Here is a 72089-nt window from a genome sequence, read left to right as displayed (position 1 = left end):
GTAAGAAGGACAGAATGTGTCTGGGTCTCAGCTGAACTTTCAAGAATAAAATGAGTCAGGTGGAAGAACCATGCATTACAACAAAATCACAGCTGTGAATACTTCCTTGTGGCTTGGTCAGCCTAGGATGTATTAACAAGCATTATCCTGTCTCAAAACAGCATGAGTCAGTTGACTCTATTTCTCAGAGTTGTAGAAGCTTCAGGAAGCCCAAAGCCAAGTGCTACAGATCTGGCATCTGAGAGTGAATGTCCTCATGATGTCCCCCACAAGCAAAGAGAAGTCTCTGGGGTCTTTGATAAGGCCATGCAGCCTCCTTCACAAGGATCCCACCTTTATGACCTAATTACCTCATTACCTTCTCTTTTTTTTTTTTTTAGGAGCTGGGGACCAAACCCAGGGCCTTGCAAGCGCTCTACCACTGAGCTAAATCCCCAACCCCCTCACTACCTTCCCTTGCTGTTGTATTGAGGAGTGGGTAGGCTCTCAGCATTTGGAATTGTGGTAGAGGGGTACACTCAGTCCATTACACTTGGGTCTTTTTCCAGGTGGTTGTTTAGTTTGAATATTTCCCATTGATATTCAGACTTGAGGAGTCCAACTCAACGAAAATGTCCTTTGCAGGAATGTGCCGTCAAAGTACAATACTAATGTCGTTCTGTATGAGTTACCATAATCACTATAAAAAAAAAAAGAGGCAGGAATTTCGGCTTGGCTGTGGTGCCATGTTTGTTTAGGATGATAGCTTGTAAAGAAAATGCCATGTCCTGCCAAAATATAAGTTACAGGAGTCTGGAGAATTGGCTTAACAGCTACATCACAAATCATGAAAATTTGCAATGGGTGTGATTAGAGGGGAGTTCTAGGACACATTTTTGCCAACTGAAGGGGTTCTCTTAGCACAGAAAAGGGGTGTGCTTGGCCTTCGCTATATTGGCACCTGGGGTGTGTCAAACGCACTCTTGAATCAGCTTTTAGCTTTTACTGGATGATATATCTGTTCTTAACAATAGCTATTATCTGTTAGCTTCACTGTAACGAATTATTCCTTCTAGTTAGATGTCAAGCCCAGGTGTCTTTAGTTGTCGGAGGATTACGTGCGATGCCAACACGGAAATATGACATAGTTTAGAATAGCACGTGCTTGAGAAAGTTTGCCTGTGGCTCTTAAACCTCAGTGGACAGGCACAAGCCTCCTCTTCCCTCTCAATTCTGACTCTGGGAATTTTGCTCACAGAGTCACTGAAATTCAGTCCCTTGCTGGCGCATAAAAATGTTATGTAAATGACTGAATCGACTGTGCCTCCAGGACATGGGGAAATAGAACGTAAGGTAATTGTGAAATAGGTTTCACAACACGTTGGTCTTTACGAGAATATACGCTTATACAGGTAATTATGTCAGACATAGTCTGTGATACCCTACTGTTGTCAGCAAACATGAGTTGGTTCTTTCCTATGTGGGTCCAGGGGTAGCAAAACTTAGCTGATCAGGCTTAGTAACAGGAATCTTTAACTGCTGAGCCATCTTGCCTGGCCCAGTAAACTATGTTTTAAACAGTTTTAAACTAGCTGAACAAGTGTGTAGGTACCATTGGGATTCTCTTGTATCCCTTCTCTGCCCCACGGAGGGCAAGCCCACCATTTCCCTTTTGGTGACACACTGCTGATAATGCTAGCCTAGGATCAGATAATCATTAATGGCAAGTACTTGTCATAATGAACCAGTTCAGACGTCATGAGAATTAGTGCCTAAACTTTGTAGTTTCTGCAGAAGTTCGTGGGTTTTGCCTAATATTGCTTTCTGGGCCAGGATCCCACCTTGTCATGCTTCATTGTCCTGTCTCTTTAGGCTCTGTTGGCTCTGACAGTTTCTCAGGCTTTTCTTCTCTAATGAAGCTGAGAGTTTAAAGAAAGCTGTCATTGTAGGTGGCCTCTCCTTCATTGCAATTTGTCCTCAGCGTATTTTAGGGCATCTAAACTTGTTGGTACTATTATTGTTGTCTCATGTTCTGAGCAAAATGTAGAATGGGAGTGTGATGTGGAGAGTGGAGAGTGTTATTTGGAAGCTTCTTCAGTTTACTAGAGTTTAGAACATGGACGAGGTTTGGCTTGCCTGTATTCACCCTTCCGTCTGTGCTGAGGACAGGTGCTCACTGAACCTCTCTTGTCAGGACAGAAGTGTGTCGGGTGCTGGATGATTCAGGGATAAGGGAAACAAACTGCCCCCCATGAAGTTTAAGGTCAAGTAGAGACACCGTTAATATACAACTAGAGAAACAAACAAAAAAATCCCTAACAGATAATTTGTGACAAGTACAGGAAATAAGATATTCTTATATTAGAGAATATCTCAGGAAGTAAGGGGAATGGAGACTAACTTAATTACATTAGACTCTCATCTTAACTATGTGAAACATTACTTGAAGTAACAGGCAAAATAAAACAGAGCATTGGAGTCAGTCAGCCCACAGTTAATGTGACAGCTCCCCATAGTGCCGTTTGTTGCTCAGACATGCGTGGATTCATTTCCCAAGATCATTTCATAGCCTAAGAGAGATTCCAGGGGGTTGGGGATTTAGCTCAGTGGTAGAGCTGCTTGCCTAGCAAGCAAAGGCCCTGGGTTGGTCCCCAGCTCCGGAGGGAAGAGAGGAGAAAGAGGGGAGAGAGAGAGAGAGAGAGAGAGAGAGAGAGAGAGAGAGAGACAGAGAGAGAGAGAGAGAGATTGATTCCAGGGCTCTAGCCATCACATTTAAATTCCAGCCAGCGTGTAGTTAAAGATGTCCTATTTTCCAGCAATATAGTTCTTACTGACCAGAATGTAGTTGTCAACTTCCCTGACTTCTTACCTAGTCTTTCGTCTAGGCAGCTGCATTTGCCTACTAATATAAGTAGTTTTCTTGCTATAGAACAGAGGCTTATAAACTATAGCATGTGCCAGAATTTCCTGTAAGATGTGCTGACATATGAAATACTGGACTACATTTCTCATTTAGTTTCTCATTTAGTAGGAAATCAAGAACTTGTGTGCCTAACAGGTCCTGACATACTGCTGATAATGCTAGTCTAGGATCATATTTTAGTCACTGCCATCAAAAAAGAAAGCATGGGTATTAGGGTAGTATCTCTATAGTGGGCCACATTTAATCTTTGATCCCTTACATTTCTATATCAAAACAAGGCTTTTTGGGATCAAGTATTTTGTCTTCAATATGTACCACTTAAAACAGTATATTAGTAAGAGTTCTCTAGAGAAACAGAATTAGGGAATAAGTCTGTATCTATCTATCTTTCTGTCTGTCCATCCATCCATCCATCCATCCATCCATCCATCCATCCATCCATCCAAAAGGGATGTATTAGAGTGACTTACAGGCTGTAGACCAGCTAGTTTAGCAATGGCTTTTTACCAGTGGAAGGTCCAAGAATCCAGTTGTTGCTCAGTTCATGAGGCTGGATGTTTCAGCTGGTCTTCTGTAGATACTGAGATCCAGAACAAGTAGGCCGGTGAAAGAATGAACTTGCTAGTGAGTGTGAGGACAAGCAGGCAAAGAGAGAAAGGGCTTCCTTCTTCCATATCCTCTATGTAGGCTGCAGCAGAAGCTAAGGTCCAGATTAAAGGGGATCTTCCCACATGAAAAGATAGGAATTAAAGGTGAATCTTCTGCCTCAAAGATCTGGATTAGAACTGGGTCTTCCCACTTCAAATGATACAATTAAGAAAAAAAAGTCCTTTACAGGTGTTCCCAGCTATTTTGTTTTTGGTTAATTCCACATGTAGTCAGGTTGATAAGCATGAACAGCCATCACAAGTCCACTCTTTGTCAAGTTGACACACAACCTTATTTCCTTATGTCGTGCTTAATTCCCAAATGAACATAGTAACCAGGTCATAATTATGCCTAACATGATACAACTCTCATTTGTACAACTGCAAATGCATTATAAATTTTGAATTTATTTTGAATTGTCCCTTGAGGGACAGTCTTTTCTATCACAATCTAAATGCCACTAATATCTCTTCTATATTTTGAAAATATTTTTTAAAATACTAAAATAAATATATTAAGATAAAATAAAAGCTAACATTGGAATTGGACAAAAACAAACAAACAAGCAAACAAACAAACAAACAGAAGGAAAAGAGCCCAAGAGAAAGAACAATAATCAGAGACTTGCTCATTCACACACAGAAGCTATCCCAGAAACCACTAAACTGAAAGCTAAGATATATATGCAGAGGACCTGGTACAGACTCATGCAAGCCTTGTGCATGTTCTGTGAGTTCATATGAGCTTTGATCATGTTGCTTTAGAGGGCCCTATTTTTTTTGTTTTTTGTTTTTGTTTGTTTATTTCAGTTTTTGTGTGTGTTCTCCATCTCTTCTTGGTGTTATTTCAACTTTCCTTTATTTGTTGAGACTTTTTAATGTCCACACGTGTGACCAGTTTTGCAGAAAGTTCCATGAAGTGCTGAGAAGGTAAATTCTTTTGTGTTTGGAAGAAATATTCTGTAGATATCTGTTATATTCATTTGGTTGATAACATCAGTTAGTTGGTTAGCCTCCGGATTTCTCTATGTAGCTTTTGTCTGGATGACTTGTATATTGGCAAGAGTAGGGTATCAAATTATCCCACTCTAAGTGTGCAAGGGTCAAGAATGTGATTTAAGCTGTAGTAGCATTTCTTTGACAAACTTGGACGCTCTTGTGTTTAGTGCATAGACGTTAAGAATTGAAATACCATTTTGGTAAATTTTCTCGTTCATGATTTTTCCTTCCTCATTTCTTCTGGTTAGTTTTGGTGTACAGTTTTGTCAGATACTAAAATGGCTATACCAGCTTGCTTCTTAGGACCATTTGGTTAGAATATCTTTTTCCATGTGCTTACCCTGAAGTGATGTCTATCCTTGATGTTAAAGTATATTTTTTTTATTTTTATTTTTTTAAAGATTTATTTATTTTATCTGAGTACACTGTTGCTCTCTTAGGACACACATATCTCATTACAGATGGTTGTGAGCCACCATGTAGTTGCTAGGAATTAAACCCAGGACCTCAGGAAGAGCAGTCTGTGTTCTTAACCACTAAGCCATCTCTTCATCCCTAAAGTATATTTTTTGGATGCAGCAGAAAGATGGATCCTGTTTTCATATTCATTTTGTTAGTATGTATCTTTTTTATTGGAGGTTAAGCCCACTTAATATTGAGAGATATTAATGAGTGGTGTTTGTTAATTCTTCTTATTTTGTTGTAGTTGTAGTGGTGTGTGTGTGTGTGTGTGTGTGTGTGTCTGTCTGTCTGTCTGTCTCTCTGTATTTTTCCCTTTTAATTTTCTGGTCTTAGATTATTATCTATTCCCTATGTTCTCTTTAGGTTGGAGTTTTCCTTCTTTGGCCTTCTATAGAGTTGGATTTGTAAATAGATATTGCTTAACTTTGGTTTTATTATGAAATGTCTGTTTTCTTCATCTATTGTGACTTCAAGTTTTGCTGGGTGTAGTAGTATTGGCTGGCATCTGTGGACTCACAGAATCTGTAGGACATCTGTGCAGGCCCCTGTGGCTTTTAGAGCCTCCACTTAGAAGTCCAGTGTAATTCTAACAGGTCTGCCTTTATATGTTACTTGGCCTTTTTCTCTTGCAGCTTTTAACATTCTCGCTTTGTTCTGTATGTTTGATGTTTTGATTATTATGTGCTGAGGGGAATTTCTTTCCTAGTTCAATCTATTTGGTGTTTTGTATTCTTGATAAGCAGCTCCCTCTTTAGATTAGGAGAATTTTCTTCTATGATTTTGCCGAAAATATTTTTTGCGCCTTTGACCTGTGTTTCTTCTCCTTCTTCTCTTCCTTTTACTCTTAGATTTGGTCTTTTCACACTGTCCCATATTCCTGGACATCTTATGCCAGGAATTTTTAGACTTAACGTTTCCTTTGTGACCAAGGTATCCATTTCTTCTATCATGTTTTCAAATCCTGAGATTCTCTCCTTCATCTCTTAGGTTCTGTTGGAGAAGCTTGCTTTGAGATTCCTATTCTAGTGCCTGTGTTCTTCATTTCCAGATTTTCCTTAGATTGAATTTTCTTTATTGATTCTATTTCTGCTTTCAGGTCTTTGTTTTATTCATTTCCTCTCATTGTTTGTTTGTGCTTCTATAGATTTTTTTTTTCTTTTCTTTTTTTTCCGTAGCTGGGGACCAAACCCAGGACCCTTGCGCTTGCCAGGCAAGCCCTCTCCCACTGAGCTAAATCCCCAACCCTTCTATAGATTTCTTAAAGGGATTTAATAATTTCTTCTTAAGGACTTCTATCAAATTCACAGAGGCTGTTTTAAGTCTTTCTATCTTCCCCCCTCTCTCTCTGTCTCTCTCTCTCTGTCTCTCTCTCTGTCTCTCTCTCTCTGTCTTTAGCTCTGTTGCAATACACAGAGCCTGCTGTGATAAAGTTGCTGAATTCTAGTAGAGATGTATTGTCCTGTTACTGATATCTTTTAGTGGTGGCATTTAGGCATCTGAGTTAGAAAAGATTGTAATTCTAGGTGCTGATATCTAGTATTGTCTTTGTTGGATGAATGTTTTGTTCCTTGGTTTCTGTTGTCTTCTCTGATTCTTAGGGGAGTGTGGTTGCTCTCTGTTGCCTGGTAACCTTCTGAGATGCAGATAGGTGTGGCCACTGGGGTTTTCAGGTAAAATTTGTTTCAAGGAGCTTACCCTTAGGAGTGGGGCTGGGTTAGACGGAGGGGCTGAGGTGGTCCACAGAGGGAGGGAAGCAGGTGTTCCACCTGGATTGGTTTTTTTCTCCTAAGAATGGGTCCAGAGACTGAGAGGCCACAGCCTGTGGTCGGCTACAGGGCTGGGGATGAAAATGGTAGATTGGACTTGGAGGAATGGAGAGAGAGTGATGATCTGAAGCTCACCTAACTGCTTCACTGGACTACTTGCTTCTCTGTCAGGCTCAGCTAGACAAAACTGGTCTGCTATTCCAAGGGAATGCCTGCTGGGGTTGGGGGCTGGGATAAAACAGCGAGTTGGGGGAGGGAGCTCAGGAGGGGAATATCTGTGTGATATAGTGGATATTGGAGCAGCGGGGTAAGGGAGGCCTTCTTGTAGTCCACTGAAGAGCTAGGGATGAAACTGGAGGGTTGGATTGGGAGAGTAAAGAGAGCAGTGAAGATCATAAGCCTACCTATGGCCTTGTCTGGAGTGGCCTGCTGGTTCTTAGGGAATGCCTGCTAGTGTTGGGGGCTGGGGTAAAACAGTGAGTTGGGAGGAAGTGTAGAGGGAAAGGCCTGTGTGATCCACTAGAGAAGGGCACTGATATTCTCTTAATTGATGTTACATTACATGATAAATATCCATACAAACATATTCTATAGAGGAATTTTAATTCAGAACATGGCTACTCTGGGAAGACATCACATCCAATCACCTTATAGGTCTGTGGGAGCCAGTGGAAGGATACACCTTCAACCCCAGGAGACATAGGCAAACAGACATCTGAGTTGAAGGCCAGCATGGTATAGAGCAATTTTCAGGTACAGAAAAGCTTAGGTCCAGGCATGGTGCTATATGTCTTTAATCCTAGCACTCAGGAGACAGAGGCATGTAGGTCTAGAATTCTAGTCAGTTCTGTTCAATCAGTTCATGGGATTCAGAGGAAGTTTTATGGGAGAGTTTTACAGAGACAGGTTAAAGCTAGACATGGAATGAATCCTAAAATGAGGAGCCAGAAAGTAGAACAGATTGCTAGAGTTAGTCTGAGGTCAAACAGGACAATTCAGTCAGAAGCAAAAAGAAGCCAGTTTGAATCAGTCAGTTTGGAGACAAGTTTTGAGCCAGAACAGGTGAGTTGAACCAGCCAGCCAGAGCTCAGAAAGAACTAGAAAGAGTGAGCATGTTCAGCAGTAAATCACAGAGGCTAAAAACCTTCTAGGCCTAGATAAGATTGTAAGGAGGCTAGAAGTTTCCAGGACTAGGTCTATGTCAGCAGACCGAGGCAGTTAACCTTGGAGGTGACAATGACATTAGGAGAATAAAAGTTACTTTAACAACATTCTTAACAAAATATGACAGAAGCACTCATGTCAACTATAATCCTCAGTTCTGCAAGTGGCCATGTCACTAGCTAGCCCACCATTTTTTATCCCCAGCTCTATAGCAGACCACCTAGTGTGGCCTCTTCCCACTCTATGGACCTGTAACCAGGGGACTAAACATATCCTGATAGAACGTTCTACTTTCCTCCTTTCTGTGAACCACCTCAGCCCCTTCCCCTAACCCAGCCCCATTTCTAAGGGTAAGCTCCTTAAAACATATTTTACCTGGAACCTAGACAACTATCAGGTTCTCAGAAGAATTTCTTATCAGGCAACACAGATCAACCACACTCCCCTAAGAATCAGAGAAGACAACAGAAACTAAAGAACAAAACACCCATCCAACAAAGACAAGACCAGATGTCAGCATCTAGAATTACAATCTTCTCAAACTCAGATGCTTAAATGCCACCATTAAAAGAGTCTTGGCTCTTTTCCTGGAGGAGGGATCCATACTTTCACTCTTGAAGGGTCTGTGGCCTTTGTCATCCTCCCTAGATAATGTTGTAGTTTTCCGTTGACTTTAATCACAGGATATGTAGCACTAAAAGACACCCTAAAGGGTCTCTTACACTCCAGACATTATCTTTCTTACCTCCATTGTGGAGAAGCAATCCAATTTCCCCTTGGTAATGTATTTGGATCAACCACCCCTTTTAACACTGTTACTCCTTTCTTAGCATGTTGATTTAAGAGCATTAGAAGCCCAAAGTGGCCAGGGGAAAATCTGAGTTTCTAGTTCAATGGAATGTTTGTTGTGGCTCCTGGTAGGAATACTCCTCACTTTGGAACCAAAACTTCCAGGCCAGCAGAACTTAAGGTTGTATGAACAGGAAGCAAAACTTTCCCCAGGGAAATACTAGGGGTGATGGTGAGTGGAACTATTTCCTTTTCACACTTTGATCCCCGAATCCATGCATCTTGGCTATGGGAGAGACCATACCATACATTGGATGCTCCTTCAAAGCATACCTTTCCATTTGATAATGGATTGCTGCTGGGCACACCCTACTTTATGATTTGGTGGGTCAGATAATACCCAGCACATGATGGGCAGATCAAGTAGTATGGTAATTTAATGGTTCATTGTCAAAAGTTCAGTTTCTCCAAAAGCCTAGGAGCAGGCCAAAAGCTGTTTGTCAAAGGGAGATTAGTCATTGTTGCCCTTAGCAAATATGGTAGAGCCTTGCTCCAATGTCCTAATGTATCTTCTGTCACTCACCTGTGGGGGCCTGCCAAAGTCTCCGAACAGCATCCTTGTCTGCTACTGACACCTCGTGTACCCTCAGGCCTGCTGGGATCAAATTGTCCAAGTGGTAGAGCAGCCTACACAGAATCCTGGGTGTATTAAAGAGCCTTCTCCTGTTCCAGGCTCTACCTGAAGCTAGCAGCTTCCCCAGTCACTTGGTATATGGCCAGAATAACACACCCAAGAAAGGAATGTACTATCTCTAGAATTCAAATAGGCCCCATAAAATATTGTGCTTCTTTCTTGGTGATAGGAAGGTCCAGGTACAATAACTTATCCTTCATCTTAGAACAAATAGCTCTGTGTAATCCACACTACTGGATTCCTAAGAATTTTATGAGGGAAAGGGCTCTTGAATTTTGGGTGGATTTAGTTCCATCCTCTGATACGCTCATGTATTATGAACAAGTCCAAAGTGGTTGCTACTTCATGCTTTCTTGGTTCAATCAACATAAAGGCATTGATATAGTGTACCAATGTGATTTTTTGTATAAGAGACAATCAAGATCCTTTTCAACTAAATTGTGACACAGAGCTGGAAAGTGAATATATCCTTGAGGCAAAACCATAAGTGTATATTGTTGACCTCGTCAACTGAAAGCAAATTGCTACTGGCTGTCTTTTATGGACAGGCACTGAGATAAAGGCATTTATTTCCTAGATCAATAGCTCCATACCCTGTACCAGGAGATGTGTTCATCTGTTCAAGCAAGGACACCACATCTGGTACAGCAGCTGCAATGGGAGTCACTACTTGATTGAGTCTTTGATAGTTAACAGTTCTCCTCCATGGTCCATCTGTCTTCCATACTGGTCAGACAGGAGAGTTAAAGGGAGATGTGGTTGGAACATATGTGTTATTAACAAGTCCAAAGTGGTTGCTTCCTTCTGCTCATGTGCTCCAATCAGCACAATGTTGCCAATATAGTAAACCAGTATGATATTTTATGTAAGAGATAACCAAAATCCCTTTGAACTGAATTTTCATCTCTCAAGTCGTTGATAATGGCACGAATTTCTTCAGTTCTTCCAGGGATGTGAAACTGTTTTTGTTGTTTCACTATTTTTCCTGGCAGAGGCAACGCTAAAGGCTTCCATTTGTCCACTCCAACTATAATAGATCAGGGAACCAATGTGAGAATTCTGCCAATTTCTAATAATATCTATCCCAATTATATATTCTGGGACTAGGAAAATAACCACAGAATGAGTTCAGAGACTCACTGGACCTCCTGTGACTTGGAATTCAGCCAAAACTCCATTAATCACCTGACATCCATAAGCTCCTACTTTTTAACTGGATGGAGAGCCACAAGTTTTTGGGGGTCTTCCAGAATCAGCATCTATTAAGAGTTAGAATCCAATAGTCTGATTATTTCCTTTCCCCCAGTGTACAGTTACCTTTGTAAAAGGTCCCTCTGGGGAAGGACTAGGGAAAGGCTAACAGTAAAACTATTAGGAATTTATCAAGGTCCTTCCTTGTGGGAACCTAGCCACCACTTCATTCAAGGGGTCCTGGGTCTGAAAACTGGCTAAAGTCTGGAAATCGGTTCACAAGCTGAGGTTCCTTTTTGTCTTGATACAATTTGGTCTTTTATTTTTTTTGATAATTTTTCTGCTTATACAGATCAAACAAAAAATGTAGTAGTGTTTTTTTTAAATTTATTTCATACCTGGAAACACTATGATTGATTAGCCAGTACCAAAGGGGCATACAAGTCATGCCATCATAAAATTAACTTTGCCTGTGCTGACCATTACAGGTCAGGCAATTATAGACATTGCTTTGTCTATGCTGCCCATTACAATAACTACAATGACCTTGCCTTTGGCTATTCAGCTCTGGCCCCTGCTTACTTTGGGGCCCAATTAAAACCACTGCATTTAATTCATCCAACTGAGCAATAGCATTTCTAACCCTAAGGTTTCACACTAGCAAAGGAGCAACAACAATGGCGCCCCTCTCACCATTTTGTGTCTTACAGAATTAATTAAGGGCATGTCTTCTGGGCCTTCCCATTGAGGAGAATTAGACCCACTCTAGGATCTCAACTTCCCTGAGCCTTAAAATCCCTTCATCAACATGAAGCCAAGGGATATCAGTCATCTCCAACTCCTTTTCAGCAGGTCATCTTTTGACAAATGCTTCAGCCAATCATTCAAACAAACAAACAAACAAACAAACAAACAAACAAATGCTTGGCACTTTTTTTTTTTCTGTGTGAGCTTCCATATTAAATCTAGAATCTCCACTCAGCGGGTCCATATCAGTAACCTCAGCCTGATCCAGTATCATGTCCCTTCCACCGTAATCCCATACCCTTAAAATCCACTTTAACTGATGACACCGGATAAGACTGGAATTTTCTCTGTAAATTTACCCAACCTTACAGTGAGGGCTATGGTTTGATTTCCTACAGCTTGAGCTCTGTGGCTGCTAGAGAGAAGATTCTCTTTCAGGACACACTTAGAGAATCTTAGGGTTTACAAGCATCTGGAACTGGTCAATTTTATCCTTCCGTGTATTCTGAGATGCTACAAGTCGGTTAATTTTATCACAGAGCTCCTTCTTTTCCTTTGCCAATTTATCCAGAGATGCTAGTAGCAACCAACTAGCATCATCATTTTTTCTTATTTTCCACAAAACGTCAAAAGTTTTATATGAAGAGTCAGCAGATCTGTTGCCTCTCAACAACTGGAGAATCAGGATAATCAAATGCACTTGTAAATATTTATAAAATAGTTCACACTATGGGCTTTCAGCACTCTCTGAGATTCTGGGAGAGACTTCAGTAACTGGAGAGGCTTCAAGAACTTTAAGTGTTGGCAAACTGGAAAGACTATTCCAGATACTTTAAAAAAAATCATTCTTATATTTCTGTTGCTCCAGAAACATTGTAGTACCAAAATCTGTAATCTGTATTAGTCAGGGTTCTCTAGAGGAACAAAACATATATGTGATATATATGTGTGTGTGTGTGTGTGTGTGTGTGTGTATATATATATATATATATATATATATTTTATGTATATATAGTTTATTAGGTTGACATTTAGGCTGTGGTCCAGCTAATCCAGTAATGGCTGTATGCCAATGTCTTATAGGATTAGTGGAAGTTCCAAGAATCCAGTCATTGTTCAGTCTGTGAGGCTAGATGTCTCAGCTGGCCTTCAGAATATATCAGAACCCCAAAGAAGTAAGCTCTAATACCAGTGAGGGAATACACTCAAGATGAGAGCATGCAGGCTAAGAGAGCAAGTTTCCTTCTTCCGTGTACTTTATGGAGGTTGCTGGCAAAGCTATGGCCCAGATTAAAGGTGACCTTCCTACTTGAAAAGATATGGATTAAAGGTGAATCTTCCACCTCAGAGGTCTGGATTAGAACTGGGTCTTCCTACTTCAAATGATTTAATTAATACGAAAAAAAAAATCCCTCACAGGTATGCCCAGCCATTTGGGTTTTAGTTAATTGCAGATTCAGTCAAGACAACTAAGAGCAGTCACCACAGTCAGGCCTTCACTGACTCATATGCAGGAACCCCAGAGAAGAACCAGTCTGTCCTCTACAGGCACTACTGGCCTTTTGATGGGATGCATGGCCTAAGGAGACCACACCGCACTCTCCTGGCCTTGGTTGGTGCTTTTCTGTACGACTCTGGTAGAGTAGCCTGATCTTCCTTACCCAGGGGCTTGGGTCTCCATGAATATAGAATGGAATTCCCAAGGCTTCCTGAGGCCTAAGTCTAGCAGTTACTGAGCCCCGTCTGCCGGATTCTACTGTCCAGAGCAAATCACAAAGGCATCCCAGATGAAGGCAGAGAGGAGGCCACGTCACCTACCGATAGGAAGAGTAACGAAGCCACATACCTGGCACCTTGCAAGCAGTTGTGGGAATTACTGCAGCTGTCTCCCCAGTCAGGGGTGGGAACTGCAAAATACGGTCTGGACACAGCGTATGTCTCCGTGAGCTTGACCTCTATAACAAGGGCAGGATCTGGATAAAAACGCTTCCTCAGTTTTCTGGAGTACTAATGGAAGCATGGCCCGATCAAGCAATGCTTTAGGAAGTTTGGTTGGATATTGAGACAATACTCTTCCTATGCTTTTTTTTTCATGTACAAGATAAAATGTAAAGACAAGGACAAAATTTAGAAGATCAAAAACATTTTTGTGGGGTCTAGCTTAAACACATGGCTATTTTAATTGAAACTTTGAAAGTCGGCATTTCGAAAACAACGTTATCCAGCCCATGGAATGTAAATAGTCACCATCCATAAAAGTGGGCAGTTTATCGTATATGGTGTCAGGTTAGATGAAGAGAAATTACTATGTGACTGAAGTTTTATCAGGAGTCATTATCTGTCGAAGCATTGCTCAATTTCATTGGGATCTAACACAGCAAGTACTTCTGGGATGCAGTATGAGTAATTCAGAGGAACACTCTTTCTTGGGCCAAGTCTGGGTGCCCAAGACACCTTGGAGAAAGAGAATGCCAAAGGCACAAGTTGGGTGAGGAATCATGTGGTGATTTGAACAAGAATGGCCCCACAGGATAACGTATTTAAATGTTTAGTTCTCAGGAATTAGTACTACTTGAGAAGGATTAGGAGGTATGGCCTTGTTGGGGGTGGGCGTGGCCTTGTTGGAGGAAGTGCATCACTGGAGTTCAAATGCCCAACCTCTGCTCAATGGCTCTTTCTTACTGCTGTCTGACGATCTGGATGTAGAATTCTTAGCTAATTCTCCAGCAACATGGTGTCATGTCCCTGACCATGATGGTAATGGTCTAAACCTCTGATACTCTAAGCAAGCCCCAGTCTAAATGCTTTCTTTTATGAGAGAAAAGAGAAAGCTTTTTTTCTTGTTGTGGTCATGGTGTCTCTTCAAGCAAAAGAACACTAAGACAAATGAGAACTAAGAATGAAGGTAGCAGTTTACCTCATACACCCTGCCCACCGCTTAGGAGACATGAGTCAGGCTTAGGCAATGCTTTTGATTTCATTTTAGGCCTTTTGGGACAAAGTCTTGCTGTGCAATCCCGACTGACTGGAACTCAGAACCCTCCTGCCGGAGCTGCCCAAGCGCTGTTATTACAAGCAGACACCGCCCCAGTCATCTCGCTCTGACAGCATGACATCCAAGTGCACATCCACTTTTTTATTTTGGATAAACATTTTTTTCCCTGCATGATAGTACTGTTTTCTTCACGTTTTCCCCCCCATCTTTAAACAATTTCCCAACACAAGTGTCTCTTTATTCTCAACATCTGTCTTGTAGAAAGTGTGTTTTGGAACCTATCACACATACCTTGAAGATGTTATGATATTGCTTTTAAGTTTCAAAGTGAAGCTTTTCTTCCACTTATTTTTTAAATAGAGACATGTTTATTTTACTTTAGGTATAGGAGTATTTTGCCAGCATATATGTATATGTACCACATGCATGCCTGTTGGACTCCCTGGAACTGGGGTTATTTATAATTGTGAGCCATATGAGTCCCGGAATCAAACCCAGGTCCTTTGCAAGAGGAACAAGTGCTCTCAACTACTGAGCCATCTCTCCAGCCTCTCACTTCCACTTTTTCCTTTGTATCCTACTTTTCAAGATCTAAAAATGGCCCTGGCATTCACCAGGACGTCTGGGGTTGCTGGCACATTGTGGGAAAATTCCAGAGACTGCTGTGTGCCCACTGGGCATGGAAGGCAGAGTGGAGTTGCCTGGCAGCCTGGGTTCTCGGATTTGAATAGTGAGCTTCTTTACTACGGTGACTTTCTTCAGAGGCCCTAGCTCCGTTTTGAAATTTATGCCTTTCTCCCGTGAAAACCAAATCCAGTTCAGAATCCCCAGACTGTTAAATTCCGAGAAGTTGCTTTTGTTTGAGAAGCTGATACTGTTTCTCCCAGACAGTAAGAGCCGGCTCTGTGGCTCCCAAGAAAAGCTCCGTGACTAACAGGATTCTTTCTTTTTCTTTTTCGGGGTTACTTCCCTCGACTTAGCTGCCGGTCATCTCGTGATAGCTCTCTGAGTGAAGTAATTTATCACATAGTGCAGGAAAGATGGGAACTGTCAGGTTCCCTTTTACTGCCTGGCAGTTGCACCCCTGTTTCTGCAATATGGGCAGGCAAATGGCTCCTTGCTTCACTCAGAGCTGTTGCGGTTCTGGAGAAGTCCTGGGCACACGGGGCTGCTGTGAACCCATGCTGCCTGCCTTCTGAGGTGAGGGTAATGCTTCGTTGTAGAGTCAGACCAGAGATGAAGGGTCTTGCGCAGTAGGCTTGCATGGACTTCACATTTAGGCAGAATGAGCAGCAACTGGAACGAACAGGCATTTAACCCTTGTTAAGTCTCAGCTTTTTCTTCCTCTCCTCTCTCAGCAGGTTAGCCCAATCTGTAGGCTGCTGAAAACTCCTTGTGAATAAACACTTCTTTCCCCCAGTTATTTTTTATAGACAAGAGAGATTTTGGAAAAAGAGACGGAGGACGGCCGTTTATCACAGTTGGTAGAGTGCTTGCCTAGGAGGCCTGAAACTGTGGGTTGCAGCCCCAGACTGACGTAAACCTATACTCCCACCCAGGAGATAGGGACGGAAGAATTAAAGTTCATGGTCATTCTCCACTGTACAGTGAGTTTGAGGCCAGCCTGTGGTATATAGACAAATGAAACCAACAACAATCACAAAACAAAAAGCTAGCAACAACAACAACAACAGCAAGAACAACAACAACAGGAAAAAACCCAAAAGCAAAGAGAAGATAAGACAAGGTAGTTTGAGAAATCACTCAATACCTTTTTGTTGTAATAGATGCTGGGGAAACATGGCAAAGGTGTCGCTCGGCTTTATAGCTTTCAAAGCTCCATCTGAGACGCTGGTGAGCCATCCACAGTGAACACATCAGGACAAGTAAGATTTGTTAATGATGTGGAAAATCAAGATGTCACCCTATGGGGTGTAAGGGTCAACACAGTGCCTGATAGTCCTTGGTGAAAAGCTGTATCTTGAAGTTCTCCAGCTTTTAGCTTCTGCTGTGGGCTCTATGGTAGGCTTCCAATTGTGCCAGCTTCTCAGCCATTCATAACAAGCGGGAAGTAGGTCAGCACAGAGAAAAGAATGACCAGGAGAAATGAGGCTGAGTGAGGCAGAGGGCACTGAAGGTAGGGAACTGGTTATTCAAGATACGGGAGGGCTCAGAAACAAACAGTGGATAAGGAGATCACCCAAGAACAGCAAGAACAGGAAGGGGCTAGCCTGCTTCTCGACTGGGTCTCCAGGAAGGATATGTTTACCAGAGAGGAGGAGGAGGAGACCCTAAAATCATCTGACAGAAAGGCACCACACGTTTTTCTGAAGTGAATAGGAGTCATGGCGGCACTGTCCAGATACTGTCTTAGAGAATGTCCAGCTTGGGTTTCTGTCCTGTCTTTGCTGTTGTTGTGTTGTCTTTGTCATCTTGACACAAGCTAGAGTTATCTTGGAAGAGGACACACCCTAGTCAGAATAGTCTGTAGGGCATCTTCTTGACTGAGGATTGATATGGGGAGGCCGTGCCCACTGTGGGGTATACTAACCCTCCCTGGACAGATGATCCTGAATTGTGTTTAAAAAAAAAAAAGCAGTCTAAGAAGGTCGTAAGAAGGGAGCCAGTATGCAGTGTTCCTTCATGGATTCTTCTGTCAGTTTCTGCCTCAGTTTCCTGCCTTGACTTCCCTCAGTGACAAAGGCTGATCTGAGAGTTGTAAGCTGAAATAAACCCTTTTATCCCCAACTTGCTTCTGGTCATGGTGCTTTATCACAGCACTAGAGAGCCTACCCAAGACAGAGGGAGTAAGCAGAGAAAAACACTGGGAAACATGTCTGCAAGAGCTGCTTCCCCAGGCTCCAGAACAGGGAACTGAAGCAGGGGACTGGCCCAGGTAGGAGCCCCGCACTGTTTATGTTGGAGGGAGCTTGAGATGAAGTCTTTCAGCTGCCAGAGTAAAACCTGCTGGTGTCAGCTCCTGCTGTCTGGGGGAGAGCAAGGGTTGGAGTCCTATTCGGCGCCACATTCTTCATAGCAATGGGGGAGTGGGTGGATGAGTATGGGAGAGCAGATAAAGCATTGGTCATTGTAGCATAAAGATTCAAGTTCGGGTCTGCAGAACCCATGTGAAAGTGGTGGCCCACTTGTAATGCCAGGGCTATGAAGACAGAGACAAGGGCGGAGGGCGGGTCCCCGGGGTAAGCTGACTATTTAGATCAGCTACATCAGTGAATTGAGGGTTCACCAATGTGGAGAGCTTTGGGGGCTGCCTTCTAGGAGTTTGGCAGGAATTTGACATTGGGCTAGGACTGGGAAGGAGGCTCAAGATGAGTTCCAATGAGGACTGTGTTCTTTGTATCTTGATGGTCTTGTTGAGACTCTGAATTCAGTGATCATGGGACCTTTATGCTTTGTTTGTTCCTTAAGTAATCTGTTTGTACCTTGTTTGTTCCTTAACTACTTTGTTTATGCCTTAGGACTGACCGTATTCTTTATATGTACCTAGAATGATATAAAAGCAGACTGGAGAGAAATAAACCTGCTTCGGCCTCAGCACTGGCTGGAATCATGTTCTAGTGTTGCCTAAGTGTCTTTTTCTTTTCAATCCTCACTCCCTGCCTCGAGAACCAGTCGACTGACTGAGCTGCTTGGTCACGCCAACACATCCTGCATGGACACTCACTCCATTAGTGAATTAAGTGGAGAGTGATTTCAGAAGATGTCTGAAGTCAAACTCTGACAACAACAACAACTGCTCTCAAACTTGGCCATAATTAAAACACACCTCAATAAAAGGTGTATTAAAATAAAATAATAAAAGCATATAAGTCACACCGTGCCTGTCCCATTTCCCCTTGGGGGTTGTTTCCTGAATAACTTCCTCATCAAATGCATGGAGCTCCAGCCCCTAATATGATTGGATTTGTTAATAGGACCTACAAGGAGATGATAACTGTGGATTGCAGTCACCAAGATAGCACTGGGTGTCTATATAAGAGGAGGAAAGGAAACGAGAAATGACTATCCGTAAGTACACAAAAAGACAGTGGCCTTGTGCAGACACAGCGAGGTGGTGACTTTCCGTGAGTACACAGTGAAGAGGCCATCTGAGGACACAGCAAGACGGTGGCCTTCTGCGAGGCAGGAGAGAAGCCTCTCCAGACACCGAGGCTGCCAACACTTTGTTCTGCCTTTTAGCCTCCAAAACGACAGAAAACAAGCTTCCCAGTGTGTATTATTCTGTTATGGCAGGAGTGGAGCTCTCCATGAGCTAGGTAGCTCACATTCTCCTATCTCTGTCTACTTTGCTTCTTTACTTCAGAAAAAAGAAAGTTTCCTCCTCACAGGAGTTTGGGAAGAACTAAATGCAATGTGAATTTAAAGCACATTGTAGGTAAGACAGATATTTTACAATAAATAACACTGAAATTTTGTTTCAATAATTTGGGGCAGATGTCAGATTGAGCTACTACAGTTAGAGGCTGCCCCCAGCAACACAGGATCTTTTTAGTGTTTTCCTTAGGTTCTACTCCTGGCATCGCTCCCCACCCCACACAACTGTCATTTGAGACCCTGGTGGCATTGCTCAGAACTGTCACCAGCTTCTTCTTTTTTCTTTCTTTTCTTTTTTTCCACCTTTCTTTTCATTGTCATCTTTACCCGGAGCATGTGGTGACGGTAACAGTTATGTGCTCCGACCGAATCTTGTACCAGGTAGCCTAAGGTTGACCAGCATCCTGCCTGTTTTTTGCGACCCTCTCCCTTCTGTCCCTGGCTCTACCTCAGCTGCCTATGTGCTGAGATGAGTTCAGCATGCGGCCTTCTCCCCTTAGCACTCACCCATTGGGGGGAGCTCCAGTGCTTTCTAACTATCTAAAGTGCAAAAAGGGACAGGGGGCAGGGGAGCAGCCTGTTTGGAAACTGCACTTGTAAAACAAGTAATGATCCGCATGCAATTCTTTAAGCTTACGGAGCTTATCTGAGTTGGGTTTTGGAGGGAATTCTCAGAGTGTGGGGCAGTGCTCACAGCACTGAATCGGATCTATTAGACCCCGCCTCCTCTCAGCACACGGTGATTGGTTTTGAGCAAGGAGACCTGTGGTGGTCTCTCGGAGGCTCTTCGGGTGGTTTGCCAGTAGTGCTGCCAGTAGTGCTCGTCAAGTAATGGATCCTTGTTTATACTGGTTTCCTGTCCTCACAAAAGACATAAAACAGCATATGCTGATTACGTCAGGATTTCTGCAGCTTTTTAGTCTCTTCGAATGACAAAGCGTCTCAGGTTGTTATAAGAAGTTAAAAACGGAGGGGTGTAAAATGTACAAGAGACATGTGTAGCTCTTCTTCCCCTCCTCTGTTCCAAATCTCCCCTCTAATATCAGCAATCCTGCAGGCTGGAACTGTGTCACCAGAAGCTGTGTGGCTCTTAGCCACAAGTTTCACACACAGAAAGAAGCTGGTCTGTGGCCTTCACTTCTGGGAAAAAAAAATGCCCAAAAAGATTTTGATGGGTCTACGTATCATTAAAAACACAAACACAAAAACAATCACACTTGCTTCAGCTTGCAAAAACCCTCATGAAGAGTAACTTAGACAATTGGATTGTATCTTTCTCAAAAATCAGGCTATCCAGAGGCAATGGCTGCTCTGTGGTTCACTGATGTTCGGTGGTTTCATTGGGTAATACAGATCAACACACCCATGCTTGCTCGACAGTGTTTTAATTTTGTTGTTCTCCAAAGCAAAACCCAAGCCAAATGCTTGTGTGTAGAATTCTAGGCCGTGGGGTGCAGGACCAGGGGCCAGGAGGTTGATACTGGAGGGAGAGAGAAAGCTGATAGAAAGGTCATTGTGGACTGAGAAGAGGCTAGGTTGCCTTGGTTACTTTTGTCTTTGCTGTGACAGAATTTCTGACAGAGCAGCTTCAGCTCACAGTCTGAAGATCTTTGAAGATAGATGAAGATATTCCACCATGGCGGGAAGGCACGGAAGCAGATGCATGAAACACATGTCACGATGCTTCTGTATTTGGGATGCAGAGAACACTGTGTCTTGTGCCCAGCTCATGTTTCCCTCTTCAGACAATCCAAGACCTGGCCCATGGAACAGTACTGTCTACCCTTAGGGTCGATCTTCCCCAAATCAGTTAACTCAATCTACTGAATCCTCACAAGTATTCCCAGAGGCGTCTCTCTTAGGTGACTTTAGATCCTGTCAGAAGCACACTTAATATTATAACCACCCGAGAGTGATATGCTAGATTCTTCTAGGGCCTCCTGTGAGGGCCTGTGAGATGTATCTCAGACTGTTTTTCCTGAGGAACCAAAAAGGAAGCATTTTCCATCAAGACTTTTGCCTCCAACTATGACAGTGATCAGTGTATAGCCCCTCTCTGTATGTATGTATGTATGTATGTATGTATGTATGTATGTATGTATGTATGTATGTAATATATGAATGCATAGTTCATGGTTTGTACTATTTAATTTTATAAATGACCTGCTATTAACTACTAATGGGCATTTCTGCTATACCCTATTACTTGTCCAGAGGTGGGGATTGAACCAGGAGTGTCACACAAGCTAAGCAAGTCCTGGCCTACTGAACTGTATAGTTCACGGCCCTGGTTTTATGTGGAGACACATACGTGTTGGAAGGGGCATGACTTTTGGTGAGAGGTTTGATTCTAGAGCTGAGGATGCCTCTTTTACACCATTTCAAAATATAAGCCATGTTTCATTTTGTCAAAGTACAATTATCTATACTAACCCATTCAGAACAAAAATAGAAAATACATAAAATAGCCCCCCAAACAGCCAAATCAATGCCAGACAGCCACAGGTCCCAGCTGGAGCCCACAGTCACATGCACAGTGTCACCATTGTCCTAAACCTCAAGTACTTTACTCATGAGAGAGTCCTTTATTACGATTTCCTTCAACCTCATTTTGCTGAAAATTCTAAGGAGTTTGGTATCCTAGTTACTATTGCCACAGCAAGGGGAAGGGGAAGGAAGTTGGCTTGAGGAAGTCTCACCAGCAAAACCAAAATCAGCGACCACAGACAGAGACAGGAGAGGAAGAGGCAAGCAGGAGTGGCTACCGCACTGCAGGAGCCAGGCTTTCTAGCAGGCCACAGTGCAATGGAAGAGCTGAGGTTCACAGTCAGAAACAGCCATCAAAGGTGCTTCCAGCACACCCTTTAAAAGGCCGGGGAATGAATCATTTATTTTGGGCTGTTATATCTTTCCATGTGGTATTGACTGGATCCGATTATCTTTTCCGTGAAATATGTTTTTACAGTGATTTCCCAATAGATAGGTTTAAAAAGATGAGAAAAGTTGATTGTAAGGCCCCAGGGAGATTTACTTGCCAAAGGGCCATTTTCCATGGAGTATTAGCCAAGAAATCTCATTCAGCTAGACAGACAGGGAATGCAGGTGGTGGCTTCTCGACCTCCCCTTTGAGCCCTGCAGCACTGAGGGCACGAAAGGAATTAAATATTTTTAAAATATTTTCTATAAAATTTGATTACAATTTAGTGTGTGTGTGTGTGTGTGTGTGTGTGTGTGTGTGTGCTCGTGCGCGCGCACACATGTACTTGTATGTATGCATGCACAGGAGACAGATGTGGAAGTCTATTCTCTCCTTTGACTATGTGGGGCCTGGGCATTGAACTCAGGCTGTCAGGCTTGGTAGCAAGTGCTTTTACCCAGTGAGACATCTTGCTAGCTCCATGTTTTCTCTTAAGTGGCATAAATCACTATGTATGAAATTTTATGAAAGAGGGCATGTTTGAATCACTACCAGTCTTTTTTAGTGGAAGCAGCAAATGTTGCAACATACATTCATCGTTTTAGAAATTTTCAGAAAAAAAATTTTAACCCTTTTTATTGATTCTTGGTGAATTTCACATCATACACCCCAATCCCTCTCATCTCCTGATCCCTTCATATCTGCCCTCCACCATTGCAACTTCCCCCACAAAAGAAAATAAAAAAGAAAAGAAAAAAAGAAAAAAAGACCATCTCATTGTGGAAGCTTTAGTGTGTCACAGTGTGTCACTCACACACATCTTTTTGTCCACACATCTTTACTTGCAAATGTTCATTGCAATGACTCATTGGTTGGTCCGAGGCCTCTGACTTCTGCTACTGTATCAATACTGGATCCTCATGGGGAGTCCTCCCAGATATCCTGCTGTTTTTCTGTATCATGGAGATCCTGCAGCTTTGAATCTTCAGGATCGGCTTCGTGTGCTCCACCAGTTCATAGATGGGGTAGATGTTGCAGTAGTCCAATTCAAAGCCCTGGATCTGGACCTGGACGCTAGCTGAGTTGGTCAGCCCACAACCCTTCCTGCACCCACACCACCAGGGTGAGCGCTCCAGCACTGCCCAGGCTGGCTCTCTAAAAGCCTAGCTCCCCCAGTGCAGCAGTAAGCAAAGGGAAGGACCATCTCCCCTCTCCTGTGATATCAAGGCCTGCTCACCTGCACCTTCACCACCAGGGCCGGCTCTACTGTGCCCCGTTTTGGGTGTACTGCAGCCAGTGAGGGACAGAGAGAACTTTCAGACTCAGACGTATTAAAGATGAATTAAGAAAGAAGGAACCAATAAATATTTCTAGAAAGAGAGAAATTTGGACACCCCCCCCCAGCCCAGGAGAGCTTAAAAAACAATATATGTTATTTGCGTGGTTTGTTTTGCTACAGTGGAATCCTAAGGGGGATACAATTCACAGGATTCTTTCTCTCTCTCCCTCTTTCCATCCCTCTCCCCTCCTCCGCCCCTCCCCTCCCCTTCCCTTCCCCTCCCTTCCCTCTCTCTTTCTGTGTGCGTGTGCACACAGGTGGGAATGTGCATGCCTGTGTGTGCTTGTACTCGAACTAAGAATAGCAAATAGGGGCTGCTTTTGCCTTGTCCAATTTTGTAGTCCATTGTACCACTTCGTATGCATCTGTGGTCCCACTACAATTTCTTCTTGTTCATCTATTATCTTTTTTCCCCCAATATCCTTCATGCTTTGTTTACTTATTTACTCTTGGCTCATGGTCTTTGGTGGGTCCAATAGTCCATATCTGACTCCATGAAGCCACGGATCAAGATGGGGGATTATGGCATGAGAAATTATGACTGCAGGTGGAATTAAAGTTGCTTATCAGCTGTTCTTACAATGAGGAGATTTGCTAAGTCCTTAGCTGGGTAAGATGAAGATGACAGGGTTAGAAACAGAGATGGGATTGTGAGAAAGTGCTGGCAATAATGCTTGAGAAAGAAAGAAAGAAAGAAAGAAAGAAAGAAAGAAAGAAAGAAGAAAAAATGTCTCAAGGATCCTAGCTACTTTTAGAGGCTACAAAAGCAAGACATTGTATCTTCCCAGTGTAGCTCTGTAGACACCTTGAGAGTTATAGCAGCAACTGGAAACCAGTTGCTCCTAAATTACATTTAAGAAAGGTCCCTGATTGTTTCTTTCCTGTTCCCCTAAGAAAAAGCAGGTACATAGTGGTCAGGAGGCTGCTTGTTACACGATCAGTTACTCACTCCACTATGAAACTAAACACTGAGACTAAATTGGTGGAAATTTTAAGTTTACACAAATTCTGTTAAATTTGTGTTAGACCATAAGATATAAGAATGACTCAGAGTGGGTTGAAGGTTGGCTTGAATTCTGGATGACAGAGACTGCCAAATTAAATTTGTGTGATTATTAATCAATAAGTAAGTGACTCCAAAAAGTGCTTATCAAGTGTTTAGAGTTGTCATTCTACATGGGAGGAAGATAGGAAAGTAATGTAATATCTTCTCATAAGCTGTTGATAACTCAGAAGATGGAATATGATTGTATTTCTGTTAGTCAGACCCTTATCTGTGGATGAACCACAGTTACCTCGTTAACTACGGTCTCAAATAGTCACCCACAGTTATTGAGTACTGTCTCTTTAATAATGAAACAGAAGAATGACTAAGGTACAGTTACTCGATGTGTATAAAGAGATATCTTCACTATTACTGTCATCAAGATGGCCCCCACTTCAATTTTTGTCTGATTTCTCATACTCCAAGTCTACAGATAATTAAAGCTGAGGTTCGTTCTCTCTCTCTCTCTCTCTCTCTCTCTCTCTCTCTCTCTCTCTGTTTATTTATTTTAGTTTTCTAAGACTGAACTTGCTTTGTAGACCATACTGGCCTTGAACTCAGAGATCTGCCTGCCTTTGCTTTCCAAATATTGATATTAAAATTGTGCCTCAGCACTGCCTAGCTCTATAGCTGGTTTTCAGCCAATGTGTGTAAACCATTGCTACACTACTTTGATGCTATAATCTGAAGAAGCTTTGGGGTATCATTTTGTGTTTATGTGTGCATGGGTGTACGTAGAAGCTCTCAACATTGTTTCCACCTTGCTTTAGAGGGTAAAATAAATATGTCCAAAAAAAGGTAATAAAAGAAATCCGAAGTCCAAACTTTTTTTTTTAAGTTTAACTTCTGAAATGTTATTTGATTACGAAATGAAACAATGAGTTAAGAAAACAGAGCCACTCAGAATGTCTACCTTTGGGAATTTACATAGCATTTTCCTGAGAACTGCTCTGAGTAAAGGGAGAGTAGAATTGTGAAATGTTCAGAATGAGAACAGAATGGATGTGGCAGATGTCAAGATGCTGGAGAGCAGCTGAAATGGCAGTTAGTGGGAAACCTAGAGGCTTTAAATCTTTACTTACGTTTATGTTATATGCATACGTGTTTGCCTGGGTTTGTTTATGCACTACATGTATGCATGGTAGGCTTTGGGTATTCAGTACACCTCAGACCTCATGGCTGCTAGGCAGCTCTTGAACACTGAACTTTTAGGTTTTGGGTCCGCTTGAGCACAGGTCTGATGGCGGCCACAGAATTGTAGGCAGCACGATATTTCTGAACCATGGTGTAAGAGTCTTCATGCAATCCTTAACTTCTGTCTTCCTCTGAGATCGTGATCTTAAAAGCCACACGCAGAGCTGGCGGAACCATTTTAGGCAATCGATATAGTGCTTTGTGTGAGCAAGAAATTAAAGTCTGGGGTCTGGGAAGACGGCTCAGCAGTTAAGAACACTGCTCTTCCAGAGGACCTAGGTCTGATTCTCAGCACCTGTGTTGGATAGCTCAGCACTACCTGTCACTCCAGCCCTGGAGGAGGTTCTGGCTTCCTCAGGCGCCTATAACCATGTGTACATACCCCCATACACATAGAGAAATTAAAGTTTGTTAGGCTACACGCTCATATTTCAGTGGAACACAGTCTATCTTTGATAGACCATGCTTTATAGAATTTGTTTTTCTGAGAGTAACTCTCTCTATATCATGTCAGCTTACTTTGGAAGTTAAAGTGCAGGAAGAGAGTAGAAAGGAGAAATAAACTGAGCCCTTCAGTGTTCATTATTTTTCCTGCTTATTGCCAGAAAAATATCCTGGAAGTTTCATTTAAAAGATGAACGAACAGCCCAGGTTATGCACATCCATGTATGCACTGGAGGATCTTAGGGTCGGGAGAAGGAAAGGGTGTTGTGGTTTGCCCTGGAGTTATCTGTATTTTGATGCTAATTCCACTGCCCCAAGGACAGCTGCCTAATCCACGTACTCAGGACTCAGGTGACTTCAGCAGAAACTTCTCCCCATTGAATTTGTAAAGTACAGGTGAGGGGCAGGTACAGGACAGAAGGAGGCCTGTCATTGGAGGAACAGGAAGGATGGGTGGGAGAGAAGTTTGAAGGAAGAGGAGGAGACTGGAACAGAAGGGGAGAGACAGGAGGAGAGGGCAAGAAGCTGTGGCAGGACAATGGAGGCTGATGTTAAGATTCCCCTCTGTGTATTTACAGGTTGTTATTAATGTTCCTAAGGGATGGATGGTACCGGGCTTTATATGTTTAAGAGGGCAATTATATCTTACCAATTGAATCTAAGGTTATTGTGCTGTGTGTTCTTTAATGTGTAGATTTAAGTGTAATGGAGTGTGGGGCAACTGGTCTGGGCTGCCGCAGAGTTGAGATGTGTTTCCGTCAAGATATCTAGGAGATATCTTGGGGCACTAAGGTGCTGGACCTAATCAGGGTAAAAGACAAGATACTTTATTTTTATTTTTATATTTTTACAACAACAAAAGGGCTCCCAGGCACTCCTTCATTCTTTTTTGGTTAGAGGACTTATCTTAATTTTGTTAATCACTGACTCAAAAAAATCCTGCTTATTTTTCCTCCTGTGCAGTTCCTCGTCTGTAATATACAAATGTGTATAAGGCATAAATCATATATATATATAATAAAGTATGCTGAGTAGAATCTAGAACATTTGAAACTGCAACAATGGCATCTTATACCTTGTATGCTAACTGAAAATTACAAGAAATTATTTAAAAATAAAAATTGCAGAGCTGGAGCAATGGCGGCTCAGCATTCTCTATAACCCCAGTTCTAAGGGATCTGATGTTCTCTTCTGACCCCTGTGGGCACAAGGCATGCATGTGGCACACATACATACATGCAGGCAAAATAGTCATGCACATAAAGTAAAAAATATAAATCCTTAAAAAGTAGTATTTATTGACAGACTGAACATCATTATCTCCTTAATTTCTGGCTCCAAAAGACTATTAATGTGATTTATCACAGTTCATTATGGCATATTTCCACCAAAATGATAGAATAAAAATAAAGCAAGGCCAACTTAATCCTGCATTAAATCACCTATAGATAAAACTGGTCTACTCTTAATGGCAGTTTTCATATTCAGTATGTAATGAAACAAGCTATAATTCAACACATAATTAGTATGTTTTGAAACCAGTCATGATGTGACTTTGGGAGTATTGAAAGGTGTAAGTCACAGTTTTGAAGTGCACAGAATACAATGAGTGAGTACACAGAGTCAGCTTACGGATAGTCCATACCTTGACCCTGTCATCCTACCAGCCAAGCGACCCTGTGCATCCTTTAACTTCCCTGAGCTGAGCTCAGTTTCTCCTTCTGAAGAATGAAGACGCTAGACTTTATCATGATGAGGATTGCAAGTGCTATGCATATAAATTGCTCATTAAATATTGTTTGGCAGGTTTAAGAGTGGTCTCAGTTGATACAGGTAAGCGTCTCAGTCAGTGTCCCTGTATGCCTGAAAACAACCCACTTCCTCTCATCTTCAGGCTCTCCCTTGAGGAATAGCATAGTTACAGTCATCTGAGAGATTCGTCTGGAAGACTGGACCACAGAGAGCCTTACACTCAGTTACTGTATGAATGGTTATGCAACGCAAAACAGCTATTATTATGAGAACTCCAATCTGAAAGTTACCGTTTAGTTTACCTATAGAGCACAGATATCCAAATGTTGCCAGTTTCTATGTTCTTCTCCTTCTTAAACACTGATGTTGTTTTCTGAACTATTACAGATGTATCTATTTTATGCATGTGAGTACACTGTAGCTGTCTTCAGATACACCAAAAGAGGGCATCAGGTCTCATTGTGAGCCACCATATGGTTGCTAGGAATTGAACTCAGGACCATCTGGAAGAGCAGTCAGTGCTCTTAACCGCTCTTCAGCCTCAGTGTGTCCATTTTTAATGCCTAGAGTTCATGAATCTTGGCACCAGGACTACTGAATGTCTGTTTTTGCTATTCTGACTTACTTGTGGGAACTCCAGCTCTGAGATCGTGTACCACTTGTCCATTGCTAATTGCATAAACTTTTGTGAGCAACGTTTTTATTTTATTTTCTGATAAGTAGGAAGAGTATTGATATCTTTCTTTCAGCACCGAGGGCTGAGGAAGAGAATGAACAGGGAAAATTGAACACATAGTCAGACACACAGTAAACTCACCTCAGTAAATGTTTAGTGTTGTTATCATTGCTTGTATCAATAATTTATTCTTAACCAAACTTCATACTTTAATAATTTAGTTGAGTTCTCTTCTCCTTCTATTAATCATGTCATACTTGACTAAAAAGCTTTTGGGTTTGAGATGGGAAAAATATTTTTCTCAAGCAACTTTTTTTGTTTGCTGGTATTCTGTAGGCTAACCTTCCCAATTTCCCTCTGCCCCACTCCTATCTTATCCATTGCAATACAGTCAACCCATGTGATGCCTGTTTCATCGTCTTTATAGATAGCTAAAAACAAAACAAAACAAAACAAAACAAAAACCAAGCAAACAAACAGAAAAACCCACTTGCTTCCTGCTGCTGGAAATCTGGCTGAAGACCCAGTTACACCGCTGGAAGAGTTTTTAGAGACCAGCAGCCTGAGTCTGAAGGACTCAGTGTATTTAATTTTCCCAGAGAAAACTTCCGTTGATGGAGCTATGCTTACTTTAGAGATCAGGGACTTCCTTGACACCTATGCACTTGTCGGGCACCCCTTTCTCCTTGGCTAATCAGGCTAATAGGATGTGCTGAAACATCATGTCAGACCTTCCCCTGGATTTTGTCAGCTGGGTGGATGCCAAGAAGGGAAGGTTAGCCTCTAGTGGAAATTGAAAAGTGAGACAGAATTAAAGCCTGCCAGCAAACAGAGGCACAGAGGAGCACAGAGGAGACGGGGCAAGGTCAGTGCAGAAACTACAAGGCTGGGATCAGAATGCTCACCTGCCATCTTCCGGGCTCAGTTGCTGTCCATGCCTCCTTCTGTGTTTGTAAATAACTCCTTTGCTTCCGGGGTGTCTTCACATATACAAACAGCAAGAGTTCAGAGAGCTTAGTCAGGGAGGCCAGTGGAGTTTTGCAGAGAAGGCAATGGGTTTTTCTGAACAGTGGTGATATGGGATCTGGAACACACATCCTAGCCTCTGTTCCCACTATTTAGGGGCTTTTGGCTAAACTGATCTCTTTCCAGCATAGAGAGTGGCCTAGTTGGAGGCCAGTGGGACCATCAGGTAGATCGCTCCCATTTTCCTCAGATCTCACCGTCTGAGTCTATTCTGTGTAGCCACTCCCTCTCTAAGCTGTCTCCCAGAAAAGCGAAGAATCTACAGAATCAAGAGTCCGTGTAATTTCTCCTTATCCTGATTGCATCAGGACCGCTAAGGATAGAGATAAGGGTAGCAAGTGAGGAATGAATCTCTGGAATTTATTTCTCTTGTCTAAAATGGGCCGTTCGCAGGGTAGTTTACTATTGATTCATCAAAGATTATTACCACTCAGTGGTTTAAACACAACAACAAAACAAAACAAACAGTAGCATATTGATTATTTACAGACTTCCTGTGTGAGGACCCAGAAGTGGCTTAGTTGTCTTAATTTGCTCTCTATTGCTGGTCTGATATGCATCAGGACCAGAAGCAAACTGGGGAAGAAAGTATTTATTTCATCTCACAGTTTATAGTCCATCATGAGGGAAGTCAAGGCAGGAACTGGAGGCAGGAACCCAAGGGCTTGAACTGAAGCAGAAGCCATGGAAGAACACGGATTATTGGCTTGCTCTCTATGGTTTGCTTAGGACCACCTGGCAGGGGATGAGCTGCCCCATATCATTCATTAATCAAGAAAATGCCTCATAGATTTCTCCTACAAACAGCCAGATGGAGGCAATCCCTCAACTAAGGGTTCCTCCTCCCAGATGAACCTAGCTGTGTCAAGTTGACAAAATTCTAATCAGCCAACTCAAATTCTCTGCTTAAGGTCCCAAAAATTGGCCACAAAAATTCTGGTTGTACTACATTCCTTTCTAGAATTTGAGATCCTCCTCCAGGCTAACACAGTTGATAGCAGAGTTTGGCTTTTTGGTTGTAGGACTGAGGTCCTCAGGCCACTAGGAGCCACTCCGTCATAGCTTGCTTTGACTAGGTACTCATTCCTTTCCTCACCAGTTTTTAAGACCGGGTGTTGTCTGGTGGAATAGAATTCTGGGAATGACGTTTTGAGGTTTCACAAGAGAATCTAGATCATTAGGCAAAGCAGAGCCCACATTTGTGCCAAGAAGCAGCTCATAGGAACTGGGGTTGACTGTCTCCTTGAACAGGATCACTTCTTTAATTTTTCAAAGCCTCAGCCTGACAGTAATGCTGCACATGTGTTTCCATCTAGGCTGCTTTGGTCAGGACACATCGCTCACTTGTCTACTTCCGGTATTTGAGTTTTTGACCTAGGGTTATATTTTTGAAGATGCAGAGAAAACTATGTGATTCTAGGAAACGAACCAAGGAGCCTCTGGCCGAGAAAAGGGTAAACTGAGGTAAACAGGTTTGCAAGCCTTCCCACTGCCTAATTATAATATAAAAGATCTGAACTGAAGCTGGTTTCTTCCTGGCTCTGCTCTCCCTGGCCAGGACTCCAGCACTAACTGAATCTCTGTGACCCTCTGTTCCTCCTTTAGTATACATTTACTTTCCCACAGAGTTTCTGATTCTCATAGGCTTAGCTCTTGACCTTGAGATCTGACATTCTGAAAACCGATCAAAGCTCTCACTGATCACGAAAACTTAGATAACAAAACCATTCAGTTAGGCATTAGCCTCAAAGCACTTATGGATCCAAGAAATAAGGCCCAGCTTAAGGAAAGGTGTTAATAATCATGGCTTATTAGGGAAGCAAGGTTCTGGGAAATATTTCAGTTCCAGCAGAAATAGTCTCAGGGAGTTGAGAGTGTGGGAAACTGAGTCAGAAATCAGGCATGCAGATTAGGTCATCATAGTAGGAAGGGAAGTGCACTGGTACCCTACAGCACCTTCCTGGGGGCTTCCGGTTATTTACAGACCCAGGGGAGTCAGGGCCTCTCACACTGCTTGCTGACTAACTGCAGGAGCTGAAGATTAGTGTCTTATTTCAAATTAACACACACGGGATGAGCTACCCACCTCGGTGAAATGGAGGGGGTTCAGTAAGTGTGAATAAGAAAACCAGTAAGAATGGAGCCTTCCCGTCACTGCTGACACTTCGCTGGCCTGTTGCTTCAAGTCACTTGGTCTCTCTCACCTTTTCCAAGAACACAGAAACTCTCCCATCTACTCCCCCAGTCTACTGAACTAGGCACCATCTGGAATGGCTGTAGCTAACAAGGGGCATATCGTATAGAACATCTCTTATGTTTCAACCCAAAGCAAATTCAATGCCTACCTTGTCTTGGTTTAAAATGAAAACTCAGTGGCAGCTCAGTAGATTGTTTGCCCAGCACGTGAGAGGCCTGGGTTCAGTCCTCAGTACTACAGAGAGAAATACAATGCGAACTGTAATTCATATAAAAAATCCCTGTGACATAAAAGTAGGAGTGAGTGTATATGTGGAGGGAGGGGCCTAGAACGGAACAGGCGGGAACACAGGGCAGTGTGAGCGAAGTTCAGTGATCACATGTATGAAAATGACATGATGGAATGCATTGTTTTGAATACTGACTGAAAAAAATCAATAAAAATGAAAGGAAGAATCCATTTTAGCTGTCTGAATTTCAGATTCTGAGACACATTTTTCCCAGCTATGGAAAATTGCTAATAACCTACAGGTGCGGAATTCCTCACTGTAGGCAGCGTGAGTTTTAACATGACACTAACCTGTCTGAAAATTCAGGAGAACTTGAAGTGATCTAATACTTCACAGTTAAAGGAACATGTGATTTATGAAATGGTGTCTCTCCACAATACTGCACAGTGTATGTGATTTGTCAATCATACTTCAAGAAGTCTGCGGGGAGACAAAAGGACCTGTTTTATGAAGCAGGTCCTCTAAACAGTACTTTGCCTTTCCTCTAAGAATAACTGCCAAAGTGTATTCTGGTCACTTAATATATTTTGGTGGTTTTGTTTTCGTAATATACAGTCTCGGTTTAATGATCCAAGGAAGCCTTAAAGTATTTCACCGATAGCCTCAAGGAAAATAACTCATATCAAACTAATTGTGTGTGTGTGTGTGTGTGTGTGTGTGTGTGTGTGTGTTTGTTTTTTTTTTTTTTTTTTTTTTTTTGAGGAAAAAAGCCACACAGTCTCTCTGTGTAGCTCTGGCTATCCTGGAACTCTCTGTGTAGACCAGGCTGGCTTTGAACTCACAGAGATCTGCCTGTCTTAGCCTCTTGAGGGCTAGGATTCAAGGCATATGTCACCACAACCCAGCTCAAAGTAGTTTTTTATTTATAGGCTTCTGGGGTGCTTTCAAAGCACAGAAAAGATAGGTTTAGGGCCTGGGCCTCCGTGGGTACTTAGTATTTACACAAATGTGACAGCTGCACGCATGAGTGGACCTGTGAGCTGTTAGCAATGATAGCCTCCCAGGAGGAATGACAGCTGTCCCGCTAGAGGGAAGATGATTACATAGGACACCATCACCAGCCACTGCATTTGAAGTCATTTGGCTAGGAATGGTGATGGACATTTAAGGGAATGAGAATTAGAGAAGGGAGAAAGGAGATGAGAAAGGCATTGGAATTGAGGGACCAGTGTGGCTAGACACAAAGGAGCTCTAACCGGAATGTTTCTGAGGCATAGTTCAGGGGTGGGGAGCTCAGATGGGCTTGGAAGATATGGGAAATGAAGAGTTGGTCTGACAGCCTTTGAATCAAGCATTATTTTTTTTAAAGTTTCTTCCTTTTTGCTTGTTTATTTTTTGGTGAATATAGCTGTATGTATGTGTGTACCTGTGTATGTGTGTCTGTGCCAAAGAGGTCAGAGGTCAGTGTGGTTGTATTGTCTATATCTTCTTTAGCCACACTTCATTTTAGTTTTACGACATGGTTTCTTTACTGAGCCTGCAATGTATCCAGTTGGCTGTACTCACTGGCTAGAGAGAGACTTCCCTTCTCATCTCCCCAGTACTGGGATTATAGGTGTGGGCTGCTGTGTTCTGCTTTTAAACAGGCTCTGGAGACCAAACTCAAGTTTCCATGATCGGTTCTCAATGGAATCATTAACCTTTCTTGAAGGTTTCTGTCTGGAAGTGAAAGACCCCCTCCCAGAAAGGGAATTGTACAAGGCCAAGGCCCTCAACTATAGAAGTAAAAAATAAGTTTTTAGATACACAGACTCAGAACTAAAATAAGCCTGGGAAAGTTCAAATGTTTCCAAGCTTTGTGGGACAAGCTGACCCATCATTTAGACGAAACAGACCATAAAAGAAAACAAAATACAGAAACCAGTCTAAATTATTGGTATTGCTTTATAGGCCACCTAACAAGAGATAAGCCCCTAGCCCCTGACATTCCGGATGCCCCAACCTGCACGTATTCTCTTGCTGTGTGGCAACTTCATTTGAATATATTTAAAATAACCAATTGGGTGTAACCATACATCCACGCCTCACTTGAATCCACCAACCATGCATCTGCTTCTGTAAGCCTGCTTCTGCTCCCCAATACCCTATAAAAACCTGTCCCTGGTTCTGCTAGGCGCACCAGTCCTCTCGAGCTGACTGGGACGCCCACAGGTACCTGTGTACCCCAAAATAAACCCTCTTGCAGATTGCAGCCTGTGGGCTCGGACTGGTCATTGGGCTTGAGGATCTCCCTCCTGAGAGGAAGATTCTCTCTGAGGGTCTTTCAGAAGAATGAGGTAGCTTTAGTGAACTTGGAAGAATGTTTACCATACACAGGTAATGATATAGCTTCTCCTAGGTCCACCCACTCACAGCAGCCCTGTGATGGAAACACAGTTTGTGATGGTTAGCTTAACTATCAGCTTAACATCACAAAGAACCATCTGGGGAATAAGATCTTAATGGAGATCGTGTACCTTGGGTTAACGTGTGGCTACGTCTGTGGGGAATTGTCTTCATTAAGCTAATTGATGTAAGAAGACTCAGCCCAGCGTGGGCTGTACCATTCCTTAGGCTGGGCCTCCTAAACTGTATAAGAAGGCAGCAATGGAGCTGAGCACAAGCAAAGAGCATGCATTGATGAATTCTTTCTGTTCTTGTTCTCGACTGTGGATAGGACGTGGCTGTGCGAAGTTCTTGCCTTCGCGATGGCAGACTGTAACTTGGGACTGTAAGATGAGATAAACCACTTTCTGCCCTGGCTTGTTCTTTTGGTTGGGGTTTCCATTGCTGAGAAGAGACACCACGACCAAAGGAACTCTTAGAAGGGACAATATTTAATTGGGGCTGGTTCAGAGTTCAGTCCATTATCATCATGGCAGAAAACACGGCAGAATCCCGATGGTGCTGGAGAAGGAGCTAAGAATTCTACATCTTGATCCAAAGGCTTTTCTGCCTTGGGTGGAGCTTAAACATAGGACCTCAAAGCCCACCTCCACAGCGATACATTTCTTCCAACAAGGCCACACCTATTTTAACCAGGACATATCTCCTAATAGTGTCACTCCTTGTGAGCCAAGCATTCAAACACATGAGTCTATGGGGCCCAAACCTATTCAAACCACTACTTTTGTCAGAGTATTTTATTAGGCAACAGACATGAGCTTAGGTCACTATTTTATAGCTGTGGAAATGGAGTGCAACAAAAGTAGGATTTGAACTCACAACATTTGGCCCTAGAGCATTTAACCATTTGGCTGTTTGGCATTCATGATAAGTGGCTATCATGGGAGGTAAATGTGGCAATGATATGTTGGGTTAATAGGAAAAAATGGTGCTGGGAAATCTAGTTAGGAGGTATGATGTTTAATCTTGGTTGTCAATTTGCCTACATCTGGAACCAACTAAAACCCAAGCAGCTGGGCACACCTGAGGGGAATTCTCTTTATTAGATTATTTGAGTTGGAAAGACCCACCCTAAGTCTGAGCCTCACTTCCTGGTGTCAGTCCACATAAAGGTCATGGAAGAAGGAAGCTTTGGGATTTTGCCTGCTTGCCCTCACGTTCACTCGCAAATTCAGCTATCGCAGTGCAGAGGCATTTCTCTGCTGCTATTAGAACCTGCTTCAGGATTCCAACATAGACTGAAGACCAACGCTCTCCAGAATTCCCTAGGGTTCCAGAACAAGACTGGGGCTGCTGACACTACAGTTTCACGGACTGAACAACTTCCAGATTCTTGCAGATTCTTGGCCTTTTGGTCAGGAAATAGATTACTTGGACCACAGGCTGAAAGCTATATTCTCTCTCTCTCTCTCTCTCTCTCTCTCTCTCTCTCTCTCTCTCTCTCTCTCTCTCTCTCTCTCTCTCTCTGTCACACACACACACACACACACACACACACACACACACACACACATTCTATTCCTTCTGTTCTTATAAAGAACCTGTCTAATACTAGCTGATGCTAATGATTTGAAGCATCCTACAAGCCATCCTGTCTCCTGTCACTTGACTTCATCCATCCCCTTGGACCTCAGGCTCCATAATCTTAACCTCCTTTATTGTGAACCTCTCCATTCCTCTACATTGCCTAGCTAGAAGATCTTTGTAAGAGAAGATCTTTGTAAAATTTAATCACCCCTCTTTGAGTCCTTCTTGTAAAGTCCCTGCTCTTGGGTTACAAAGTCCTTTATGGCTCCTTTTCCTTTTCAGTCCCACGTCTGGACGCCTGTGTCCTTACACTCCACTGTTTTAACTTCCTGGCTGCATGTTGGAATCACCTGACGCCCAAGTTCTACCTGTGATGTTAGAACCTTGGGGGCAGGAGTCAGCAGAGGAGGTTTTGAAAACACCACCAGCGAAAATAACAACAGCCTCTCTAGCAAATTCTGATGAATGAATGGTCAAGGTTGAGAGCTATTTCTTCACAGATAAGACTGGGCAGAGCATGTAGACTCTGTGGAAGGACCTGCTTCCTGCTCTCTGTCTCTAACTGGGCCTCTCTGCCAGGCGCTACTGTCCCCACATCCCCTTTCATCTGGTTGACTCCCGTGTGGTCTTCCAAATGTGCCTATTACTGTCTACCTAGTGTCTAGAAAGATTCTCATAGTGGACCCTCAGTGAATCTTTATTGAATGATTGGCTATATTTGAGTTAGATGACTGAATAATGGTTATCCTGCATCCAAAGGATGCCTACATTCAGATCTCCATAATGATGGTGCCTATCAAAGCTAAGAGCTGTGTTCAAATTAATAGTCTAGATCTGGGTGGATTATATCTTTGGTTGTCAAGTAGGCCCAAAGTAATCACAGAGGTCCTTATAAGAAGGAGGCAACAGCACTGGACTAAGGAGGCAAGAAGTAGAGGTCAGAGAAATAATGCTGTGTTCCTGACTTTGAAACTATAAAAGCCAGGAGTCAAATTTCTGGAAAATGGACAAGCTATACCAATTGTTCTCTACAATCTCTGAGGAGAGAAAGTTCCTGCCAACACTTTAGACTTCAGACAAGTGAAATTATTCCTCTGCCCACCTACAGAAGTTTAAGATATATCTGTGAGAAATGTTAATTGCCTTAAATGACTAAGTTTGTGCTAATTTGTTATAGCAGCAACAGGAAACTTGTATAGATGACAATCTATTTCTTCTCCCAAAGATCATGTTCTGACTTTTATCTAGTTGACATTACTTCCTTTATCTCAGTTTCCCCATTTGTAATGTGGGCTATTATGAGGATTAAGTGACTCAATGAATTAACATAGCCTTTTATGAAGCAAATACCCAATAAACTAGTCTTATTACTCCACTGCAGCCTTCTAAGTGACACCATTATATTTGCTGAATGGGATTAAGATGTAGATATAATTCCTAATGGCCCACTTTAGCATTTCCTTTTCACCTGCAGACTTGATCCCAGAGAGAAGGGATCCACCAACATGTCCTAAGATCTCAGCAACCATTCCTTCTAGCAGCTACTTCACTGGTTCTATCCCAAAGGAGGGTGTGCTTCCTGCACTTCTCCTTGACTGCCAGCTCTTCTGTGTCTGGCTCTGTTGACAGGCAGCTCCAGCTCCAGCAAGCATGAGTCCCTCTGCTGCCTTGGGAAGGATGATCGAAAGGTGAGTGCGTGCTTCGAAGCTGGCTGACTCAAGAGTGGTTACTACATTTCCGGAAGGATGACATGGCTGTGGTGACCTCTCTTGATGACTGTACAGCTATGACACTTCCCCAAACCTCAGCTTAGCTTCCTTTGACTAGACCCAGCTCAGTGTTAACTTTAAAAGATGAGATACTTGCTATCATTGTTGATGCTCAAACTGGTGCTCCGAGCTCCTGACATTGCTCCCAGAGATGTGGTATTGCCTCCCTTTAATTTTGCCCGTATCAAGTTGGAGATGCTAGGCAATCTTAACTTATGATATATGTACCCAGATTGAAATATTATAAGTCGGTGGTTCTGAAAGAGTGTACTGGGCCCCCCTGGGAGTCCTTCAGGTCATTTGCAGACAAAATAGGCCAAGACATTGTTTACCTTTTACTCTTATGGTAAAATGCATGGTAGATTTTCCTAGAGCTTCCCTAGCCTGTAGAGACTGCATCAGAATACGCACAGAAGCAAATATAACATCCAGTTGTCGTCTCTTAAGTCAGATGTTGAAATCTGCAGCTACGTAAAGCAAGTCACTTGAATCATTTATATTGGAAAAAAAAGAACTACATTTAAAGACATGTTAACATATAACGGGATTATTGCTGTCTTGCAGGAGTTTAGAAACGTTTTAAATATTTCAGTTTTGATTTCCAATATGGTAAGTATCACCAGCTATGGCAAGCACAGAGACAAATGCTCCTTGAGGCACTTGGGAGTATGTAAGAGTATCAGAGGCTCTCTTAACACTGGAAAGTAACGGTCACAGGTCTTACTTGCTCCTCATCGTTGATGTTCAAACTGATGGTCTGAGCTCTTAGGGAGAACACCAAGACCTCAGAACACAATTACAAGAATGGAAGGGCACAGTGGCTATAGCTATTTGCAGTAGATGACGTAAAGGCTGGCTCTATAACCTAGTCTTCACTTTGCATATTAGGTGCCCAGTCTGTTTAACGAAAGCCTGGGACACTCCAATGGCACCTGCCATCTCTTTTCTACTTAGAGACAAATGTTTGCCTAGTTGATAACTACATCTCAGAATGCTAGGATGACAGAATGACCTAGGCATCTTCATTCAGAGAAGCTTAATAAACTCCAATCTCTTTCTTTATCATGTCAATAGCTCTTGGAGCATGGAGAGGGAAAGGTAGGCATGAGCTTTAGGATGAAGCACTTGAAGAAAAATGCCCTGGCCATTTATTAATAATACTATAAGATTTGTTTGTAGGAGGCTACCACTGTTTTTTAAAAAATGTCAGTTTAGTACCAGGCACTTTGGAAATACTTAGACATTGAAGATAAAGAGGAATGACCTTTTCCCCCCTGAGGTTGCTCAGTCTGTACAACAGAAGATATTAGATTGGAAAAGAGTACAAAGAGAGCATGAAGAGACAAACCCACACTGGCTTGATGCTCAAGAAGACATGGGCAGGAGTTCTCCCGCAAAACTAGTCAATATTCAAAACAAGGTAGTAGAAAAGATGCCCAAAAGCCAGTCTTGGACAACTTTATGTGCCATGAGGAGGTAGCCTCCCAGCTGGACTGCCTCCAATGGGCAATGCAGAATGCTTGAAAGGACAAGAAGACTGGAGATAGGAAGGACTGGGTGTCCTCTGTCACACTTCCCTTTGTTACTGCCCTGTAGATTCATCCCTAATCAGTCCAGTATGGTAGCTGGGGACGAGAAGGAGAGGAAATAGGAAAGACACCTAATTGTGACAGCAGAGTGGGAGGGGCAGCTTGGGTGGGTATGTGTGTGGGTGGGGGCAACTGGCTGGTAGAATTATTTGTATTTAAGAGATGTATGCAATTTACATATCTGAGCCAGAGACTCCACAGAACAGAAATTCCCCATGCCCTGCAGCATTCATCATTCCTCAACTCCATCTTCCAGTTATTTATGCATTTGTAGATTTTGAGTAAATGCCAAGCAAGCTTTCTCTTTTTGTTGTAAGTTTGGCTTTTCATTTAATAAGTTTATTTTAAAATATTTTTCCCCAGTGACTGAGTTAAATATGAAACTCTTCACAATCAAAGGTGAGAGGTGTTGACGGTTAGCGGTAAACAAAACACTTGTTCCACTAAGCCACCAACTAGCACAGTTTAATTACAGGACAATTAAGCAAGAAGAGTGCTGCTTTCTTGGATGTTTGAACATGAGCGTAGCTGCAGCAGATGGCAGTTTGACACATCAGCGTTGCAAGGCAGTTCACTTAAGTTAAACTCTCCAAGAAGTGCTAAAAATATTAAGCTCGACTTACATACTTCTGCTCTGACTGAAAGATTAACTCTGTTGCTGTGCTAACCAGGACACTCCCAGCGTCTGAAAGAACAAGTTGATTCCTTTAGCATTTTTCAGAACTGCTATTTCAATTATGCTCCTTAGAAGTTGCATAAATAAATATGTAAATAAAAATATCCAATAAGAGAAAAATGTTGCACAAAGACTTCTTCATGTCACAGCCATGAGTTAGAGTGAAGAAGATTTTGACTTAGCCAGGCGTGGTGTCATATGTCCATAATGTCAGTATTTGGGAGGTTGTGGGTGTGGAGTGGGTGTGGGGTGGCGAGTTTGAGGCTGGCTTGGGCTCTGTAGAGTGTCTTAAAATTTCTCTTCCAACTCTAAGAACACACTACATAATGTCTCAAACCCAACACTGTCTGAAAGATTCTAGATGTCACAGTAGAGTTTAATTTTGGAGTAGGATATGCTAACTAAAATTAACTAGAAAAAGTCGAGTGGAAGATTATTCAAAAGCTTCTTATTAGATGATCTTTGAGAAGAAAATAACAAGAGGAGAAAACATGATCAGTGGTTTCATTTTTGAAAAAGATGGGAACTTGCAGGGAAAACATGTAGCAAATCTTGTTTAATTTCCAAGTAATTTCTCAAAATAATCCAACCTATAAATATTATGCAATGTTCTGTTGGTTATGCTTATTTCCTTCAGTGTCCCCCCAACCCCCTTTCATTTTTCTACCTACAGTCATTTACAAAGACTCTGAAGGGTGTTCTTCAAAGCCAGTAATGGGAAAGAAAGGGCAAGCCTAGGTTCAGCCATGGAAGAGAGATGTGACTTCTTGGGCTTCAACAGGGAAGGCGGGTGATTTCCTCATATGGGCTTCCCAGAGTTTCTACTCAGCCTGGGGAAGCTGGTAAGGACTGGCCTCCTTCCTACTCCTCCACAGCTTGTCCTATGCCCCAGGAGAGAAGTGGATGGAGCCGAGGCCTTTGAAGTGCATCGTTAGGCTATTTATTTGAGATCACTCTGATTTTTACTTAAACATAAGCATTCTTAGTCATTAACTTTGTTCTTAGGATTACTTTAGCCAAATCTCAGAGGTTCTGGTAAGTTGTATTTTTTATTTTCATGCGATTCTAGGATTTTCTTTAAAGCTTTCTTCCAGATTTCTTAATTGAACCATTGTCAAACAACAAAGCGTTATTCCATCTCCAAATATTCAGGCAATGTCTGTGGTTTCTCTACCTATTGATATCTAGTATTAGACCACTGTGATCTGATAAGAGAGAAGAAATAATTTTGATTCTTTTGTGTCAGTTAATACTTGCTTTGTGACATAGAATGTGATCTGTTTTTACAGAATATTCTATAGGTCTCTCCAGCCTTATTTTTGAAACCTTGACTGAATATGAGAGGTTTGTCACCAATTATGCCAGCGTGAGGTTCTTGCATTTGTTTATCTGTTTCACTCTTGATTTGGAACATTTCTGCTATCATTTTATTGAGTAGAGTCTCTGTCTTTATTTTTAAATCTCAGCACTTTCCTCCATCCTGTGGATTTTTAGGTTGGTCTCCTGATGGTATTCCACAGTTCTTGGGTATTGTAGTCATGTTTGTCTATTATTTCTTTATTGATATTTGAAGGTAGTATTTCCTTGAGCTTGTCTGCAAGCCCTTACTTTCTTTCTTCAGTTTGGTTGAGTCCATTGGTCAGGTTTTTCACTTAAAAAATGACATCGAGTTTTTGATTGCCAATATTTGTGGTTTTGTTTCTCAAAAGTCCTATTTTCTTTCTGAACTCTTTTCCTGCATTGATCACATTTCCATTCATGTTGCTGATTTTCTCAGTGTTTTGCTGATGCCCTAACCCACTTTGCTGGTGACCTTGGTCTCCAGGTCTTGTGTTAATTCATCTTGTCTGCATCTTCTTTGAAGTCACTGATCATTTTTATTAATAGACTTTTGAAATCTTCACCTGGCATTTGCCTATTTTAGCATCTTTGAATTTGGTCAGGTTGAAGAGTTTATGTGTAGGAATAATGTTATCATGCACTGTGTAATTCAAATCTGATTTCTGGTTCCCCTATATCTGGTTGCAATCCTTATTCAGAGAATCTCCTGTCTCTATCTGGTGTAAACACCAGTTACCCAATTGTTCCCTGATGTATCAATAAATAGAATTCAACAGCCAATGACTGAGTAGGGGAGAGAATAGGGCAGGACTTCCTGCCAGCCAGTAGAGGGGGTAAGAGAGGGAGGAAGTCAGGATTAGCTACAGGGAGGGAGTTCAGGAGAGAGAATGAGAAAAGAGTTTAAGCAGAGAAAGCCATAAAATGCAAGTATTTTGGACGTTTAGCTGGGAGATAGCCAGACTAGCATGGATGTTGTGCCTTTGAAGCTCGTTAAATCAATGTATTAGTGTAGTCTGAATTTTTTAGGAGCTAGCTGGGTAAGAGGAAATCGGCAACTTATATTAAAAAGCTACTAACAGTTAGGATATTCTGGTGAAGTCATACTGCTTTCTTTCTTGTATTCCTGGTTGTGATGGTTTGTATATGCTTGGCCCGGGGAGTGGCACTATTAGAAGATGTGGCCTTGTTGGAATAAGTGTGTCACTGTGGGTGTGGGCTTTAAGACCCTCCTCCTAGTTGCTTGGAAGCCAGTCTTCTCCTAGCAGCCTTCAGATGAAGATGTAGAACTCAGCTCCTCCTGCACCATGTCTGTCTGGATGCTGCCACGCTCCTACCTTGTTGATAATGGACTGAACCTCTGAACCTGTAAGCCAGCCCCAATGAAATGTTGTCCTTATAAGAGTTGCCTTGGTCGTGGTGTCTCTTCACAGCAGTAAAACCCTAACTAAGACACTGGTCCTCACTAAAACAATCTGTATAATTGTTAATTTGATTATCACTTCTGGTCTTATATTTAGGGATTTGTTATTGATCAGCCTTAGGGGCTCAAATCTCAGTTCCACACAGTGACAAGGAAAAAACTAATATAATTGTAACCACATCAAACCATACCAGATACAGAAACACACTAAAATGATTAAAGCACTAATAACTACAAGTCATAAAGTAGAAACAATAAGGCAGAGTTTGCCGTGAAGTTACAAATTAAAGTAAATATGGAAAATTTTACATGGATGAGATAAAGAAAGGGAATGTGGGGAGGGAAAAACAGAAGACCACTGAGGACCATGGAGGGCCAGTGAGGGTTGGTGAGGGATAGTGAGGTTCAGTAAATGGGGAAAAGGATGGAGAATGTTGTAGAAGGGAAGAGGACAGGAATTTGGGGAGGTGGTTTTTCTAATAATGAGAAAGTGTGAAAGCATACTTAGATAAATATAGGAAGGGGAACAAAGATTAGAGACGAGCTTTTAAAGAGTCAAGCGTGATAAGGTCAAAACAGAAACTTAGCATCCGGTCCCAGGACCTCACCTGCTTCTTGATTACCTGCAGACTTAAGCTGACCCACAGTGCTGACAGTATGTTCAGGCTTCTGAATCAGATTTCAGCCTTCTTCAGGGGGTGGACGAGTAGAAGAGACGGCCAGGAAAGGGAACAGACTTGTCTTCAAGGTGAATGTTGTCCCGATAAATCTGTGATCACCAGCCAATCGTACCATGAGTCCAGAACTTTAGTTGGTCGTGTTACCCATGTAAGGAAAAATACTTTGTACATTGAGAACAGAATTTGCTTCTCTATCCGCAATGTGCCTGAAGGTTTTGTGCTGTATAGAGGTGACTGGCTAGACGTCAATTACTTCAAGTCTCAGTGGACTTCAAAACTCCATATCTGGTCAGCAAAGCCCACAAGAGTCAAGCATCTGCATGAGGTCTACACTACGTCCCTGGAGGAAAGACATGGAATGATAGAATACTCCATCTATTTCACCTTGGATGCACTGAAGCTTTCTCCTGGATATGAACCTAAAATGTGTGATGTTGGGATTGGGGATTTAGCTCAGTGGTAGAGCGCTTGCCTAGCAAGCCCAAGGCCCTGGGTTTGGTCCCCAGCTCCGAAAAAAGGATAAAAGAAAAAAAAAAAGAAAAAATGTGTGATGTTGTGAATGTGACCATAGTGGAAAGTGTTCAGCTTTTCTCTGTTTGGAGAGCAATCTCTATGATCCCGGTGAAAAGATCCTATTGTAGATGAGGGTGACATTCAACTTCTGGTCCTCTCTCCCTCCACCTATCCAGTGCTAAAATTATAAAATGGTGGAGATAGAACTCAGAGCCTCATATATGCCAGGTGAATGCTACATCAGTGGACAACCCCCTCAGCTCATGTTGTTCCTGTATGTGCAAGAAAATGTTTTAATAAAAAAAAATGAAAAAAAAAAGAGTCAAGCGTAACAAAGGGAGCAGACAAGGAAATGGACAGACTAACAAGACAGAGGAACATTACTTAAAACAGAGTAGAAAGAAAACAGCAAAGCTTGGAGAAGAAGAAGGAAGAGTAGGAAAGAAGAAAGCAAAAGATGACTTAGTAACAGAAAAATGTATTAAAGAAAAATTTAAAAAGACATAATTTAAAAAGTAGCATAATACAAAAGCACTGATAAAAATACAATAACAGGGCTGGAGAGATGGCTCAGTGGTTAAGAGCACTGACTGCTCTTCTAGAGGTCCTGAGTTCAAATCCCAGCAACCTCATGGTGGCTGACAGCCATCTGTAATGGGATCCAATGCCCTCTTCTGGTGTGTCTGAAGACAGCTACAGTGTACTTATATATAATAAATAAATAAATCTTTAAAAATACAACAACAACAACAGCGATGATGATGATGATGATGATAAACAAATCAGAGACCACCAATCAAATGCACATAGGAGCAGGGTCATCAGACACCTTGGCTCTTGTCTTTTCTCGGCTTCCCTCTGGTATTGATCTTGTATTGAGTGAGTGAGTGTCGGAAGTCTACCATAGCTGTCTTCACATTATCAGATCTTCTCTGGGCACCACCGGCCTCTGCTGGTCACTCAGCTTCCTAGTCTGGGGACTGGGAAAGTGCTCTCAGCCTCGTTCCCTCCAGCTCTTTATCCTGGAGGCTTGTTTTGACTGTGTTGGGAATGTGAGACATGGCAATGAGAGCCCCACATGTGGGGACCTGTCTTATCATTTAAAAGTCTCCTTAGTACTCTCACCCTGCCACAGGACACCCAGCCATGTGTCAAGCAGGCTGCGGGAGCTTCAATGTTCCTGACTTGTACGGCAGAAGGTAGCAGAGGTGGGTCTACCCGCTGGGCTCAGTCAGAGCTTCTCTCAGTTGATGAGGTCGCTCCTGGACACCAATGAATGGCAGGGCTATCACCTTCTTGGTTTTGTCCTAAGGGCAAGCCTGCCCCCTGTTTTACCTTTCAGTAGCTGGTGTGTGTGTGTGTGTGTGTGTGTGTGTGTGTGTGTATGAACAAGAAACAACTTAGTGTCATTGGACAAGAGGGAACCTCAATTGAGAAAATGCCTCCACCCTGATGTCATGTCAGGGCTGTGCCCTTCTTGACCTGGGTATAACTGCTTTTCCTTTCACCACGAATGCCTCCCTGGGCCTTCCGTCCCCCAGGTGTTATGGCTGGTGAAACTCAGGCTCCTGACCTGAGGGTGTTTGAAGATCTTCGACTCTCAGGGGAGCTCGGTTTTAAACAATAATTTTCTCTCCAGTAGGTTCCTGGTCGCTGTCCTCTGAATCACAGAGTGACAGAGTGGATTTCTCTCCACTGCTGACTGCTTTGCCAGAAGAACCAGTGCCAAAATCTACAGACTTGTGAGGACAAGGGCAAGCCTGCCCCCTGTCTTACCTTTCAGGAGCTGGTGTGTGTGTCTGTGCGTGTGTGTGAACATGAAATAACTTAGTGTCATTTGAGAAGAGGGAACCTCAATTGAGAGAATACCTCCACCCTGATGTCATGTTGGCAAGTCTGTGAGGGCATCTTGATGAGTGATTGGTGTGCAAAGGCCCGGCCACACATGTACACAAGGGCACATGCGTATCACCCGTGGACAGGTGAGCCTGAATTACATAAGAACACAGGCTGAGCAAGTCATGAATAACAGCCAGTAAGCAGCGTTCCTCTATGGGTTTTGCTTCAGTTCCTGACTCCAGTCCTCAGCGATGGACTATAAAGTATAAGCTGGAATAAACCTTTTCCTCCTCCAACTCACTTTTGCTTATGGTGTTTAAATGGCAATAGAGGGGAAACTGAGTCACGCTCCCTCCTCCAGGCTGTCCCCCTTCTTTTCCTCACCCATCCTTCTCTTCATACCTTCCATGTATCTTTTGTTTTCTTTGTGATTTTCCAGAGCTCCTCTCTTTGGAGCATTTTTCCCCCATATTTCAACTCTCTCCTTCACCAGCGCACACAGACAGCTTCCAGGTTAACCCTGAAACCCAGTTGCACAAAGATTCTGCCACGGTTATGGCAGTCCAGCGTAGGCACTCCCTGGCTGAGAGAGGTCCACAGGTCAGTGGGGTGTGCATAGGTTCCTGTCAGATTCCTCACTTACAGCTTACAGCTCTGTCCTTTGCCAACCGTGTAGCAAGGGTACATGTTCTGCCTGACTAGTAAGGTTGGTGACAATGCTACATACGGGAGCTGATGCGATGATCAGTTGAGTGACTGAAAAGTGTGTAGGACGAGTTTAACACACAGGAAATACTGTAGACGTTACCTACTGTAACAGAATACTTTCCAGTAGCTGAGAAGTGCAGGCTAGCTTTCTACACGCATGCTCTCGAGAATGCATCCATTTTCACCGTCTCCTCTCTCTGCCGCCCTTCTTTAAAAACGTCTTTTGCCTGTGTCTGCCTTGACCTCTTTCTCTGCTCCAGAGATGATCCCACAGGGGACCATCACAGCCCAGATGTCTTTGGTGGCTGGGAGAAAGCCCTATAGCTGAATACCATTAAGCACTGGGAAGGGCTTCTTAGCTGGGTGCCTATCAGAGTGATGGTAATTTCAGCTGTCACTATGTCTCCCCGTGGACTCTCCTTGGGACTCTTGACTCTGCCCTGTAGTGATTTGAAATGGATTTTATTAAGCTCTCATTATTCGTCCCCCGCCTTGGTATCTGAACCACACGAGAGTCAGTGTCTGTCTGGTGATCTGCTCAGGCCTTTCACATGCCCAGCTCCCTCTCTCTCGTGCACGAAATCCAAAGTGAGGTCCAGGGTTCAGAGGCCCAGCTCAGCTTGTGAATTAATGGAGTGGTGGGCTACCTTTGTGTCCGTTTCTTAAATGTTTTCCTCAAGCAGAATTATAAATAGGCTGTTTTCTGACCCATGGGTCAAAAAGTGAATAATCAGGCAAATGATTTTGATTCTAACATCTATTATGAACATAACACATTAATAATGAATGTCAAGAATTCGGTTCAGAGGCGGTAAAGGCAAAGGCACCTTGTGTCTCTTTTTTGTCCACTTACCGTCTTGTTCAATGACTTTTTTCTATCTGGAGTGGCAATAGGACTTTTCAAAGTCTTCCTGGATGGTGGGATTGCTCAGTGGGTAAAGACATCAGGTTACTAAGAACCCACTTGATGGAGGGAGAAAACCGACTCCTGCAACTGATCTTAGACCGTCACACGTGTTGTGGCACGTGTACATACATGTACACACACACACACACACACACACACACACACACACACAATGTAAAAAAAAAATGAAAAGAAAGCTGCAAACAGAAAGGAGATATCCACACCCCTAAACAAACCTGAGAGTGTCTGTAACAGCCTGCCTTTGACTGAACAGAGGGGTGTAAGGAGGCGAGTGTCAGCTTTTGGGTCTCAATTACATTCCTGCTTCTGTTCTACTTTAACAAGACTGGGAAGTTGAGTGTCCACATCTCTCGAGAATGTTTTCTGCTCTGAACCCCTGGGGAGTGGTGTCTCATCAGCGTGCCTGGTGCTGCGGACGTGGTTTCATTGTATCCCAGCAAACTGTCTCATTCCCTCCTCTTCCTGAGGACAGAGATCTGTAAATGGGAACAAACCAGCTCTTCTCTCTTCCCTGACGGGTCTCCGCCTTTCACAGAGTTCAAATGAGAAGATTTTCAGAGGAACCGACCTCACTGGATAGCAGTAGCTGCTATGAGGACTCTGACATTTTTGTGAAGTGCCAAATCGCCATATGGATTAAACCCACCATCTCTTCCTGCTGTGGGTTGGCTCATAAAGGACCAGCCGCTGAGCCGCCCTCAGCCAGGCGCCAAGAGGCAGAATTCCCCCGCGAGGAGGGCAGTTTGGGAGCTTAAGTGAGACGTGGCTCCTTGGAAAGCCAGGTCAGTCTCTTGTGATGCAGGCTGGAGGAGAATGGCACTGGACTTGATGAAAAGGAGCAAGGAGATGAGGTCACTGCTACTGCTCCACCTACTGGCTTAGCGGACTTGAGACACCCACATTTTCCGTCTCCTTGGGACCCTACCACTCACCACTGCAGGCAGACCAGACGGCAGCGTGAGGAAATTCCATTGGCTTTTGGCACCTGAGATGATCAAATTGACATCCCCATTGAGGGGTCTTCACGATACTCATGAACTCAGGCTATCCTGGGTGTTCGTTTAAAGTTCCTCAGTCTCACATGCTCCTCACATGTACTGATTTGAACACATCAATGGTAAACTCAGTTACCAGTAATGTGTTGGTGTCACATTAAGGAACACTTCCCTTTGGCACAGTTTAATCAGAGTGAGCCTGGACTTGAATTCTCTATTTCTCTGACCCCTGTCTTCCAAAGGATGTAAGGCTGTAAGGATGAAGGGTGATACTGCTGTTCCGGACGTCGCTGATGAACGCCGGGGCTGTGCTCAACTTTAAACTGAAAAAGAAGGACAAGCAAGACTTTGGGGAGGAATTGAGGGAACCCAGCTCAGGAGACAACATCCGGGAATTCTTAGTGAGCCTAAGGTACTTCCGGATCTTCATCGCGCTGTGGAATGGATTCATGATGCTCTGCACGATCGAACTGTTCAGCTCTTGAGCCCCGCATGGAACCCAGAGCTTGCCTGCGGGACATCCACGGCTTCGTTTCCGTTTCTGTTGACTTCAAGAATGCTTCTCACCGAAGACCAAGGAGCTGGCCTGAAGGCTTGAGCTCATTTAGGTAGAGAACGTCCATCACCCAGCCACCCGACCCCTCCTTCGCCCTAGTTCCGCATGTACTTTGCAGTTTCAGGAAGTCCTGTAAGACACAGCGACACAGTCGGGCTTTGTTAGGAGAAAGACACACCTAGATCTTCTCCATGTCGCCATTCCATCTTTGCCCAGCTTCTCCAGAAACCTGACACGGGCTATTTCTTGGTTGACTTGCTCCTGATTGTTTTGATTTGATTTGTTTCTTCCCGATTACCGTATGAGTCTGAATTCGACTCCTAAACACTGCCTTTTGAGTCTGTCTGTCCTTGTTTGTGTCTGTGAGTCCCTCACAATGGGCTTTGCTCCCGGGCATCACATGGGGGAAGGAATGCGGGATATTTTACAGAAATCTTGAACTCTAACTGACCCTCCGCCGACCCGGATAACAAACAAACCAGTGCCACCAAGCCACATCCATATGTTACAGCATCCAGCATTTATGGTGACTAATCATTTTTGTAAGACCACTTTCAGCCCTTTTGCTGTTCCTAGCATTTATTACCATAACATACAGACGAATGTGCATTATTTGCGGGGTCAGGGGCATGGCAGAGCACACGATTTCAGATGTAGTTATGCATTAGTTTAGCTTGGAAAAGTTAATTACATGGCAAACCCAGGGCAGGTCAGGTTGATTGCTATATTCTCATCTTAAAGGCAGGTTAAACAACACAGGATGAGTACACAGTAGGATGGCGGTCTTAAGTGGCCTCAGGAAGTATTAACAACTCTGGCTATGAGGTCCAGCAAAGTTCTAGTCTCTCTTAGAGCGTAAGAGATATTTTCATAATGGCGCACTGCCCTGCGTGGATTTTCCTCTATGTAACATCAAGGAGAGATGGCATTGCTTATTTTAGTAGCACTCACTGGTTCCCTCTGCCAAGGGTCCGTCTAGGATGCTCAGAGACGTTCCAAGCACCTGGTAGATACCTCTCTTACAGAGACAGGGGAAAACAGTCATGTATAGAGACGGCTAACGTCCCTGGGAGCAGTAGTGTTACCATCTGAGAACCAATGTCCACAGTAATCTTCAGTTGAGGAGGACAGTGGCAGCTTCTCTACAAAGAGCTGGATGACTGGAGTTGTCAGGACTGAGACATCCCACATCACCAATGAGACACCGTGGGCACAGTTTACACACAGCCGGTTTGCAAGACAAAGGGGTTGGGGGAATTGGGTTTTTTTTCTCATCATGCTTGTAACTAGGAAACTTTGATTAAATGAACACTAGGAAAAAAGGACACAGAACAGATCCCTGGTGACTGGCATAGTGTGTGTGTGTGTGTGTGTGTGTGTGTGTATACAGTGTGTATATATATATATAACATATAATGTGTAATGTGTAATATATAATATAAGATGATATATGATATGCACATAAATATATAATAAAATACACATATTATGTATGTAATATATATTTAATTTTTGTATTTCAAACCATACTGGAGGAAAGACATCTTTTTCTACATATGTCACTTAAGTTTGTGGCCAAGGTTCCTATAACAAGATTAACAAGAATAAAGTGTAGACTACATAATACAGGTTATATGTGATCCAAGAGTCTTTGTGAGAAAAATAAGATTCTCCCCATCCCAAGAAAGGGGAAGAACTGAACATTTTCCCCTCTAGTTTTGATGACAGCTGAGGAGCAGTAGAGAAAACACAGCTGGTGGACCTAGTGGAGGTGAACAGAGTGGTGTTAGGGACGGGTGGGGATTGTGACAAACCATGGAGGGAAACTTTCACCTCAGTGCCCGTCATTCAGTTCCAGCATAAAAATGAGTCTAATCCTAAATCTTAAAATTTTTAATGAGAGACCCCAAATTAGAATTTTTATTTAAAATATTTTAATTTAACAGGAAAAGGACAGTGTAGGCCTTGGGATCTGGCCTAGCTGCACTTGACTCTCATGTATGAGGCCTTGGTGTAACCCAGCACCACAGGAAGCAAAGGTAAGATAGATATAGGGGAACATGATTATAATTCCAGCTTCTGGGGGGAGAGAGAAGGACTGAAAGGTGCTTGAGGCCAGCCTGGGCCATAACGAGTTATAGACCGCAGTGCCTCAGGAACAATAGATGGATGGGTGGGTGGGTGGGTGGGTGGATGGATGGATGGATGGATGGATGGATGGATAGATAGATAGATAGATAGATAGATAGATAGATAGATTCTGGGGCTATGACTCAGTGGTAGACGGAGTAGATTGTTTCCTAGCATATGCAAGGCCTTTCCTCCTCCCCGCAGAAGCAACACCACCCTTCAAACAATAACAACAGCAACAACAACCAAAACCAAACCAACCAACCAACAAAAGTAACACAAAATCACCACCACAGGAAGAAGAAAGAAAGAAAGAGATAAGGAAGAAAAGGAGAAATGAACAGAATAGGTTGGGGAGGGGTGGGATTTTAACAGCCTGTTCATGCAGATTCCTTTTTCTGCCCAGAATTACCCTTGTTTCCAGGCACAGAGTGTACACCTCTTCCAAGATGCTCTCATGGCCTCTCCTGAACTCCAAATCAAGCATATATGATTCTAAGTATAAAAACAGAAATTTAGAATTGACTGCTGTAGCAGCTAGCAATTATTCAACCTGTGAAGGTCAGCATGTAAAAGGTTCACTTTCTGTTCTACCAGTGTCTGTCTTTTTTTTTTTTTTTTTTTTGGTTCTTTTTTTTTCGGAGCTGGGGGCCGAACCCAGGGCCTTGCCCTTCCTAGGCAAGCGCTCTACCACTTGGCTAAATCCCCAGCCCCCGCCCGTCCTTTTCAAAATCATTTTCTGCTAGAATTTTTGCTATGCAGCTAAGATGGGTTCACCATAGGGAAAGTTTGAAGAAAGTATATAGGGTCAAATAGAAGAATCACCCTGAATCCTGTTGTTCCGGTGTAACTTGTGGTGGTTGGAATGAGAATGGCTCCTACATTCTATTTGAACATGTGGTCTCCAGTTAGTGGAACTGTTTGGGAAGGATTAGGGAGTGTGGCTTTGTTGGAGGAGAGGTGTTACTGGTGGTGGGCTCTGAGGTTTCAAAAGTGGTTCTCTGCCTGCTGTCTATGGGTCAGGATGTAAAACTCTCAGCTGCATCTCCAGCCTCACGGCTCTCTTCTCACCATAAGGATCATGGACTAACCCTCTAAAACTGTAAACAAGCCTCCAATTAAATGCGCTTTTTTATACGGGCTGCCTTGGTCACGGTGTCTCTTCACAACAGTAGAACCGTGACTAAGGTACTGCCACTACTGATATTTTGTTACGTGTTTTCCAAATAGGCACATAACAGCCGCCACTGCAGTTCCCACACCCACTCTTCCTTCTTTTTTTCCTTTGGATTTTTAAGACAAGGTCTCAGGTAGCTCTCAAACTCTATATAGCCAAGGGTTGCTTGGAACTTCTGGTCATCTTGCCTCATTTTCAACCATGCCTCCTTGGGATTGAGCTGTAGTTTACTGTAGATCCAATGCCGTCTTCTGGTGATGCTGGCTTGGTCCTTATAGGTTCAGTGCCTTCTATAGACTATGGACACTGAGCAGGTATGTTCTGGCTTACAGTTATTTTTCAGAATCCCAGTGAGGTAGGAGGAGTAGGTGTCATTCCTGTAAGTATTAGAAGGACTATTAGAAGGTAAAGTGTGTTTCTGTGGATGACTCAATGTGACAGTCTATCAAAGGTGAAGACTTAAATATGACTGTGGGTTTTCTGTTTGTTCATCTCAGTCTAGCTTTTAATTGCCTGGCTTAATTATTTCAAATAATTTCAAATGCAGATCCACACGAGAGCCTTCTTCCTCAAACCTTCAGTGCTTTAGAGATCACTAGTAAGTTTTAAAAAGGCTTTAAATCCTCATGGGTAGTTCCATTAATGAAGGGAGAGAATGGAGAAGTAGGAGGGCAGGGAGCGAGGAAGGAAAGGGTTAAGTCAGAATGAATGCTCGCAAACTCACAGCCATTTACCTTTGTGGAAGTCTGTGGCTGTTGAACAAATCTGTGTGTCACAATTCTTAGAGACAGAACAGAGGGCATTCAACACGAACACCTACAAAACGCAGACACCTGCTAATAGGAGAGACACTTATGGGAGTGGCGGCATTGTCAAACCACCCAGGACACCTTCTACTTCCAGGGGTTGGCCCTCCTCAGCTCTAGTGATTTAAAGACAAACCCTCAGCCTTGTCAACTCCTCTCATTCTGCTGAGGACCAGAGTCGGGGTTTTTATGTAAAATGATAATTTTTTAAAAGTACAGTGTAGACCACGTTAGTGATGCTTGCAAGTGAAATGTGCCTCAGACTCTAGTCTGGCCATGGTGTGCATGAAATTTGGTCTCTAGAGAGTTTCAGATCGATGAGGGTTTCCTTTTCTACGGAAATATTCTTCGAGAGGGACCACGAAGTTGGTGGGACGCCCTTGGAGTTATAAAATGCCTTCTAACCTCGTTTCTGCAGCAGCCTGCTCCGTTCTCCAGGACTGATGTCTGTCCTCTGCTACATCACAGTTCCCACACAGGCTGCCTTCTCTGGATCAGCCCAGAAGCTCTGAGCATTGGTCCTCAGGTCCAAGCTATGCGCATAGTGCCCTGGGCCACAGAAACTTACCTGACTTACTTAAATCGTAAATATCTGTTCCTTTAAGAAGCCAGGAAGTGATTTGTTTTTCAATCAACAACCACAGACCATTACTCTTACCTGTTTGTGAACTGGACTTGTGTTTACTTCACACGTACAAATGCTCTTCCTTCGAATGGAAGATGATAGTCACTTCTGCCAGATCATGTCCATTTGAGAGTTCTTCTGAGCTTGTCACCGTGGGAAAAACATTTCTTCCTCCAAGGATCTGAATTATGAAAGTTCAGGAGCTCAGTAATTCCATGATTTAATATCCAGTAATTTCTTCTGCCGTCCTGTAAAATCCTTGTAAAAATGATAAATCCTAAATATGAGTTATGTATTAAAATGTAAAAAGGGTGTTGTGCTACGTGAACATTTTCCTTTATGTGCTTATGCTACACAAAATGGATGCAATATTCTATGAAATACTTTTGGAAAACGAGATTTTAAACAAAATCATGCTATTAGAAAGTTGACCACGAGAGGGCAGCATTGTCTACACAAATTTGAATCGCAAGCAAATGACAAGGTTGTGAGGCTTGTCCACAATTTGGTTTCAAACACGTGGACAAAATATTAGCAGCAGCATTATTTATGCTTACATTTGCATTCTTTTCAATAAGACACTTAGTCTCTAGGTCTGGCTAGCCATTAGGACAAGTCTAATTCTGGTTAATAATGGCATCTGTCTTCCTCCCCCACTATGCCTCTTTTTCCTCTCCAGCAAGCCTCGTTCATATGCTACAGTCAATTTCTGTAGCTTTATTATTTGTTTTAAAGAATATGGTCATGCTCTTTTATGATCCAGCCGTGTGTGTGTGTGTGTGTGTGTGTGCGCGCGCGCGCGCGCGCGCGCGCGTGCGTGTGCGTGCACAGGAATGGGTTAGGGTACAGGTGTTAGGCATTTGGAAGTCAATCTTGGGTATTGTCTGACATTTACCACATTAGCATTTATTTATGTATCTATCTATGTATCTATCTATCATCTATGTATGTATGTATGTATGTATGTATATATGTACTATCTATCCATCTATGTATGTATGCATGCATGCATCTATCTCTGCATGTATGCATGTATGTAAGTAGTATCTATGAATCTATGTATGTACGCATGCATGCATGCACACATCTATCTGCATGTATGTATGCATGTATGTATTCATGCATGCATACATCTATCTCTGCATGTATGTATCTATGCATCTATATATGTATGCATACATCTATCTGCAGGAATGTATGTATCTATGTATGTATATATGCATGTATGCATACATCTATCTCTGCATGTATGTATGTATGTATGTATCTATCTATCTTTCTAACTATCTATCTATCTATCTATCTATCTATCTATCTATCTGAGACAAAGTCTTTCACTTGAGGTCTTCTATTAGGGCTAGGTTGACTGCTGGCCAGGGAGCTCCACAGAGCCGTTTGTCTCCTTCTCCCCAGCACTGGGATTGTAAGCAAGGTCCCTGTTTTTGTTTTTCTTCAATTTTATTGACTTATTTTTTACTTATTCACTTTACATCCCTCTCACGGACGCTCTCCCGGTCACCGCTCACACAATGCTTCCCCTCTTCTCCTCTGAGTGGTGGGGAGGTCTCCTGGGACTTAAGTCTCTGTGAGGCTAGGTGCTTCCTCTCCCACTGAGGCAGCCCAGCTAGAAGAACACACACCACACACAGGCAACAGACAGCTTTTGGGATATGAACTACCAAACAAAGAACACACAGGGGCTGGACCTATGCCTCCCTGTATATATGTAGCAGATATGCAGCTTGGTCTTCATGAAGGTCCCAGCTTTTTACATGGGTTCTGGAGGTTGAATTAATTGCTTGCTCTCTGGTAGGCAATTTCCCAGACTGATCTGTCTCCCCAGGTGAAGCCCTTAGGCAGTCTAGTGCAGTGGCTAGAGTTCAGGCAGGTGGCTGTCTGCCTGGTGTGGGTGAGGCATTAGGGAACAGTAAGTAATACCAACATTTACTTCAGATGGTTTATAGTGGGATTATACAGGGCCTGCTACCTAGAAAGTGCACAATATAAATATTGCAGGAATAATGCTTTTTTTTTTTAATTGAGCGGTAGACATTTAAAAATCTGGAGAACGTATATAAAAGTCCAACTTATATAAAGATCCCATTGCCGGTTTCATTATTCACATTACTTGTCTGGTCCCTTGGCCAGTTCTGGGCTCTTCTCTCGTGTTTCCACTCCCCACTGGCTCTTCTGAGTCTGCAGCTGAGACAGTAAAGCCGGCATGGCGGCAAGCGAGAACAGCTGTGGGCAGAAGCCGTTTGAATTCTCCACACTGCAAACTGCATGACACGACTGTGACCGCTCTTGGTCCTAACAATTCTGTAGATTCTTTTATCGGAGCAACGCGAAGCCCCTGGCACCACATTTTAATCTAATTTGTTTCTTTTGTCAGATTTCATCTTCAGGGAGACGTCTTTGAGGGGCCGGATGGGGCCGTGTCCTATGGGATATTTGGTTTCATTCATTCCTAGGTGGCAGGTTGAAAGGGCAGGGCTGTTAAGCTGTGAAGGACAGCTGCAGCCTTATGGGAGAACAGGGGAAGCCACTGGGGACAGTCCCACGGAGATATCCTCCCTTCCCCCTCCCCCTGTCTCCCCTGTCCCTTTCCTCCCTGTCTTCCTATCCAGACACGTAAGGCTTTTCTTATTTTGATTTTTAATCTAGAGAAGAAATCATGATTTCTGAAAACGGTTCCAAAAGTTATTTCCTCCTTACGTCAGGAATCTAGGGAGAAAGCTTTGTGCCTGAGGAGTCAGGAAGGCTTCGAAGCTCTCACCCATGCCTGGTGTTACCAAAGGAGGCTGGGACCGAGGGCTACAGAGGCTGCGCTTGTTCGAAGTGCTCTCGCGGGGGCAGCAGCCGCTCAGAATGGCGCGGCCCTGTCGCTGCCTGTCTGCTCATTGAGAGGCAGAGCACATCGAAGGGCCTCTGCGAGGACACTTTGCAGACTATAAATCGGGGCTGGAGGAGATGCTTAATTAAATCAGTCCTGAGGTCACAGGAAGGAAAAGCCCCCTTCTCCCTCCCAGACTTGACCTGGTTCACGTAGCATGGCAACCAGAGAACCTCAAAATGTGTTAGCAGGAATAATGTAAATGCGCCCAGAGGAGCTGGTTCCCAGCCCCATTATAAGGAGAGAAATCCCATCTAGACCCGCAGACAAGGAAGGAGTCTGACCTTCCAATTTAATCCTGTGAACAAAAACCAGAAGAAACAGCCAGAGAGGCCAAATCGCTGTGTCGGATTATGATGCTTTCGTATAGGCTTTCTTAAAACATCGTATTTCTAAAGATTCTTGTTATTTGAAGGGGCTTGGGGAGGTTTGCGTGGATCCTCCACCAGAACGGGGTGCAAGTGCTGAGGGCTCCTAGTTCATGAGTGAGACAACCAATTAGGACCTGGGGGTTTAGACAGGGTACCAGTCGAGAGGAGTCTGTCAGAAAAGAACATGGGTACTGAGGATGAAGGTGAATGGGCTATCCTGGCCTCTGGGCCTTCAGTCTGCTGTGCAGAAAGGCTTGGCACACAGCAATGGGTCTGCTCCGGTCTTCTCTCCATGGCTCATGAGTTTGGGGGAGCATTGAGCACACCTTGTCTGTCTGTCAGCTGACACTTTTGGTCACCCCCCTCTCTCTCTAGCTGTCTCCAAGTGTAAAGATAGGATCAGGGGACAGGAAGAAAGCCAACAGAACATAAATATGAAGACAGTCCCTGGAGGTGCAGTCTTGGCTACATTTGGGACAAGTAAACAGAAGTAACTTTAACTCAGTCTGGTTGGTCTCCACAGGCCTTGAAACTGCAGGAGTGGCTCGGCCTAGGGCACAGGCCCCATGGCTGTCACCAGGTGAAAGGAGTCTGAGCCTCTGAATCATCACCCATCTCCCATGTCCATAACTTATGGGTCACACTTGCTTTTCATTCGTAATTTCCTGTGATGACGCACTACCCAGCAACGAACCCAGATTAATGTCATTAGTCCTTCACATCTGTTAGCTAGATCCATTCTTAACTCAGCAGATACAGTGTGTGTGTGTGTGTGTGTGAGTGTGAGTGTGTGTGTGTGAGAGTGTGTGAGTGTGTGTGAGTGTGTGTGTGTGTGTGTGTGTGTGTGTGTGTGTGTGTGTGTGTGTGTGTGTGAGTGTGTGTGTGTGTGTGTGTGTGTGTGTGTGTGTGTGTGTGTGTGTGTGAGTGTGTGTGTGTGTGTGAGAGAGAGTGTGTGTGAGAGAGTGGGTGTGTGTGTGTGTGAATGTGTGTGGTGTGAGTGGGGTGTGATTGTGTGTGTTTATGTTTATGGGGGTGTGTGAGTGTGTGTGTGTGCGTGTGTGTGAGTATGTGAGTGTGTGAGTGTGTGTGAGTGTGTAGGTATGTGTGAGAGTGTGAGTGTGAGTGTGTGTGTGTGAGTGTGTGTATGGTGTGGTGTGGATGTGTGTGTGTGTGTGAGTGTGTGTGTGGAGAGGTATGTGTGTGTGTGAGTATGTGTGTGGTGTGTGTATATGTGTATGTGTGTGTGAGGTGTGTATGGTGTGAGTGTGTGTGTGTGAGAGGTGTGTATATGGTGTGAGTGTGAATGTATGTGTGAGAGTGTGTGAGTGTGAGTGTGTATGAGAGTATGTGTGTGTGTGTATGACTGTAAGTGCATGTGAGGTATGTGTGTGTGTGAGTGTGTGGTGTAAGTATGTGTGATGTGTGTGTGTGTGTGTGTGTGTGTGTGTGTGTGTGTGTGTGTGTGTGAGAGAGAGAGAGAGAGAGAGTGTGTGTGTGCGCACGCACACGTGCTGCTGAGCTTTAGGGGTGGGCATTTTTCATTTCCCCCTTTCTGGAACTTTCTGGGTTTTCACTGTTCTCCTGTTTCCTTCCCCTGACAAATCAAAGAGGTCTTGAAGGACTACGCAGTCAAATATTTACCTCCCCCTGCTAGGAAGGTAGATCAGGGCAGGGGCAGGCTTTAAGATTAGGACATGAAGGAATGAGAGAGGTGGGGAAAGAGAGGTAGAGGAGGACAGGGTGGGGAGGTGAAGAAGGAGATAGGAGAGAAGGAAAGGGAAACGTAGGGAGAGGGGAGAGAGGGGAGAGGTGGGGAAGAGGTGGAGGGAGGGGAGGAAGGGAAAAGGGAGGAAGGGAAGGAGGGATCGAGGGGAAGGGAGAGGGAGAGAGGGAGAGGAAGAGGGAGAGGGAGAGGAAGAGGAAGAGGGAGATGGAGAGGGAGAAAGGAGACTCCTCTCCCCCATCAATGGGGGAACGTTAATTGAGCATGTGCAGACAACATGTATGCAGTACGAGTGTCCCAGTCTCCTGGGACACCCAGTACAGGCGTCACTGAGCTCCGACCTTACTCCAGCTTTGGCCCAGTTTCATTTCCGGAAGTTCTTTTCTTCCTTAATAAACTCTCTAGGTTTCTATCCCATTCATGTGTCCCTGGTCCAATTCCTATATCCAGGACACGGGAACTTGGGAAGTCCCAGCAGGTGCTGTCCAGACTTCAGTACACACCTAACAGCATCCCTGAAGCAGCTGCCTTTCTCACCACGGTGTCTACAGTGAGCAGCAAACACCTGCGCAGATGCAGATCAGGAGTGGAGAAAGGTGGGTCCTAGGGCCCCTGGGGCAGGGCTAGAGGGCGGGGCTTCCCGTCTCATCCGGGAGTGGGTGAACCAGGCCTTTGATTTGGCAGTCAGTCAACCAGCTGGCTACGCCTTAGTTATCTCTGCTGCAAACGTCACATATGAGACTTGTCTTGCACTAAGGCTGGCTCCGGGGCACTCTAAACTCATGAACTAAGACACAGCAGTCCACAGTCTGAAAATCCGGTAGCATGCTTTTAAAGTTAATTTATGTAGACACACAACAACGGCAACATTCTTCCTGTGATCCATATATTTATACCCCATTACCAATGCCATTATATATGAATAACTTATTAGATCCAATTAAAAAAAGCAGCAAAGGGGAGAATGATGAAGCGGGCAATGATTCTCCGAGGCTCGTTCTGGTAAGCCAGCCATTTGTTTATTTCTTCAGGACTCGGGTTGCCGCTAAGGCTGAAGTTGGAGAAACCAGTAAATATTTTTAATGTGACAGAAAAATCAAAGCATTCTGCGCATCTCACGCCGTTGTTACTCCCGGGTTTTATTTCCTTTCTTTTTAAAAAAATTATTAGCTATAATATTTCAGACTTTATAGGGTATAAGAATCCTGTGTGATCCAAAGCAAGGTGAGTGGCAGGTGGCGCCATCTGCATCCTGCCACATACTCGTGTGCCACTAGACAGTGCCCGGAGCAGAAGTGTCACATGATATTAAAATGCTTATTTTTATCCACATGCTATCATACGTGTATTTTAGGTTAAAAAATGTACAGGACTTCAAAACTTCATCATGGAACTCACATACTTTCCTTAAAAAATTTAAATTACATTTCTGTATTTAGTGTGTGTGTGTGTGTGTGTGTGTGTGTGTGTGTGTGTGTGTAGGTCAGAGGATAACTTAGGGGAGCAATTTCTCCCCTTTCCTTCTACTGTGTGAGTTCTGGGATTGAATCAGTCAGGCTCGGCAACAAGGACCTTAACTTTTGTGAGCCACTTCACTGGCCCCATGTATATTTTTATTTTAGCAGTTTTTTTTTTAAAAACTCTGTGCATCTAGATCGACCCACTAGCAAGTTTATTCTCTTCTTTTCAGCATATTAAGGGAAAGGAAGCGACACACACACACACACACACACACACACACACACACACACACACACCCCCTAGGCCTGGCCTATCTGCCATCCTCGTGAAAACCTAATAAAAGTAATGGCAAGGAGAGTGAGGGTTTATTCAATTTGGTTTAGACCTGGGCAACATTAATTTCCTTGTCTCAGTACAGCCCATATCTTAGAAGGATTTGATAAAACTCAGCGAAGGCAGATAGAAACAGGGCCTGTAAAGGGTCACTTAGCGAGTCCTACTGTCATAGGGGGAGTTAAGGAAAGAAGAAAAAAAGAAAAGAAAAGGAAGAAAGAAACGCAGCCCTAGCTCATGTTATCCATTAGCTGGGTATATTATTGACCAAACTTATAGTCAGATAATGCAAACAATAACAAAGCTATTGATTTAGGAGATGTCAGGCAAATAGGTACTTATGATGCTGCTGATAAGCCCAGGGTCGCCCGCTCCAGCAACGACAGAGGTTATTGATTTTGCAGTTGGTCATCTGTGGCTTCTAGCGGACATGTGATCTGTAGGCTGATTCTCTATGCAGAGGCAGAAGCGAGCTTGGGGGAGGGGTGGCGAAGAGGACAATCCCCAAATCACCTTGTGCAATGCCACCAAGCTGTGACGACATTAAGAAGAGAGTTGGCATTGTCCCCTCGGTTGTAGGGTGCTTTGGGGGCTGTGCGTCCTCAGGATGCGTCTTGTCCCCATGCCTGGATGGCTCATGGAAGAGCTGGTCCTCCAGGCAGCTGGTACTGCACTTGGAGCTGACCAGTAGGGGTCCAGAAGACAGATGAGACCTACAGACCCTCCCCACTGGAAACCAAATGTATCACCCTCCACAGCACATCTGCTCCCAAACCTGGGCCTTCCAGTTGGCAGGGAAATCTGGCCAGACGTATTATTATTGCTTCTCTCAGCATGTGAGCAGCCCGAGGCATTCATGGTTGATTGTCTAAATTTTAGATGTGAACCAGCAAAAATCACCATCTCTCTTAGCACTTTTAGTATTAGCCGATTACATGGCTGTGAAGAAGATGTAATAATATTCATTACTTTTTGGATAGCTTCGCAAGGAAAAGATGCTTGATGTCTGCCAAAGGGACCCAGTGATTGTTTGACATTCAAGTGAGAGAAAGAGGGAGAGGGGGAAGCTGGTGTCCGGGTGTAGTAGCGTGGAGGATGAGGGTGGGAGTATATTTGTTCTACCCTTTTCGTAGATAATCCTGGAGATCATTTTCTGTCTGTGAGGGAACACCATCTCCAGTTCCTTTTCTTTTGAAACAGTATAGAAAGATAGATGATGTTTACATAGGGTTGCACTCCAGGAAGGAAGGAGGAAGTTATCTTTTCATTCATTCGTGGTTATCTTCTGAAGGGTTAGCGCGAGCCAGGCACCGTGCACAAAGCAGGTGCATCCGGAAGCCAGAAGCAGCTCCATGTTAGCTTCCATTGGAGAAGGCTAAAGTGGCGTGGGTGGCATACAAGCGCGTGGAAGCCCGAGTGCTGCTCTATTTTTAGAGATTCAGATTGTTTCTTTGTGTGTGTGTGTGTGTGTGTGTGTGTGGTTTTTTTTTCGCTCTTGTAACAAAAGGAGATCTTTTGGAGGCTGGGGGTTTATTGAGTGGGAGGATCCAGGTTGGTCCAAAGGCATCACTCAGAACTCAGGTGTCCACATTATAGATGTTGTTTTTGAGAGTTCTTTTATTTTATTTTTTTTGAGTCATCCTTCAAAACTTATTTTTACTATGTTGAGTTCACTGGGGGGGGGAAGGGACGAATAAAATTTGTCCTTTAAATGTAGAGAAGCATCATCTGGCCTTACCTGGTGAGCAGGCAGAGGCGAGCCATCACCAGCATTTTGTTGTCAATGGTGAAAAGAAGAAAACAAGAAAAAGAAGAGAAAAGAAAGTGTGGCTGTACTGTAGCGAAATTAAATTTCATATTTTAAAGAGAAGTGTGAGTGTTGCACGAGCCCTGTGACAGTGCACACGTGTTCTAAGGCGTTTTGCAGACTGGAAGTGTCCTTGTTATAGCAAAGGGGAGAGAGAACATCTTAAGGTCAGAGTGTGGGGCTCTGTCCTGGCCTCCCTGCCGTCCTTGCTGGGTGGTTCTAGCTCACTTCTTCGGCTGATGTTAAGCATGCAGCTGTCATCTGTGTAAGAAAGTGATTTTGTTCCCTACCTGATGATCGTAAGGACCCACCAACATGAAGTAACCTCCAAGGCAAACCTGAGGTACAGTGCCCGGCACATGAAAGCTATGACTATCAATCACGCTGGAATATTAATTATATTATAATTAATCATTGTAATGAGGCAGTTATTACTATTAATCACACAAGAAGTTTTTTTTTGAAAGGTACTGTTCAAAGGGAACTGTGTATTTTCAGAACTATGCCCACAAGCCTGTTTACAAAGTATTCCAAGGCATGATTTGTCCAGGTTCTGCTTTGCTGGAGAGGCCCCGATTGCTCTGTGTGCGCATGTGCTCAGCACTCTACACTACACCCTGGTGGCTGAACTGCTAACACCTTGGTTCCTGCTTCTCTAGACTACCATGGTACTGACAGATGGTTAGAAGGGTCTCATGGAACATTTATTCACAACTTCTACCCCTTCCCCGTGGTGAGTGAGTGTGTGTGTGTGTGTGTGTGTGTGTGTGTGTGTGTGTGTGTGTGTGTAGGTCAGAGGCCAATGCTAGATGCCCTTCTCTCTCATGATCCACTTTATTTTCTAAGGTCTCTTACTGAACCTGGAGCTCATCTGTTTAGCTAGACTTAGCTGACCGGTGAACCCCTGATCCTCCTGTGCCTGCCTCCCCAGCTTGGGATTACATCAGTGCTCCTATGCCCGCCTTTTTGTGTGATTGCTGAGGGTTGAACTCAGGTCCTCATGCATGTGTGGCAGGAACTTTACCTACTAAGCCATCTTTCCAGCCCCCACATTATTTGTTTCCAATAAAGGGTGCAGTTTTTCCTTCGGGACCATGACTCTCAAGTCCTAACCCCTCTAACTTTTGTTTGTTTGCTTTTTCTTAAATCATAGCTGTCCTTCCTTTCTGCCTTCTAGTCTAGCCAGAAAAACTGCTCTGCTACTACAAAACCAGGGTCTGTCCCAATCTTTGTTGGTTTCATTTAGCCCTATCCTTACCGGCAGATCTCACCCGTGACCCGTCTGGATCCTGGCTGGTCGGGTGACGTATAGTCAGGCTTCGTACGCTGATCTGATTTTCCAAAGGTTAAGTTACAGGAAATTTGATCGCCTTGGTGGTATCTGGAAAGAGGGTGTGATTCTAGAGGTTGAGAGCCCCGTGGAACGTAATTGCGGAAGTGAGAGCAGACTTCCGGAGGGCACGGATGATGCCTGAAGTCCCTTTTCCAGGCAGGTTGTCTCCGCGCTTTCCTTTGCTTCCTGTGGTGTTCTGCCTAACTTCGTGTTAAGTGCTTGTATTGGCAGAGAAGCACTCAGGCTAAGTAATGCTGTCCAGCAAGTCACAAATGGAGTCCATGCGAGCCAGGGTCTTGAAATGGATCTATAACTGGCTTTTTGTGCCTCGATTTAAGATGATCTAATTCAATTTCTGTGATTTATGGCTGAAGAGAAGAGTCTTTCTGTCCTCCTCCCCAACTTTCTGCTTGTTTATTACTCCCCCAATATCAGAGAATTCAAAGGAAATTCATTTCTGGTGACATTGCCACGACCTACTGACAATTATTACATGTCTTTGTTTTTAGCCATTGCTGCCTATGCACGGGACACACTGTTCGTAAAACCCAGTTTGGGCCTCTCGTATAAAGATGAGGTTTCTTTTGTAGGAAAATAGATGATTGGAAAGATCAGTTGCTGGAAGGATGAGGTTCGGTTGGAAGAATCAACTCGTGTGATTGCCAGCACAAACTGCTTGCTCATTTAAAGATGGGTCTAGGGTTCGAATGGCTAGTATGGTGGACACAGCTCAGCTTCAACCCCATCACCGACTGGCACGCCATCCAGCTATGGGGAATATTGGGCACTGGTTCCACCCAGCTTTTCTTTCCCTAAAGAATTGTTGAAGCTAGCAGAGGAGGCTGTGGTCACGCTACCCAGCTTGGAGCAAAGGATTGAAATGGAGGCTACCAAAGGTGGACCTCCTTGCCCAGAGAAGCTTCTCTTTGCTACTTTGGATCCTCTCTTCCCCGTCAGCTCACTTCCTTCACCTTACAATCCCTACCAGTCTGTTCTCTTGGATGTCCCCTAATGAACTACGTGTCCTGAATCCCCATCTCAGGCTTCGGTTCTGTGGAGCCGGGCCCCCCTCGATACTGTTGAGGTGCTGAGGTGAGGAGGCAGACAGACCGATGTAATTCCACTGTTTACGCGTAGTTGATGTGTCTGTGGTGGATCTTCCGGTGTTCCTGGGATAAGCGGATGTCACTGGATGATGTGAATAGTCGTTTAAATTCTGACATCTACCACGCATGAGCAGATGCTGGATATACTGACCTGAAACAGTCTTAGAGTCACTTACGTATAACCCCAAGGTTCTTGGGAAATAGGCGATAGGTGTGATGTGTTCTGTGGGGAACACTCTCTTACCCCCTCTTTCCATCCTCGAGCCTGCTGGAGCAGTTCCTATTAATTTTGAGAGTTTGGACGAAGTTGGTGACAACCTGGGAGGTGATTTCTATTCATTTGTGGGGGGATGCTTCTTTTCTTCCACATGTACCCCTCCTAGAAAATTCTCTGAGGGAACCTCCACTCTCTGGCTGCTCCAGTCATCTTTGTGACCCTCTGACCTTCATCCTTTACAGTTCTACAGAGCTGTGTGCGGTCTGTCAGGGCAGGGCATGAAGTGAGACCCTTTGGTATCCTGAGTACTTTGAACTGAAGGAGACCAGGAGGCCTCAGAAGCAAGGCTCGCCTTCCTGCCTTCCTGCCTCCCTGCCTGCCTGCCTGCCTGCCTTCTGACTCTCCAGTTCTACCTCCTCCTTTCCGTTTGCTGCAAGGTCCTACAGACAGAATCCAACTTCCTCAAGGTGAGATAGATACTTGAGCCTTTCTACCCACAAAAGCAAGCCACAAAACCTACCTAGAAACGTCATGTTCTCCCTTCTCGTTTCCCCTCAAATGCCCTCATTCCAAAGGAATGCTCCAAACAGAGTCTAGGAAGAATGTGGAGCAGCCTCTCACTCTGAAAGGATTGTATCATGTCTTTTGCCCAACCACGCTTTTAAAGCTCTGTTCATTCATCAAACAGAAGCCTAACAGTAGGTTTTCCAGGGGCTCAGGGAGCCTACATTCCTGAAGGCTCAATGCTGTCTAAAACTTTGATCAAGTAAATTGCTTTGATTTCTTTTCTCCCGGTTAACCTATCTTGCTGGAATGCTGACTGACCTTTCAGGTGGGAGATTGGAGGAAACACCCTCCTCTGCTGAGCCTTGAGAGCCTTTCTTTAAATTAAATATTTTTGTGTTGTAGTATACTATGCATAATGGGTCTGCATCTCAAGTGTTTGGGTTGATGGATTTGCATTTATAAGTTCAGCTGGATCAAGAATTAGAGGTTTTTTCCCCCCCAGTGATCTCTATACATCGTTCAAAACCATACCATCTACCTACTTGTTAGAAGAACCACTGCTATAACTTTAAGGGAACAAGCTAGTTGCATTCTTTATCGTATGAATGGAGTCATACAACATACATAGTTTTTAAATTGTGTTTTATTTTGTTTTGCCAGCAGAATCTCTCCATATAGCCCTGGCTGTCTTAGAACTTTCTCTGAAGACCAGTCTGCCCTCGAACTCAGATCCACCTGGTTCTGTTTCCTGCGTGCCAGATTGAAGGCTTGAGCCACCATGCCTGGCTGACACACATTCCTTCCTATTTCCTATCCTTCCTTCATTGTGATGTTTGCAGGCCTCGTCCACAGGAGTCATTCTTATTTCTAGATATTTTGTATTCTGCTAGGGAGAGAGTATTTATTGTTATGTATTCTCTCAATTATCATGTATATTCTTGCCCCGCCCCCTTCTTACCTCGAATACTTGTTCGGGTACAGGCTTCTGTGTGTTTCACGCAGTAGCTTATTGTGACCATTAAAATCTACTCCATAAGTGGGTGTTGATCAGATTGCAGTTCACACCTAAGGGAGCTTCCTTCTTCTTTCCTGGTTGTGCTGCTGGTGTACTTTTTTTTTTCTTTTTGGTAATTAATTAATTATTTTATTTATTTACATGCCCCACCTCCTGATTCCCCCTCACAGAGTTCTTCCTCCCTCCCCTTCATCTTTGAGGGTGTGCTGCCCCAGGCATCCACTCACTCTGGGGCATCTACAGGATCATGTCCTTCCTTTCTCACTGAGGCCAGACAAGGCAGCTGTCTGCTACACATGTGCCAGGGGGCCTCGGATCAGCCCAAGCAGTGTACGCTCCTTAGTTGGGGAGCTCCCGGGGATCCAGGTTAGTTGACACTGTTGGTCTTCCACCAACAAAGCAACAATGAGCTCTCAGCCCTTCCATGCACACAACCCTCCTCACGCAGGATCACACAATAGCGCAGGAAGGATTCACATTCTGGGAGTCCCAAACTTTCCACCTCCTAATACTCCAGGCTCTACTAACGTGTCTCCCTCCACAGGAATGATCCTTCAGTGCTTAAGTGTTGCCATTCACTTCAGTTCTGTCCTTCCTTCCTTCCTTCCCCTAACTCTTCTTTAGCGGTTGATAAATATAACAAAATATAAATACAATAAAAACAAAGATGTATAAAAATACAATGCCATAAATATAAAATATAAAATATCCCTGCAGGGTGGCAGCTTGTTTTACCAGCACAATAGCCACAGTAACAGACATTTAGGATTTTTATCCTGTGGATTCTAAGTGACTTTCGGTTTCTAGCTCATCTTTTCATTTTTCTCTTTGTGCTTGGTAGGAGAGGCATCAAAAGCTTAGCCTTTTGCTACTGGGGAAGTGAAGACATTCTGAGGCGAGGCCAAGTTCTAGTGGCAACATTAGGGATATACTGTAGTTTTAGCTTGTTCTTTCTCTTGGATTCAATCCCAGACTGGTCTCATCCCTAGGAAGTACTTAAGAATTACTCCTGTGGAGGAAGATGTGTTAGTACAGCCTCAAGTATTAGGAGGTGGAAAGTTTGGGACTCCCAGCATGTAAATCCTCCTGTGCTGTAGTGCTATTCTGTGTGGAGAGGGTTGGGTGTATGGAAGGTTGTGTGTGTAGGATTCTGAGTGTGGAGGGTTGTGTGTATAGGATTCAGAGTGTGGATGGTTGTGTGTAGGATTCTGAGTGTGGATGGTTGTGTGTATAGGATTCTGAGTGTGGAGGGATGTGTGTGTAGGATTCTGTGTGTGGATGGTTGTGTGTGTAGGATTCTGTGTGTGGAGGGTTGTGTGTATAGGATTCAGAGTGTGGAGGGTTGTGTGTGTAGGATTCTGTGTGTGGAGGGTTGTGTGTGTAGGATTCTGTGTGTGGATGGTTGTGTGTGTAGGATTCTGAGTGTGGATGGTTGTGTGTATAGGATTCTGAGTGTGGAGGGGTGTGTGTGTGGGATTCTGTGTGTGGGGGTTGTGTGTATAGGATTCTGTGTGGGGGTTGTGTGTGTAGGATTCTGTGTGTGGAGGGTTGTGTGTGTAGGATTCTGTGTGTGGAGGGTTGTGTGTGTAGGATTCTGAGTGTGGAGGGTTGTGTGTGTAGGATTCTGTGTGTGGAGGGTTGTGTGTATAGGATTCTGTGTGTGGATGGTTGTGTGTGTAGGATTCTGGGTGTGGAGGGTTGTGTGTATAGGATTCTGTGTGTGGAGGGTTGTGTGTATGGAAGGGCTGAGTTCATTGTTGCATGGATCTATCTGTCTGTCTTTTATGAAACTTCCTGTAGGTGTTACTTTTAAGTAGGAGGTTGTGCATGCTTGAACATGAGAAGCAGAGTACTAAAGAATGTCTTCCCACAGGACAAGCCTGTGACAGCTTGGGTTTCTGGGGATCTTAGCATACTGGGACAACAACTCTAGAAAGGTCACAGTACCCTTACCATTTTATTTTATTTTTCTGAATTTCATAAGCTCTTAGTTTTGCTTTCTATGTGAGGACAGTTCTGGTATGTGATGGAAATGTATGGTAAAACAGGATTGATTTGATTAAAAAAGAAAAAAAAAATAAGGTTGAACTTGTCCAGATAATATCTGATCTTCTAGGACATATAGATATACAAATACTTTTTATTTGCTTTGTTTTAAGATTTATTATATTTTACATATTACTTATTACTATTAGGTGTGTGTGTGTGTGTTTAGCCACACACATCAGAGGACAACTTGCTAGAGTTGGTTCCCTATTCTACCATAGGAGACTTGAACTCAGGTTGTTAGCATTGTCTGAAGTAGCCTTTACTCTCCCTAACCCTTCACTTGATTCTCTTTACTTTTAAATTTGTAGTTTATTATTTTGTGTACATGAGTGTTTTGCCCACTTGTATGTCTGGCCACCACATGTAGACAGTGTCCTCAGAAGCCCAAAGAAGATACTGGACTTCGTTGTGCTGGAGTTACAAACCATTGTGAGCCACCATGTGTGTACTAGGAATTGAACCAGGATCTCTTTAGAAGAGCAGCCAGTGCTCTTAACTGTTGGGCTGTCGATCCAGCTATTCATTTGATTATTTTTTTTTTTTCCTTCGGAGCTGGGGACCGAACCCAGGGCCTTGCGCTCGCTAGGCAAGTGCTCTACCACTGAGCTAAATCCCCAACCCCTATTCATTTGATTATTAAACACATGTATTTAGAAGCATTCTGTGTAAACAGTCAGCAGGTACATGTACTGGCTGGTTTTGTGTGTCAACTTGACACAAGCTGGAGTTATGACAAAGAAAAGAGCCTCCCTTGAGGAAATGTCTCTATGAGATCCAGCTGTAAGGCATTTTCTCAATTAGTGATCAAGGAGGGGGGCTTGTGGGTGATGCCATCCCTGGGCTAGTAGTCCTGAATTCTATATGAAAGCAAGCTGAGCAAGCCGGTAAGTAACATCCCTCTATGGCTTCACCATCAGCTCCTGCTTCCTGACCTGCTGGAGTTCCAGTCCTGACTTCCTGTGGTGATGAACAGCAATGTGGAAGTGTAAGCTGAATAAATCCTTTCCTCTCCAACTTGCTTCTTGGTCATGATGTTTGTGCAGGAATAGAAACCCTAAGACAGTACATGAAGATGTTGAGACATGGCCACTAAATAATATGGACGCATTGTGATAAAATTTGTAAAACAACTCAAGATCACCTTGTTTGCTCCAAGTCTAAGTTTTCAGTTTCTTTGTTTGAGCTGTACTTGGTATAGTGAAAGGGGTTAGTATTACCAACACCTCATTGCCTTGTTATCCTTGGAGTGACACACATATAACTTGCTTCTTTTTATTGCTATTATTAAAATATTCTTGAATTATGATCCACATATTATACAATTTACTTTCCCTAAATGTCTAAGCCCAGGACTCCCTGTCTGCTCCCAGAGCTGTGTCCCTCCTCAACGTTAGGATATGTTCATCACTCTAGAAGAAGCGTTACACATGTCAGTAGCTTCTACCTTCCGCACCTACACTCTTCCCCAACCAGGCTTCCAATGGCTTTCCTACATTCTATCTTCGAGATATTTTACAGATGTCTCTTCTACCCAGCTACATTTATGTATCCTTCAACCAGTCTTCCTCCACCCTCCATCCTAACCACCTAAGTGATCACCATTCCATTCTCTACTTCCATGAGATCAAGCTTTGTAGGTTCCACGTGGGAGTGAGGTTGGGTTTTACCCATCTTCTGTACTTGGTTCATTTCCCTTAAAATGATGTTCAGTAGAACATTTGTATGTATCCACAAATGCCAGGAATTTGTTCTTTTCATATCTGAAGAGTGAACTCTATTGATGTGTGAGGTATACATATATATGGTGTACACATAAATAAATATATATGCATGCATGTATGGTATATATGTCTATTCAGCATACAAATATATGTACACATGCAGGATCATGGTATAATGGTAAATATTGTATGTATCTACCACATGCCCTTCCTTTGGGTACATATACAGTAGTGGGATTATTTGGTAATGGTAGCTTTATTTTACTATTTTGACGAATTTCCATTTTGTGTGTGTAATAGTTGTTTGTTCTCATTAACACTGGATAAAGGTTCCCCTTCCCCACATTCTGGTCCACATCTGTTATCAACTGGCTTTTTGATAATCAACATTCTAACAAATGGGAGGGGATATTTTAATATGGTTTTGACTTATGTTTCTCTGGTGGTTGGCGATGTATTATTCATTATTGACTATTTGTAGATCCTCTTTTGAGAAGTGAATTTTCCGTGACTTTTGTCTCTCTTTTTGAGAGCGTTACTTCCTCCCTAGCTAGTGGGTTGTTTACATTCCTTATAAATTAGGGAAATTAAACCTCTAGCAGACTTGCAGCTTTAGATACTTTTGCTTATCTGTAGGTTATCTCTTTACTCTGTTGGCTGTTTCTAGTTGTTTCTCTTGTGTAGAAACGTCTTAGTTTGATGTGACCCCATTTATCTGTTTTTGCCTCTGTTGCCTTGGCTTTTGAGGTCATATAAAGACAACGATAACTTCTTCTTTCACCAGCTTCCTTTGTACTAAAGCAAGTTTCTCCAGAGGTATGTTTTGTTACCTTTTGGCACATCAATTATGGGCTTTTGCTTTGTGGTTACCCCGATGCTTACAAATTACATCCTATAGTTATAATGGATTATTTAAAGCTGATAATTACTTAACTTAAATTGTAACAAAACAACACAACACTCTAACATTGAACTTCACTCCTCCACATTTTGAATGTCTAGGCCACGATTCAGTTCCCAGAGTATTCTTTTTGTTTTGTTTTGTCTTTTAATGTTTATGCTAAAGTGTGTATATATATATATATATATATATATATATATATATATATATATATACATCTCCTGTTTCTTATTATCCTGAATTTTACTGTATGCTTGCTTTGACTGGTTGAGCTTTATACCTTCAGAACATTTTTCTTTCAATTCTTTTTTTTTTTCAGAGCTGGGGACCGAACCCAGGGCCTTGCGCTTGCTAGGCAAGTGCTCTACCACTGAGCTAAGTCCCCAACCCCCCTTCAGAACATTTTTATGCTGCTCTTTTTGTGTCCTTTTCTTTCTCAGGGAAGCACTGTCTCTCTTTAATAGTTCTTGTGAGGCATGTCTGGCTGTAAGGAGGGTCTGGGCTTTTGTTTGTCTGGGAATGCCCTCTTCATGCTGAAGGGCAGCTCTGTGGAGTGCAGTCCCCTTGGTTGGTAGTTGTTTTGTCAGCTCTGTTCTGTGTGTGGGTTTCTGTTAGAAGTCTGCAGTTAGACATACTGAAGTTCTGTCACACGGAGTCTCTCCTCTTCCCCTCTTGCTTTCCCTTCTTGGTCTTTCATTTTTGATTGTTTACAATATGTGTGCAGTAGACTTCCCTGAATTCGTTCTTGCTGGTGTCCTTCTTCTGCCTTTGTCTTGGATATTTATGTCTTCCTCCAGGTTTGGAAAACCTTCTCCTATTATTTCTTAAATCCTCACTTTTCTACCTCTACTTCTTCTTGCTTACTGGTGACATATATATCTACTCTCTTGACATCATCCCTGGGATCCTGCAAGCTTTCTTCATTACCTCTCACCCATTACATTTTCATGCACATAGATCTTAAGTAGCCGTCTGAAAGTTCGCAGATTCTTCTGTTTGATCAGTTCTGTTGTCAATGTTCTGTATTACATTTTACATTGGTCCATTATAATTTTCAGTTCCACAATTCCCACATGTGTTTTAAATATTACTTCAATTTTACTGTTGCATTTTTCTGATAAGTGTCTAAATATTTTTTGGTGAAGCTTGCTGAGCTTTCCAAAATCACTATCTTGAATTCTTTGTCTGAGCGTTCATATGACTCCGTTCCCTTACCACCAGTCACTGGTACCTTGATTTGTCTTTAGCAATAACATGTTTCATTGTTTTTGTACTGATGGCCATGTATCAGTGTGTACTAAAGAAGGACTTTGCAGTCTGGTTTTATTTGTGAATATCTTCTGGTAGTAAGCTTGTCTAGAACTTCTAGACAGGACTTCTGTGCTAGTTTCTTTTCTTGTTGCTTTGGCAAAATGCCC

The 72089-nt window shown here is 43.3% G+C and overlaps 1 protein-coding gene across 1 annotated transcript; it reads left to right on the top strand.

Annotated features, from left to right (window-relative positions):
* Positions 1-37132: 37132 nt before the first annotated feature.
* LOC116898523 (small integral membrane protein 7-like) lies at positions 37133-48425 on the top strand. The gene is made up of 2 exons (XM_032899747.1): positions 37133-37170; positions 48206-48425. The coding sequence occupies exons 1-2, from the start codon at positions 37133-37135 to the stop codon at positions 48423-48425; spliced, it is 258 nt and encodes an 85-aa protein (XP_032755638.1).
* The last annotated feature ends 23664 nt before the right edge of the window (positions 48426-72089 follow it).

The sequence above is a fragment of the Rattus rattus genome, chromosome 4 (assembly GCF_011064425.1).
Source record: "Rattus rattus isolate New Zealand chromosome 4, Rrattus_CSIRO_v1, whole genome shotgun sequence".
NCBI classification, from domain to species: Eukaryota; Metazoa; Chordata; class Mammalia; order Rodentia; family Muridae; genus Rattus; species Rattus rattus.
The sequence above is the reverse complement of the archived record's forward strand: the minus strand, read 5'-3'. Positions and strand labels throughout refer to the sequence as shown.

Excerpts from the sequence above, each read along its gene's own strand:
- LOC116898523 (XM_032899747.1), top strand. The coding sequence starts at position 37,133 with ATGAGTCCCTCTGCTGCCTTGGGAAGGATGATCGAAAG. Across the intron at positions 37,171-48,205 it reads TTGGGAAGGATGATCGAAAG|GGTGATACTGCTGTTCCGGA; the intron begins GTGAGTGCGTGC and ends GTAAGGATGAAG.